This window comes from Podarcis pityusensis (genome assembly GCF_964106645.2).
Source record: "Podarcis pityusensis genome assembly, chromosome: 10".
NCBI classification, from domain to species: domain Eukaryota; kingdom Metazoa; phylum Chordata; class Lepidosauria; order Squamata; family Lacertidae; genus Podarcis; species Podarcis pityusensis.
In genome coordinates this window covers 46,475,264-46,547,352 of record NC_138035.1, presented here as the reverse complement: position 1 = coordinate 46,547,352, position 72,089 = coordinate 46,475,264, and the positions used below count along the sequence as shown (strand labels likewise).

The following is a 72,089-nucleotide window of genomic DNA, read 5'->3' as shown; positions in this document are numbered from 1 at the left end:
CAGGCTAAGAAGGGCTGGCTAGAGGAAAGCTGCTGAATTACTCATATTGATTTGAACTTTGCTACCCTTTAAAAACCTTGAAGTTTTAAGCACATGTCTTCACAGCAGCAGCAGCGATCAGCAGTGTGCTGACCGCCCATCACATTACTGTGGTTTATTGGGAGGGAGATGGCATTGAGGCTTGCATGGTGCAAATGTACCAATGGAGCCAATCCTGGGCTCCTAGCAGTGGGTTTGCACCAAAACTGCCAACTTGAATAAAATATTGGGGGGAGGTCAAGTAAGCCCCACCCCACATAATCAATCACATGACATGTCACATACACACAATTTGAATGGTGATACCCATCAACTTTGGGGGAACCCTCAAATATTTTATTAGGGGGTGCAAAGGGACCTTGGCCCCTGAGAGTTGGCTCTTATTCCTAAAAGTTGGCTTCCATGGTTTGCACTGTGATGACCTCAGCAACGCCTTGTCCTTCGCCCTCTCCTTCCTGTTAAGCCACAGCTTCATGGTAACGTGTCTAGTAGACATTGAGTTATTTTCAGTAAAAAGGCCAAACTAGGCATTGCCCAGGAGATACATGAACTCATGCCTGTTGTTGTTTTTTTAACAGTGAAATTGGAGGCTGTGATCAAGTTAAGAAGGATAGTGAGGTTTCTTAATCCTTTCCGTTCCTACCATTGGTCCGCTGAAAATTCCACCCCAGCTGCTTTCCCAGCAGACGGATCCCTTTTATTGGAAAGACAGCTTTTGGGAAGTGATTTAGTGCAAACAAATTACAGTGGTACCTCGCAAGACGAATGCCTCGCAAGACAAAAAACTAGCTAGATGAAAGGGTTTTTTGTTTTTTGAGCTGCTTCTCAAGATGATTTTCCCTATAGGCTTGCTTCTTGCAAGTTTGTTTCCTTTTTCTTAACACCGTTAATACAGCTGCGACTTGACTTCGAGGAGCAACTCATAGAACGCGGTGTGGTAACCTTTTTTGAGGTTTTTAAAGACTTTGGTGATTTTTGAAGCTTTTCCAAAACTTTCCCGACACCGTGCTTCGCAAGACGAAAAAAATCGCAAGACGACAAAACTCGCGGAACGAATTAATTTCGTCTTGCAAGGCACCACTGTATGGAAGGGGAAAACAGTAAGCAGGAGCTGGAACGGGGAGACCTACCCCTGCGCCCGGTGGATGCGGATGATGAGCATGACCCACCTTCCTGAGCACGGCGGTCAGAGGAGCTGCTACTGCGCCTGCGGCCGTGGGGTGACCCGGAGCTCCTTCTGCGCGAATCCCGCCGCTCCAGGTGGCGCCTCAGCCGGGCAATGGTCCTGTCCTTACTGTCTCCGCGCACCGAGGGCGGGACACTGCCACTAAGGGAGGAGCGGGTAGAGGAGGAACTCCCTGTACGTCTCGGCTTGGCAGCCGCCCCCCTGCTGGCGCGGCTTGCCGGGGCTGGTGGGCTTATGGACCCAGAAGACCCTCTAGGTGCCACTGCCCTCTTGGGCACAGTCTTCTTGGGCTTGGGCTGCTCCTCCCTGGTCGCACGCGCCTTCCGCTGTCCAGCTGCTTGTCCCTGGGCAAGCTCGGCGGGCGCACCCCTTACGGTGCCCCTTCTGTTGTGGGGAGGAGAAGCAACCTGACGCTTTGGTGGCATGGTGCGGGGCTAATAGAGTAGGGTATGCTAGAGAATCCGTAAAGGGGGGGCAATGATCGGTAGAAAATGCCCGCTATTAATTTGCAAACACGCACTAGTGATAAAGGTAAGGGTGCAATTAATGGGGGAGGAAGAGATAGGGCAAGAACTGAGTCGCAGCAGGAATCGCTACTGAAGGCTGCAAAATAAAGCAAGCAATAATTTAGAAAACCACTGCACCGATTTCAGTTGAGGTAAGTGGGCAGTCTCCCCTCGTCGATAATGAGCGCGATGCCTGCTGTCCGCTGCACCTTTGGAGCGAAGAAGTCCAGCGACGTCCTTCCCGAAGAAGCTCTGGAGCCAAGTGAGGATTCCCAGGTAAGATCCTCCCTCTATTGTGTGGGCAAGTAATCCTTCCCCTACCTGGCCTGATCTCCTTGGCAACACTTCTCCCAGGTGGGATTGGACAGCTGACTGAGGTAGGCGGAGACCTCCAGGTATCCCACCTGAGGGAAGGCAAAGCCAAGCCTATGCTGATGGAGCCACTCCAGATCCAGGGGCTGTGCGCGTCCACACAAAGGTCGCCCCCCGTTTTATGTGGGGAGCGGTCATTCCTACCATTGGTCTGCTGAAAATTCCACCCCCAGCTGCTTTCCCAGCAGAAGGATCTTTTATCAGAAAGACAGCTTTTGGGAAGTGATTTAGTGCAGACAAATTATGGAAGGGGAAAACATTAAGCAGATTCCTCACCCTCTACTCATACTGGCAGCCTCCCCTTACTTCTTTCCATGGGGAAAATGTTAGCAGAGTGACTGGAATAAAGCAGACGGAAACCAGAGAGAAAGGGAAGTGGTATTAATTCACTGAGGAAATTCACTGAAGAAAACAGTATATAATATGAGGAGAAATAAACAGGGTTTTATATATAGGGTTCAGAACTCCACAGGGGAAAAACTCATTCAGAACTACATTTCTGTCCAGCTCCTCCAAGTGTCAACTCTCAACCATCTTCCTCACTGACTGCTAATGTCCACCTGACTCGAACATCCTGACAGAGTCTGCTGCCATCCAGACCAATAGCAGGATTAACCCCTGAACTCACACACTGAATGGCTTATTGTTTTGTACTTCTACCAGAAAAAAAGTTAGACTATTCACACGTCCCCCCCCCCCCGTGTAACAAAACAACTATAAAGGTAAAGGTAAAGGGACCCCTGACCATTAGGTCCAGTCGTGGCCAACTCTGGGGTTGTGGCGCTCATCTCACTTTATTGGCCGAGGGAGCCGGCATACAGCTTCCGGGTCATGTGGCCAGCATGACTAAGCCGCTTCTGGCGAACCAGAGCAGCGCACAGAAATGCCGTTTACCTTCCCGCCGGAGCAGTACCTATTTATCTACTTGCACTTTGACGTGCTTTCGAACTGCTAGGTTGGCAGGAGCAGGGACGGAGCAACGGGAGCTCACCCCGTCGCGGGGATTTTCAAACCGCCGACCTTCTGATCGGCAAGTCCTAGGCTCTGTGGTTTAACCCACAGCGCCACCCGCGTCTCAACAAAACAACTAGTTTGGCGCTAATTCTGAACAGCCCAATCCTAGCGATCTTTTCTTGGAAAGTGCAATTGTATGCACACATACTTGAGGAAATTCATTCAACTCAGTATGACTTTCTTCTGAGGAAAGTATTCTCAAGATAAGGCTGCTCAGGCCAGCTACAATACTGCTATGTGAGGATCAGAGAGAGGAAAGAGATGCAGCCCCAATAGAACTATGTTCATGGTGAACTAATTTGCTGACATGTTCCTCATGGGCACACAATTTCCCCTCATAAATCTGTCAAAAGTCGGTTGAGTTGATGCGGTGTTCTAAGCTGCATCCTGCGCTCATGAGAAACAGTTCATACAATTAGGTCACAATGAGAGTAGTTTGAGCCAGGCAGAAATAAGCTTCTTCGAGCCAATGCTTTATTTCCCATGTATCAGAGACTTTAGCTCAAAATTATTTATTTTGCAGTTCAATGTGTACTGTACTCTGGAGAATTTAGAAAACTGAAAGTGTACACTATTGTTCAGATCCATGTGGATTGCATTGTTGGGATACATTATTTGTTAAATATAACTCAGCCAAGACTATAAAAAGACAAGAGAACGCCAGCAAAACACAGCTTCAAATGTGTAATTGTATACATAACTGGGAGCATTTAACATACAATAAACTCATAAGCAGAACTGCACTGCTTATTACTGTTCAAATAACTTTGAATTCTTTAGACCTAAAAATAGTAGTTATAAACTAAATATGTAGTATCAATAATGTGCCAAATATTGTAAAGATTATATTGTTAATACCATCTTTATCTAAATAAAGATAAAAAATTTGCGGCACTTTATTAACCACGTATCTCTGATTATATTGACTAGAATAATCTGTAGTCCTGTTCATCCCAATTTTTATGCTCTCTCTCTCTCTCTCTCTCTCTCTCTCACACACACACACACACACACATATTGTTGCTTATACCAGACACATGAAACACTAATTTCTATAATAATAGGATGTGTAGTATTTAAGAATATAAGAACATTTCTAGATCAGCCAAATCTTTCTAGATTGGCATCCTGTTCTTACAATGGCCAGCTAGATGACTAAGGGTTGTTAGGGACAAAATGAAATTTAAAATCAAGCAGCAAATTCAAAACCAAGCAGAATTTCAGTATTCAAATTTGAGCAGGACAATACAGTGGTACCTTGGTTCTCAAACTTAATCCATTCCAGAAGTCCGTTCCAAAACCAAATTGTTCCAAAACCAAGGGGCACTTTCCCATGGAAATCAATGCAAAATGGACCAATCAGTTCCAGACTTTTAAAAACAACCCCTAAAACTGCAATTTAACATGAATTTTACTATCTAACAAGACCATTGATTCATAAAATGAAAGCAATAAACAATGTACTGCAGTCATGCAATCAATCAGTAGCTGAACTGGGTTCCACACAGTCGCAAAAACAAAAGAGCCGCAAAAACAAAACGCCAAATATGTAACAAAAACAGACAGACCTCAACATAACACTCAAAATGGAAGTGTGGCACTCAAAACGGAGCACATTCGACTTCCAAAAAAAGTCCGCAAACCGGAACACTTACTTCCAGGTTTGCAGTGTTTTGGTTCCAAGTTGTTTTGAGTACCAAGGCGTTTGAGAACCAAGGTACCACTGTACAAATCAGGAATATATAACAGTGGTTAATCACTCTGATTTTGTGTATTTTCTGTGATATTTCTTAGTTACATATAATTAGTAGATGGCAAGAAATAAAATATTTCAAGGGCTGCACAACCTCAGTTAATGGGATGTATCCCATGCTAGTGCTACTCAGAGTAGACACATTGAAATTAATAAGTAAATAGCCTTACTTCAGACTGATACTCAAGAGCAAGAATGGGGAACCTGTGATCTCCAGCTGATGGGACTACAATTCCCATCATCCTTCAACATTGGCCATGCAGGTTGGGGCTAATGGGAACTGGAGTACACTGTCCCCATCTCTACCATTCATAGTCCAGCTCACTTAACAGAATATGGTTACAACCTAACAGCTTTCTGTTATACGTACTCACAGTCAAGGCAGAAGAATTGTAATTTTCTCCCCCAATTTCTTTGGCTGGGAAATCTGATTCATAGTAATAATTGTGAGTATGAGTACAGAACTGTTAATTATATCTGCCTGTTATTAACTTGAGAATATAAGAGTTGCATAATTCTGTTTGCATTACAAAACCTCCCCTTGTTTCTGTTCAGTGCTTCCCAGGTTTGCCTCACAAACCCATCAAAAGGGAGCTCTTGTAGCAACCACAGACTGCCGCAGGCCTGGTGTGCCTTTAGGCTTTGCCTGACCCCTCTTAGGCTGCCAGTCATAGTGGCAACTGAATATTTCTGGGTTTCTAGCAAGCTATGGTATTATATAGTCACTGGAAAAATGAAAACAACTTGTTCCTAAATGTTGTTGCAATGTTGCATAAACTATAATTAAATGAATTATTCCCTACCGACATTTGAGTTTAAAGCTTTTATTCCTTTATATAGGAACTCCACATGCCTCTGTGCGAACATGCCAATGTCTCCTTGAACAAAGAGGACAGAAAACGCCTGCTGGGAGACGAGAGCTTGCAAGTGAGATTAAGGAACCTAAATCTGCCTGGTGTATGGCTCAGCCAAGCAGGGTTTTACAGTAGAACCTCAGAATAGAACTTCCTGTTATGATTCCTCAAGAGTTGGTGTGGTTTTCAGAGGCTCCCTCCTGAATATGAGCACAATTAATTAAAGGTGCTGCTAAGTAGGTGCAAAGAGGAGGTGGTGGTGGTTTTAATTTTTTTTAAAAAACCAAAAAAACCCCAAAACCTGATTATTAGTCTGGGATTTGGAGACCTCTTCATTTTCACTGTGCTTGCACAAAGTGAGAACAAGGAAGTGTGCAACTGAACTACTGTTTTCCCCACAACACTTCCTGTGGGTATTGGGCACTGCATGGCTGCCCATGTGCTCCTTGACCCTGCACTTAGAACTGACATCGCTCACAGGTGCTGCTAGGCTACAGGTAGGAATGTCAGAGAATCCCAATGGAAACAGAAACAGGACCCATCTTTCACTGTCGCCTAACCCCCAGTGGCGGAGAAGGGAGGTGCGTGGGGTGCGGGCTGCTGAGGGGGGTGACAAAATGACACAAAAAAAAGAGTTTAAAAAAATAATTGTAAAAATTGGGCTCCCAGAACTTTTTAGTTCAGTCAACAAACATAACGAAACGCAACTGGCACTGGGTGCCACACCGCGGGGGCCGGCACTTACTGTGGGGCCTGCAGCCTGCCAAGCCACCCGTCTCTCCTGGGAGTGACGTGGTGACTTGGGAGCCTGAAATGGCAGCATGGGACTTGTGTCCGCCCTCTGCCTCTCCCTCAGACGCCCTACAGCCGAGGGAGAGGCAATGGAGGGGCTCCATGCCCCCCATGGGTGGCACGCCACACCCCCAGCTGCAGGATGCGTGCGCCACACCCAGCACCCGAGCGGCTAGCTACACCACTGCTAACCACCACGTACATTTTGCTGCAACTTCACCTCGATGAAGGTGTTTGCATGGTGGGGTGGGTCAGCGAATCTGTGTAATAAGTGTGAAAGCTGCAGTTGTTTCAGTTTAGGGGAGGGCTTACCTTTTGATAAGGGGGCCCAAATGTTTGATATATCCTCCCTTAGTTTGCTTACATAAAACTTAAGTCAAGGTGATGCTCCAACACAGCTTTATTACCAAGGGGGAAAGATAGTTACAGGAGTTTGCGCCACAATAAATCATGTTTGTTTGTTTTTTCAAAACACTGCTGCATTTCTGCCTACTACGTTCACCTAACTTTAGAGAGAAACTTTGGCATGAAGTTCCCCTTTACAAAGGAATCCTGTTGAAGCAAGCTTTGGGAAATCAGTAGAAAATGCTGAGCAAATGGACAATAAGACAGGGCAGGCTGGTCATGCTGCTAAATTTCTCCACAGTCCTGTGCACAGATTGCTATAAATCCCATTGAAGCTGCATCTCTGATTTCTTTTGCAATCATCATGCCTGAGCAACTCATCCTTATAAGGATCAAAGTGAACCTATTCCCCATGTCCCATTTGCCATATTTGATGTTTAATTTATAAATCGCTTAGATGAGTGGAACATTTTTACTGTAGGCACTTTGTGATCTTATTGGTGTTTCCTTTGGGTAATTTAACAAAACACACAAACGTCTTACTAAATGTCTCCCTACTTCCCCTCTCTCTGCATAGCTGTAGATCAGTGGAAAACGGAATGGGAAAACATATGTTTGTTTTTGTGAAGTAGTCGCTTGTATCAATAGAGACGTCAAACCAGAAAATTAATGTCCCATAACAGGCATTTTCCTTCACTAAGACCACAGAAACATCTTGGGGATCAGATGGTAAGAATCAAGAGAGCCTTCTCACTCTTTTTGCAAATGTATATCAGGTACAAATTAAATATCCACCCAAAACTGACGTGCAACATAGAGAAAATGGTAATGTACCTATTAAATGGGCATCAGTTTGAGAGAAGGGAATGTGCCCTGGTCTGAGCTGTGGAAATGGTAAAGAAGCCCAATGGAGGAGTCAGGTTATTCTCACTATCCCTACAAAGGTGCCTAAGATAGCTACTGTACAACAGGGTTCCTGAGGTAGCTGGTACCCTACCCTGTTGTGCAGGGATGGGGAATCGGCCGCCTTCCAGCTGTTGCTAGACTACAACTTCCATCATTCCTGACTATTGGCCCTGCTGGGTAGGGCTGATGAAAGATGGAGTTTAGCCAAGCCTGGAGAGCTGTCCATCCCTACCATGGTGTCTTTAGCTGAGGGGGTACCCAATGTGCAGCCTTCCAGATGTTGCCACACTACAACTTTCATCACCACTGACCATTGGGTCTGCTGACTGGGGCTGATGGAAGCTTTGGTCTAACAACACCTGGTTCCCCATTCTTCCTTTAGCCTACACACCGGACTAAATGGTGTTGACGTAAGAACGCTGGAATAGCCCTGCAATGTTGGACCACTTGCCGATCTAGTTCAGCATCTGGTTCTCACAGGGGCCAACAGGATGCTCATGAGAAGACCACAAGCAGGACCCAAGCTAAACAGCATTTTCCTTTCCGGCAGTTTTTAGCAACTGGTATTCAGAATGGAAGCAGCGCATAGCCATCATAGCTTGTAGCCATTGATATCCAAAGAAAGTGCTTGGGTAGGTGTGGTTCTTAACAATCCACCATCTCAAGATGTTCACGTATTGTAGGCCTGGTTTCTACCATGTCCTTTAGCAACAGCACCATTTTTCTAATCTGAGGAAAAGACCTGTGTAGCTCAAAAGCAACTTGGTGACTTGGCCTCATGCAACTGCCGCTTTTGGGACGTCTTCTGTCAGAGGCTCTGTGGCAATCACATTAACTACTGTTTGTCAGGCAGACATTTAGCCAGTGTAGTATTCTCTAATGCTGCATATACTTACTGGGAAATGCTGCAACTATTGAATTTCTGTCTGTCATGCAGCTGTTACTGTCAAGAGCCTCTGATGGGGGGGAGGGGATGGTGGTAGGAAGAGCAAGGCCAGAGCTGATTTAAATCATGCAACCCATAATGCTTCAGTCCTTTCTTATCAGTAACATGACCTAGAGGTAATGCTGAGTACCAAGATTTGTAACTGACAAATATCTCCTTTGATTCTACTAATCACCTGTCTCTGATGGAGTGCAGAGCAAAAAATTTTGGGGGGGAGAACAAGCTTATGGTTTGTCACCAGTCCTTCTGTAGCAGTTTATAACTTCTTAAGAGCTAAAAGCACAATTCCTGGGGAGAAGGAATCTAGCAAAGTTGCCATATGGAATCTGTACACGTTGCTAGAAGGGCCATCTTTCATATCATCGACAAGTTTCACTTTGCAGTCAAGGTTCTTCTTATTTTATTGCTGCTCAGCTTTTTGATTCCAGTTTAGCTTGCGAGCAAGCAGAGTGCCAAGAAAGGCAGGTGTTCCAATTTGGTGAAGCTGTGCCCAGCGATCTGTGCCCCGCGATAAACAACATCATTTTGGCACTGCCAAACAGTTTCATCCAGGCAGTGGCTTTGCAGGCAGAGATGGCTGAAAAGGTGTTTGCCAAGCCATCTCACATAATTCAGGAGCTCCTTTCATCTCTGTTGACATTTTATGAATCTGTGACTCAATGTCTTTGGCGCTCGAAGACACAACAGAATATTTTCAGAGAAGGAGGAGATAATGAGGGAAAACGCTATGTTGGAATATATGCACGAGATAGCTATCATTGTGCAGCCTAGTGAAGTTGTATTTGCAAAATGGAGTGCTTTTGCAACTCACCCAAAGTTTTAAAAAATGGGCTCGTCCCTCACCCACTCGTCTAGCAGATGGAGATGGTGAAGAAGCAAGTACAGGCCCTGCTGTCCCCGCAATCTGATCAGCAATGCTGATGCTGGGTTTGCCCTCGCCTCTTCATACTCAGCTGAAAGTTTGCTATGTCAATAAAATGCTGAATCAAGCATGGGAGAGACTGGGAGATTCCCGGTGGACCGGGAATGATTTAGTCCAGGTTTTAATTTATGCAGGCACACAAACATATGCTACACATATATGCCTGAAAAACACAACTTTAGGGGTCTTTAATTTGGAAACAGTTGCATACCACAGTGGTCATCACCCTATTTTACTATTAATGTTTGGCCAAACCAGTACTGTCTTGCTGACTTGAGAGAGGTCTGTTCCTGCAGACATCCTGAGGGTAGAACAGGATGAAAGGAGAGAGAAGCATGAGACAGTCCCCTATGCACACAAAATGCTGAACATAGTTTCGGGTTGCCCAGTCATAGGAAAACAGCTTCCTGACAGACATTAGCTCTAACATAAGGTACAAAGCTAAATGAAAGGGCATTAACAATAGGCACAGCTGATATAGCTGCCAGCAGGCATAACAATGTACATTTCCTGCTGCTGAGTTGCTGGATAATCACAAAGCGTTTTCCAGCCAATCAAGGCACCTGTCCAAGGGACCATGAGATCCCATGTGGAAAAAAGCAGCGATTGCCCCCTACTCCAGGAAATGTAAATTTAGACTATGTAATTCCTAGTGGAAGATGTTTTGCTGGAAGCAAAACCTTTGTTCTTGCCAGAGTTAATCAATAGCCAAACAAAAGTACGTACTTTCACTACACATTTCTCAGTTCCTGGGAATGAATAGGCATTCGCTGTGCATGAAATTCATGTTGTACAGTGTTACGAATAGTGGCTAGACAAGGCGATCTAGCTTAAAGCATCGCTGCTACTTCTGTTGCTTTGCAGTGGCGCCAGGATCATTGCTCCCAACAAATCCAAAATGGTAGTTCTGGAGCGCATGCAAAGTTCCAGCTGGATGGAACTGCTCAGTAACAATGCATCTAATGAAAGTATCACATATCTGACACACAATGTCACTGTTCAATGAGCCCCTGGCTGGATGTAGACCCATCAAAGAAGCGCTTCATTTTAAAGCGTTGCAAATTTAAACAGGGAAAACAGGTAGAGAAAAATGGCACTCCACGTCCATCTGGTGGCACAATGTTATATCGCACATACAACGCGTATAAAATGCTTTTTTCTTTACCAATCTAGCTGAGTCCATGGATATCTCAGTTGGTTAGAGCATGGTGCTGATAACACCAAGGTTGCAGGTTCGAGAGCTGCGTATTCCTGCATTGCAGGGGATTGTACTAGATGATCCTCAGTGTTCCTTCCAGCTCTGCAATTCTATGAATCTAAGAATCCTGGAGCATGTATGTACTAAATTTTACTTATATTTTTTGTAGAATTACCTTAAAATTATTAAGCCACAGAGCCACTCTTTCCTCCTCTCTCCTAAGCACAGAACACACACACACACACACACACACACACACACACACACACACACCATCAAGCTATTGTGTAGGAAATGCTTTCTTATTGTGCTATCCCATACAACCCTATCGCATGGCCCAAACAGGTTTGGTACTCATATGCATACCATATCTTCGTGAATGCAAATATCTCTTGTTAAAATGTCAGTTATTCAAGATGTGGATCTATCAGGGATGATTAGGAACTGGGATAAGCTACGCACAGGTGCAGGTTGTGTCCCATCTGCCAGCTAGTTATGCAACTCCTTTTGACATATCTACGTGAGCTATGTCTCATTCGGTACATCAGTTCCTATGATCCTGTGCTGTCTAAATGGTGGAAGGCTTGCCCTTGCTATTCCACCCCCTTATCTTTAACTTTTGGCTTTTTTAAAGTGAGAAATGAAAAGCAAGCCCTGCAAAACAAATCAAGGCCATTAATGCTCCTCATAACGATTAAGTGCATTTTCTTTGTCGATCTGATTGATTGATTCATTGCATAGAAGCATAGTTACCACACAGGTCAGGACAGCCTAATATCCTTCTGTTCAGAAAGCTTTCTGAGAAGGACATGACTCAGTGTCTCATTATTCTAGCGTTCCTGAGCAATGTCAAGCATGTATTGATCTCTTACTTGACTAAAGTAGCAATCCACTGTATGCTGCTGTGTAAGGTACTGATGATTTGCTAATATCCAAGATAATAGTATGTATCACCACCACCGCCGCCATCCTTTTATAGTCAGCTGAGAATTATGCACAACAACTTTCCTATTATAGTAAGGTGTTGGCTGTAGGTCTAGAGGTTTTGCAGTGCCTGAATGATGGGAATTACAGATCCAGAGTGTTTGCAACTTTGGGAAGGGCATGAGAACAGGTTCTATGGTGCTAGAACCTTAGCTCATCTCAGAGGACCAGCATCAGCCATGGTGATCCTTTGCCTCGCCTCTTCGCTTGCACCAACCTGCTTGTTTCCATCAAATGCTACCTGGCATGAGCAGAGGCAGCCTGGCTTTAATTGCACTGGGACAGCAAGGCAATATCAGCTGGCAACTTCAAAGGAGGGGCCTCAAATACAGCTGTTCTCAGACCTCACTTTCAATCATGGAATAAAACCATTTATTTCTTGCTGGTGCAGTTCCATGCCGGGCACAGTGACCTGTGAATGACCCCTAGTACCGCATTGCTATAAGTCTTTCTAGTATCAGAACAACAATATTTGAATCTTAGTAAGACGTGGCTGTTCTCTAGTTTGTGTGGGGTGGTCTGATTCCCCCTTCACCGGCCTTTCTTTCTTTCTTTCTTTTGGCTTCACAAGATCCTATCAATATTGGTGGCAGGGTCAAATTGCCCCCTGCTAGTGATCAGATTAAATGAGCAGAGAGGGGGTGGTAACCCCCCTCAGCTGATTTGCATGGATCACTTGAGGAGAAGGACCTTATGCCCATGTATGTGCACATCCTATATGTATGTGCGCATTCATGTGTGCATGCAAAAGAGTGTGTGTGTAAAAGAGAGTGAGGCAGCCACACCCACTTTTGGCCACACCCACTCCCCCCAAAGACCAAGGGTGAATTGGGCCATGAAAGCTTAAGACACCTTTGATCTTAACTGTAAACCACACTGTTTACACATGAACTTCCAGTGTAATGTAATTTTGCCTAATATGCAAATTTCAGCAAAGGTATTTTCTCTAATATAATGCATTTTGTTTGCTATTTTTACGAATATGTGCATTTCTACAGATACTTTACCCCAGTATATGCATTTTTGTACACAATACTTGGTCGGAGAACTGCCTTGTAAATTTTGGAAGAACGGCTGTGTTTTGGTTCTCATATTGTTTCAAAAAGTGTGAATTAGGGAGGTTCACACCTTTACATGTGAATTGAATCAAGTATCTTACCTGTCCCTACTCATAGGATCACTTTGGCTCTGGGCTTAAATTTCCACCACTCTGTTCTGCTCAATTCTACTTAACTTCTATTACAACCCAGTAAATCTGAAGCATAAAAGTTAGCAGGAATTTCATCTGGGAATCAGTTATATCAATCATATGAACTTCAAGCACTGAGCCAAGGAAGAAGGGGGGCAGAGCAAGGCTGTATTGCAGGCGACTGCATATTGTGTCTTGGAGGAGATGAGAAGGAGAGGAAAAACCCCAAATGCATTTGCAGCAATGAGAAGAAGAGTCACCTCCCACATAGAACTGTTTCAGATTTCAGCTGATGTAAGGATAGGGCAATAAATAGAAAGCCTGAAATGGAGGAGGCTTGGCTGACAACAGATGTTGACATGGAGGTACCCTCATTATATAATGGAAATGAAACTGATCAGGAGTTCTGGTGCTACAAAGAAACATTTGGAGAAAGACGCAACAAACAAAAAGCGGGTCAAAGTGCAGTATCCAGGTTAGTGGCTGCTGTTTGAAGTACATGGAAACATCCTAAAGGCTGTGTGTGTGTTTGTGTGTTGGAAACAGAAAGTTTGTAGGAACTGTATAGAAATAGTTTCCTCAGCAAACTGTTATCTGTCAGCTCCCACTTACCCGTTGTTGCATGGAATTCATATCATTTGCGCTTCCCCTCTTTTCTAGACATCTTTTCTTTTTAATCAAAAACATGTTAATACTTGTATGCTTAGTCGTATCAGATCACAAATAGCAAAGAAATAAGCCAAACCGTTTAGACCTCCAAAATGCTACACAAGAACACACAGAGACACACACCAGTCCAATGACTGACACATTCTTTTATGTTCCAAAGCAATTGATACTTCAAAAATTGCGCATTGCTAACACAATATTTTGATCAAACGGATTATTCCAATATGTTAGGCATTGTTTTTCTGTGGCAGAATTTGTAATGTGTTATTCATTCATTTGGCCTCCTGCAAATATATGATGGCTAAATTTCTTAGCATCAAAATGACAGGCACAGATCTTGCCTTTTCGCCAGCTGTTGTATAATTGATAGCACTGCATCACAGAAGTGACCTTTTGCAAATACAAGCTACTGACTAATGCAGGAACACTGAGCCATAACAGAACAGCCCTCATTTCCTGAATGTGGAAACTGACATGCACAGAGGCTTCTGTCTCTATAGGTTTATGTTGGTTATTATTTATTTCTTCTGGTTACTATTTTGTTAGATGTTGTATATTTAGCCATTAATTTTTCCACTGTGTTTTTAATTATTATCGTTTTTGCAAGGCAAGCCCCCAGACCTCATGGGAGTGGTTCACTCATTACCAAATATTTCCTCTATAAAATAATGTGTATGCATCCACCTGCCAAAATAATAAGTATATGAATTGTATGTATGTGAAAACAACAAAGAAGCCACCGGTAGGAAGGAATTTCCTGGCCCTGCCCCATTCGTTCCATTTGCTTATGGAATATTTCATGGATATTTGATGAGGCGTCAGAAGTTATTCAAAGGAAACAGCAGGAAGAGTGAAGCTGTACATTTAACAGCAGGGAGAGGAATCCCCTGTGATGTGTTCTCATGGCAAAATGAGGCAGGCAGCAGATACACGAGGGTGGAGTGAAGCTCCTGCAGCCAATCAGAAGCCACGATTTGTTTTTTCAAACGTTTTGTAAGTCAAATGGACTTCCAGAATGGATTCCCTTCGACTTCCAAGGTACGACTATATTCTCTATCCGGACATTAAAGGCCCATTATCAGAGTTCAAGAACACATTCCATCCAGGCAAAGGTAGTCTGGTTATGAAACAGAACTACTGACAGATATAGCTTGGGGGAAAGAGGTGTGGCCTTCAAGGACCAGATAGATAGGCCCAGGGCCTGAGGTTCCCCAGCCCGGCCCTAAACGACCATGTTGTCCTCAGGAACAGTGGAGGGCACTGCCTCATTTCCAGTGCTGAAACATGATGATTCATGAAGTTTCTGTACATGGAATGGAGGGGGGAGTCATCCTGCCACAAAATATCCTGGGCTCGCCTTGCTTACCGTATGATTGGAAAAAGAAGTTATGGTGCTGAATGGATTCACGTAAGCAGACAGCGCAGCATTATGCATGACAGCGCTAAGTAGTGTGAGAATGCTGGGCGGAATACTTTCCTAGCTTAGTTTTCAGAGCTGTGAGAGAAAGTGCTGATAGCCTGAGGCAAGGTGACAATCTCCTGAGTGAGCAGCCTGAAGAACAGGGGAAACGCCCATTCTTTCTTTTGTAAGAAGAGATGCACACATCGACTCGCCTCTTTCCCCAAACTCCTTCCTGCAAAAATGACGACGTTGCCTTCAGAACACCTCCAGAGCTGATTTGCGTTACCATATTGCTCCACTGTGCCTTTTATTGGACTCTTCTCACTCATCCTGCAATAGCAGTACACATCAGCCTTCAACATTTCTTTGCATAAGTCTCTGCCTGTGGCATTTGTGTCAATGATGTACTATCTCTGCACCAGCATAGCAGTTGATGTGCTGCATCTGAGTCAAGCGACAAGTCCTCAGTGTGCACGGTGATTTTATACTGTTTAACATCGCAGCAACTCTTTAATAGAAGGGGAAATGAGGCTGAGGGGTGGCTGGTGACTTGCCTGAAGTCATGGCTAAGGTTGCTGTCTGAGACATGGTTACTTTAGAAATAGCTTCCACTGAAACCAGTGGGATTGCTCACAAGTACACACATTTAGAATTGCAATGTAAGCAAAGTCCAAATTTAACACCTTGATCACTGGCCAACGCTGGCAATCATGCGAGTAGATTTATCTGCTCCATCTCTCTGAAGGAGGGTGTCTTCCATAGAAAGCACTCCAGATGCCTGTAGGTGCCCTTGATTGCATGTTGAGTTACATGACACCCTATGTTTCGTTATGGTGATGTGCAAGGAGCAGTCACTGATGCAGGGACAACGGATATACAGTATTCATATATATATATATATATATATACTGTATGTCAAGGAAGTCAATGGGATGGGAATTCTTTGCTACAAGACTGGTCTACGGTTGTACTGTCAATAGGGGCTATGGGATAGTTCACTTGGTAGAACATGAGATCCTTAAGCTCAGGATTGTGTGTTCGAGCCCTGCATTGGGCAAAGTATCCTGCATTACCCTTGTGGTCCCTTCCAACTCTACAGTTCTATGATTTTATGAATGAAGGGGGACAGGCATTGGCCAAAGTATGATGTTTGCATGTGCCACTCATCCAAGGTTCCACCCCCTTTAGCTGCTCCACCCTTATATCTTTGCTGGCAGAACAGCTGGCATATTTGAGTATTCTGCTGGCATCTTTTCCATAGCAGCCATGCATCTTGCATTCCACTGGCACAAAACATCTTCTGCTAAATGTTATGGCCTTTCAGTAAGCAGCATGTCTTCAGCATAGGGTTGTACTCTTAAAGGCACTTACAAAAACATTCTAAAGCTACATCTACCTGGGGGGGGGGGAAATCCATGTTTTCAGTTGCATGCATAGTGCTGAATGTGATATGCAAACAGAGCAAATATTTTGGGGGAATCAGGTGACTTTTCTGACAAACTGTGCCTTGCAGACAGACTGCACGGGCCATGTGCGTACTCTAATTTCTGGTTTGGAGTACAGCGAACAGGCTAGAGACCTCCTTTATGTAGCTGCGCCCAATGTGCACAAGGAACAGCAGCCTCAGATGATATACGTTATCCAATGAAACTTTGCCGAACGATTCGCAGGCCAGAAAGGAAGTTCCACGAAGTCACTCAGAAGTTTGGGAAAGCAGGGCTAACGAAGAGCAGAGTTTCTTCCAAGAAATTTGGCACGCACAATGGAATGTCTCGCACAGCCTTTCAGGGGCAGCAAATAGCCGTTCCCAAACATTCTGAACTTCTCTTCCCTAAATTTGCTCCTGTGTGCCAGTTATCTGCTGCATTAGTGAGTATGTCTCAGTTCTTGCCTTTGGTGGTGTTCATCTGACTCAACGTGCAAAAAGCTGCGGATCAGGGAGCACCGATGTGAAATACTTCTTTATCAGATGTGCTACCAACTTCTCCCCACCCTTTTAATCTCCACAGTTTTGTCTGACAACAGGACTCACAAGACTGTTCTCTAGACTAGGGTCAGGGAACATCTTTCAGTCTGAGTGCCAGAACCCTTTCTGGGCTGCCTTCTGGGAGTGGGGGACACATACCAGTGGTGGGTAGGCTAAAGACAAAAGTGGGTGGAGCACTGAATGTAAATTTTAACATAATGGAGTATGCTGGTGTATATCCACACACTCTGTCACACAGTGTTCCATCCTCCATCCAGACACGCAAGAAACATTATCAATGTTCAAGGACACATTTCAGCCAGACAAATGTCTTCCAGGAGGGTGAGACCATGGAGGGGTGTGGCCTGGGGAGAGTCCTGAGGGCCACAAAGCAATGCCTTGAGGGCCACAGTTGTCCCCAGGCCTGAGGTTCCCTACTCTTGCTCTAAACATTGACAAAGGCGAAGGACCTGCCATTCACAATCTGAGAGTGAGAGGAGATGTAGGAAACAAGCAGTGAATAACTCCCAGAGTCCCATCATTCATTACTTCTGTGAAGGTACCTCTAGGTTCTTCCAAGCCACAGCCTGCGACTGTAGGACTTACAACACAATTCTATGCATGCCTACTTATATTCAAGGAGTTCAGTGGGGCTTAAGGTAAAGGTAAAGGGACCCCTGACCATTAGGTCCAGTCGTGACCGACTCTGGGGTTGCGGTGCTCCTCGCTTTATTGGCCAAGGGAGCCGGCGTACAGCTTCCGGGTCATGTGGCCAGAATGACTAAGCCGCTTCTGGCGAACCAGAGCAGTGCACAGAATCGCTGTTTACCTTCCCGCCGGAGCGGTACCTATTTATCTACTTGCACTTTGACGTGCTTTCGAACTGCTAGGTTGGCACGAGCAGGGACCCAGCAACGGGAGCTCACCCCGTCGCGGGGAATCAAACTGCCGACCTTCTGATCAGCAAGTCGGGGCTTACTCCTTGGTAATTGCAGCATCACTGCACTATTTATTTCTTATTGTATTTTTTTAAAGATAGATGATAGATGATAGATGGATAGATAGATAGATAGATAGATAGATAGATAGATAGATAATCTCTGTATTTAGGAACCATTTCTTTGACAATGACTGAACTTCAATTAAACCCAAAATGGTGCTGGATCCCTACCCCAGTAGTAATGACAGTATCATCAGCAAGTCATTTTTAGAAAGTCTGTATGAATTTGTTTCTTCACTGACTAGTTATGTATTTTGAATGCAAAGGAAATTTTTAACTGGCATATGTTGAACAGAATTAACATATGCAAACATTAGTGTGGTTAGATAGTTTTAGACTCTGGATGTAATGGACTTATGAGGGGCCTCCTTCTTAGATGTTAATGTGTATTACTTCACTTACTTCAACTTGAAGAGAATCTCTTGGGGGGGGTGAAATCAAGGCCTGAACCTTATCAGGTAGTACGGCAGAAAGAAGCTTGGCAATGGATCACAATATTGAGGCAGAGTTAAGTGGGAGTTATTTTCCAGATGTGGCTTACAGCAGTTCTTGCTGCCATTAGTGTGTATTGTGAATGTAAAATGCACATCGGCCAGAATGCTCACTTGCTATACAAATGCCCCCACCTTAATTAAACATTAACAGAAATACAGTGGTACCTTGGGTTACAGACGCTTCAGGTTACGTACGCTTCAGGTTACAGACTCCACTGACCCAGAAATAGTACCTCGGGTTGAGAACTTTGCTTCAGGGTGAGAACAGAAATCATGTGGCGCCGGCGCGGTGGCAGCGAGAGCCCCCATTAGCTAAAGTGGTACCTCAGGTTGAGAACAGTTTCAGGTTAAGAACGGACCTCCAGAACGAATTAAGTTCTTAACCCGAGGTACCACTGTAGTGTGAGAGAGGCTCTCAGTTGTTTTAAGCCTCACACATGAAAGCACTCTGAGGCTCATGACTGCTTTCCAAGCTCTGTTTCCTCACAAAGACTTTCTAAGTGTGCTACTCTAATTTCTTTTCCAGACTCAGGATTTGCGATAAGGGTGATTCTGTTGCGGCATGTCATTTATCTGCTGTTGGATACAGTGCCATTTTCTATACTGTAACCATCAACTATCTAGTCAACACTAAGGCTATTTTGGGAAGGAATTTGGAGTTACTGTACCTTGCTCTTCAAACGGAGCGTGGGAAATACTCTTGGCCTGGAGGAAGTCAAAATTCACCTCCATCCCACTCAACATTGCCAAGTTCATTGAAGGCCCCAAAACAGGAAGCACTTGATTTGTTGTTCATACAACACCAGCAAAATCAGTATAACTGTCAGTGAATCAATAGGACAGCTCCTTAGCCCAATAGTGTTTTCACCATTTCTAGTATGATAAACTTCTCTTCTGGTTAGAAAATTCTTAAGACCCTCTGCAATACGATAGGCATTGCTTTACTGTTGGACCTCAGAGAGATTTTAACTGGGTTCCTTAAAAGGAAGGGAAATAGATCCCAGAAAGGACTTATAGTTTGTTTGTTATTAACTGCTAAAAATCTGAATAACAAGAAACTGGTTCTCGAATGAGCCTCTTTTAATTAATGGCTTTCTACAGCTTGAGAAATATTTCAGGTCTTGAAATTAACATATTACATAATATCTAATGAGCATCTTACTGCACAATCCTAGGCATGCCTGCCTGGAAATACAGTGGTACCTCAGGTTACATATGCTTCAGGTTACAGACTCAGAAATATTACCTCAGGTTAAGAACTTTGCTTCAGGATGAGAACAGAAATCGTGCTCTGGCAGTGCGCCGGCAGCAGGAGGCCCCATTAGCTAAAGTGGTGCTTCAGGTTAAGAACAGTTTCAGGTTAAGAATGGACCTCCGGATCAAATTAAGTACTTAACCTGAGGTACCACTGTAAGCTCCATTGTCTTCAACAGAGTTTACTCTTGGTCCAGGTAAGTGTATATAGATTGCAATTTTGGATTATCAGAAAATCATTTGAATTGTTTGTGAGGGAAGATTCTCTCCCACCCCTCCAACCCAGTGTATGTCTTTATTTTATTTTATTTTTTTTAAATGATATTTATTAAAGTTTCAATAAAAGATTAAACATAAAACATAAAAAAGAAATACACAATTCAAAATATACAATACATAATCTAAAAGAAAGAAAAAAATTAAGAAACAAGAAAACAAAAGACAAAAAAGAAAGTAGAATAATTAAAAACAATATTACCTTTTCGTCTCCATTTTTAAATTTACTTATTTTCTGGACCTCCTCGTACCTCCCTCTTTTGTATTCCAGTTCAAATTGTTTGTCCAGCAATTTCTTTCCCTCTTTTTTTTAATCCCAATCTTAACTCTTAATATAATATAACATTAAAATTTTACCTTTTAAAAACCAAATTTCCATTTCCTTAAACTTTTTTAATCCTAATCCTTAATCTTAATCTATCCATAATTTTAAATCCTAAACAGCTGGAAGCCACTTATTTTTAATTCAACATCACTCTAACATTCTTTAATTTTGCAATGTTTCTGCAGATAGTCTTTGAATTTCTTCCAATCTTCCTCCACCGACTCTTCTCCCTGATCACGGATTCAACCCAGTGTATGTCTTTAAAAAATTTTTTTAATAGAGACTTAACACTAGTAAAGATCACTAACCTACCCACACCGCCCTGAGTGGATCTCTCAGCCAACCTCAACAATAATCTTGCTTATCCGCAAACAGCAACTACACCATATGGTTCATCCACTCACACCGACATACAATAAATCAAATACACAAGAGGAGGGGAGGGGACTTCTGGATATTTTTGATTCATTCATTGTTATGTGTCATTCATTTTATACTTCGTCCTTTTGCTGTCAATTTGTATACAATACTTAGGAAATCTGAATAAATTTAAGCTCTCCCTATGACTCTGGCATAATATTATCTATTAAGCAGGAGGTTAACTTCTACCTGGCTGGACTGTTTTGCAATAATCCAGATTCGACTATAGGAAGAGATATTTCACAGAGCCCCATGAAACGAGTTTGGAAACCACTGGTATAGAAGTCCATGTTTTTTTTGGATCCTGTCCTTACTACATCTCACCACTGTTCCTCAAATATCAGTATCCAAAACCTGAGATAGTGACCCCACTTTGCTTTATGGCAGGGCCAGCCTTGCCATCACCTGATCAGTGCATCAAATACTGAACACCTGATGAGAGACAACACAGGGGTAGTGTTTGGGGCAGTTGCAAGAGCACCGACAGTGATTGCTCATGGAAAAATCCAAAATGTTAAATTAATGTGAAGTAGATTGTTGGGGACGTGGGTGGCGCTGTGGGTTAAACCACAGAGCCTAGGACTTGCCGATCAGAAGGTCAGTGGTTCGAATCCCCGTGATGGGGTGAGCTCCCATTGCTCGGTCCCTGCTCCTGCCAACCTAGCAGTTCGAAAGCACGTCAAAGTGCAAGTAGATAAATAGGTACCACTCCGGAAGGTAAACAGCGTTTCCGTGCGCTGCTCTGGTTCGCCAGAAGCGGCTTAGTCATGTTGGCCACATGACCCAGAAGCTGTATGCCGGCTCCCTTGGCCAATAAAGCGAGATGAGCGCCGCAACCCCAGAGTCGGCCACGACTGGACCTAATGGTCAGGGGTCCCTTTACTTTACCTTTAGACTGTTAGGAGGAGATGGTTAGTGCCTGCCTCCATTCTACCCTGTGAGTAGCCTGTCAGGAAGTAAACATGGCTGGGCTGAAAGTGATGTGTTCCTGTGGTAGCTGGCACAACTGTCTTCCCCACAACTGGGAGTTGGTGCAATCAACAAGGGAGAAGGTGTTTGGACATTTGGGCACCTCTTCCCCTCTGGAGATAAAACCGAGGAAGAAAACCACCAACAGGAAACAGAGGAGTTTTAGATCTGGGTTTTTACACCCAGTGGTGAGGCAGAATTGCTCTGGGAAACTTGTGGTGGTGGTGAGTTGTAAAGGGAGTGGGGAAATGATTTTAGGGTTACTGGCTCCTGGAGAAGGTCCAGGGATGAGCTGAGCACCCAAAACTCCAATCAAGGTGTTAGGGACTCACCATGCCTCTTCTGAGATAAGAGCTCAGTGTGGGGCTAGGAGGACTTTCTGGTTCAACCCTGTTGCCCAGAGATATCTGACATAGGTGATCTTGAAGTGCTATAACCTGACACCATACATGTGAATGATGGTAATTAAAGGCATGCCTAAAGGCATCTTTGGTGGTGAAGTTAAATTGTCAGGCGATTAAGAAACTTTCCTTAAATAACAGCCTTTAGCACCAAGCAACCTACTTTTACTTTCTCACTTCTAGTTAAAAACAACATTCTTTTGAAAATATTTGATTATTGGCTTCAGAAGATCTAATGCCTTTGGACTTCTCGGTGCTTTACAGCTTTCCAATGTATTAGCCTCAGAAAATGGAATAATAAAGTCTGTAATCTGAAATTTGGCTATAGCAGGAAAGCACATGCTGTCCTTCAGATTTCCTTGTATGTCTTTTGAAAAGACTCTGAATGATCATAGCTGTACTGTATTGGGTGAAGAAAGGTAAGGGGTCTAAGAATATGACAGAATTTGAAGTTAAGTTTTATGATGATAAAGTGTTTACAGGGGGGGGAAAGAAATGAAAGAAAAAATAGTTTAAAAAGAAAAGGATAAGCTGTCAACCATCAATAAAGAAGGATTCAGCTATGCAATAAAGTAGGATATAGTGGTAGCTCGGGTTAAGAACTTAATTCGTTCTGGAGGTCCGTTCTTATACAGCTATGCAATTTACTGAGTTAATAAGAACATATACCAAGAGGAAAAGGATGCGTGTTCTATCATTAGAAATGGTCTCAAGGTCTAAACCAAAACAATTACAATATTTTATTTCAAAAAAAGAAGTTGAAAAATCCCACTGAACTGTACTAAATCCAAACACCCTCACTGACCCGTGGTACCTGACATTCCTAAGCTATGGCGATGGTATATAAAACAAATTAAGACCAACAGGTAAAAGGAGCAATCTTCAACACTTTGCCCTTCCTAACATGCATGTTTTTGTATGCAGTTTTGCCTAATCCACACATATTTGCAAAGCAGTTTCCCCCTAACACAGAACATTTTTTTGTATCACAAAAGTCAGAGAAATGTGGATTTTGAAGGACGGCTGTATTTTGGTTCCTGTGTTGTTTTGTAAAGGGTGAATTGCATGAGTTCACCTTCACATGCAACATGAAACCATCCCCCCCCCCCCCATCCCTGAATGCAATTCATGAAAGCAAGAGCCCATGGAGCCAGAACACAGCAACCTCTGCTCCTCTGACATAGATATTGGAGATAATAGACTTTGGCCTCATGCCATGGTCTGAAGGCATGTGATGCAGAAGCTAAGCATGTGGTCTGGTAAGTGTCAGGATTAAGAGATCACCTGAGAACCTGATTTGAAGCACTTTTAAATCTATCGTGGAAGAAAGGTGGGGAAGAAATAAATATGGCTGAGATTTGTACATCACTGGCTCATGCATTACATTAGTTTATTGAAAGTGACAGGAACACACACATTGACGCTTTTAAGCAGGCATAGGCAAACTCGGCCCTCCAGATGTTTTGGGACTACAACTCCCATCATCCCTGACCACTGGTCCGCTGGTTAGCTAGGGATGATGGGTGCTGTAGTCCCAAAACATTTGGAGGGCCGAGTTTGCCTATGCCTGCTTTTAAGTATACTGATCTGGTGTCCAGAATATGAATAGCTTATTTTAGGAATGTTGTTTGTTTGTTTGTTTGTTTGTTTGTTTGTTTGTTTGTTTGTTTCCAATATGCTTCTGATTATTTTCCATACCTAAATCCATCTGGGGCAATGCACAAAATGTGGATTGTGAATTAGCTTTGCACATTAGGCCGTTGGGATAGCTCAGTTGGTAGGGCACGAGGCTCTTAATCTGAGGGTTGTGGGTTTAAGCCCCGTGTTGGGCAAAAGATTCCTGCATTGCAGGGGTTGGACTAGATGACCCTTGTGGTCTCTTCCAGCTCTACAGATCTATTCCATAAACAGAGGCAGTTTTAGGGTGGTACAACCGGTGCTGCGGCACTGGGCACTGTGCTGCAGAGGATGCCACAACAACACTGTAGAATGGAGCTCAAGAGGCGTGGGGTGCCAATTTTTTTGTGTTGCCCAGAGTCCAAAGAGGGTTTGAGAGACCAAAGTCCACCACTGCCATAGAGCTTTGCTTGATTGACGTCTCAAATACTTGTGTTGTGCTCAGGGGCGCCTTACCCATAGAGGCTAGTGGCGCAGGGCGCCAGGGTGCCAAGTTCTGGAGGGCGCCAGGGAAGAGGCGGAGGCTGGATGTGGCACCTCCCGGCATCAGCTCGCCGCCCTCACCCACCTCCACCATGCCACGCCAAAGCAGCGCTGCGCCCGGAGCCTGCTGTAGCCACTGTGGCACGAAGCAGCCAGCTGAGCTGGGAGCCACCGTGTTCAGCCTCCGCCTCTTCCCCGCCAGAGGAGCTGCCCTCCAGCTGTTGCCTGCCTCCTCCAGCCCCGCAAAGCTGGGTGTGTCACCGGCAGCACCGTCCTCCCTAAAAAAGGTCAGCAACTCTGGGAAAGGGGGGGGGAGCAGAGGGATATTTGCATCACAGTGCCGGATATGCTTAAGACGGCCCTGGTTGTGCTATATGTCCTCGTAACCAACTCTGCAGGTGAGTCTATAGGAAACCAGGTTGCCTTTAAAGAAGTTTGTTGATTTCCTGAAGTGCTTTAAAGAACATTCTTCACAGCGGTTGTGAAAGTCTGTTTGTCATTCGAACAAAGCTCATGTGAAGAATTGTGTGACAGTGTCAGCAACAGAGTGGATCTGCAGCGCCAAGGTAGCGTTGTTTCCTCAGAACAGATAATGAAATTCATCCAAATGCTTGGATATCCTCATGAATCTTTTTTTTAAAAAAAAATCTAATTTTTCTTTATCACTAAAACATGAAACATTTTGTGATCCATCTGTTCTAAGTAAGCTAACTTGGAATTGCCTGGAAATTGAACTTCAAGCAACAGGAAGTTGGGCTCGTTTGGCAAATGTTCTTTCTCCTAAAACTGCTAATATGCCTAAGGGAGGAAAATGGAAACGTTTGCTTATTGCTCAGAAAGATCTTATAATTTGATTCTGGAACATTTATACAGTGCCTACTCCTAATAAAGAGACAAATGCCATATTGCTGGAGGAAATTGCCCTCTCTTGTAATACGTCAGGTTACTCAATTTGCCATGTGTTCAGGTCAGGAGGAGAAAGGGGGAGATGATTGAGGAATTTGATCTTTGTGAATTCTGATATGAATAGGCCTGGTCCACACCTTTGAGATGAATGGGTGAATTGGAATTGGAATCCACTAGTTTTCACATTTCCTGAACGATCTGACACAGTTCTTAGCTTAAGAAAAAAGGATTAAAATACATTTACAAGTACATATCTTTTGCTTTATATTATTTAAATATTGCTAATTTCCATTTTCACACAGATTTTAGGGTTTAGCCAAGTAAGTTATACTCAGAGTAAACCCAATGAAAGCCCTTTTCAGAATAACTTGCATTAGTACCAATCATCTATTCTAGGAGAAGAAAAGATTGGATCTAGCTCTCCATTTCCCATTTCAGTTCCCTGAACTATCAACAGGATTTCAGCACATTGAGTGAAGAATTAAAACCCAGATATTTGGGCAAGTGCAAACAGCTAAACAAATTAACAGTGCAGACAACTGAACCAACCTTAAAATAGTTCTATGTGTTTGTGGGACAGGAGTGCACCTTTTAAAGTGTAGCTGTTGATTCAAACGTCTACAATTTAAAACAAAAATGTTTTGAGGAGAAAAGATTCATATTAGATAACTGAGCTCTGTCAACAGATATACTCTAGAACTATTCTATATTTAGAAGAAACCCAGCAATCTAATATCCAAAGCAGTAAGTTTGTCTTATGCAAATGGCCAGTCATTGTAAAACAAGCCACAGGTGATTTCTTTACAAAATTGTGGGCTGTTCAGATTTGCAGAATGAGGAGCAAGAATAACTTGTGTGTGGTTTTATATGCTGGTTTCTCAGTGAAAACAGCCACTTGCGTGTATTGTTGTGTATGTACCCAATGTCATCTTCAGAGCAGTAACAAGCTGCAGGCCCCTGGGGCTGAATCTCTGGTGATGCCCTTGGACCATTCCTTTACTCTTAGGCAATTACTGTCACTTCAAGGCCTTCACATCACAGAACATGAGGAAAGAGAGCAGATGAAAAGGCTTCCACATGGGAGATTGTGCTTCTCAAGGTTCGATTTATCTCTCTTTTCTGAAATTAGCATAGGTTTTGCTGGAGATTTTCACACGTTGTGAGTCCTTTGTTTCTAGCCTTGGCGATGGATGATCACCTTTACATATTGGGATTTTCTCCCCTAGACTGAAAGCTAAAAGATTATAATTAGGACTTGATAGCCTTGACCTTCCACGCAATATAAGAACTTTAAGGGTTTGTTTTTACAAGCAAGGGGTATATCAATTTTATGGAATTTTATTGTTTATGAAATAATATATGTGCAGTGATATATTAATCTATTTGCATTGCTATACATCCTGTCATAGAAGGGAATTTCCCCAGCTGCTACCTGCTCATACCACGTCCAAGGCGTTCTTACTTTTGTTCCTAGATTACTCAAATATGGCAAATCAGGTGAATGAAACATAAAACCACACAGCACTACACTTCCTTAGCCTCATGATATGACAAAGGAAAAACATGTTTCAGTTGACTATTCTGATGGTCATCCTAATACAAAGCTCAATGTGATAGCCTCAAACTGTTTCACGGGGAAAATGTATCACAGCCTAGCCTTAAGGCTACTGTGTTTTCTTCTCAAGCAGTTACCATCTTCACAGTACATATCAGGTGCTGAGAAGCAAGCCTCATATTGTCATATGACGATCTGCAGCTGCTGGCTGCCTCACATCACTGTAAGTCAGAGGTTTTCAACCTTTTTGAGTCCACGGCTCCCCTGACCAACTACATTCTTTCTGCGGCACCCCTGTGGGGCTCAGGAGCCCAGTTATGTCACCCCTTGCCTCTCACCCTTTTTTGAAAACCCTCCCTTGTGGAGCATTCCCTCAGCCTCCGCCCCGTCTCCTTGGGGGTCCTCTGGGCACCACCGCCCAATTGGGTTTTGCCCAATCCCAGCACCCTTGTCACCCAGCAACCCTTTTAGAAGTACCTTTACAGGACTTGTTGGGTAATGAAGTCCAAATGTGGAAAAGAAAGAAAGGCAGCAATGCTTATCAACTTTTGGGGGGCAGCCCCCTCAAATATTTTATTGGGGGAGACTGAAGGGACATGGACCCCTAGGAGTTGACACCTATATCTGGAAGGCACAAAGTTGCAGAGGGAGTGGTTCAGCAGTATATCACACTAGGCTTCCCCTCTTCGTAGTTGTTACTACAGCATTTAGCTACATACATAGCTAGCTGCCCCTCCCAAATCTGGTGTGAAGCTTCTTTGTGGTGAGGTGAAACAGGAGAAACCACATCTCTGGTTGCTTAACACTCATTCACATGCTCCTCTACTTCTTCCAAATGGCCCTGGCCCATTCCTCTTCTCCAGCAGTAGCTCCATGCTGATCTCAGGTTCTGTGCCTCAGCTAAGGGGTGGCCATGGTCCCATCTTTGGAAAATCATGAAGAGTGGACCTCCTGCTCCAAGCAGCTGGCTTGGTTGGTCATTGAATGGAATGAGTCCTCATAATTAGAGGCTACCAGAAACATGACAAAGGTAAGGTCTAAGCCATTCCCAAATGTTTGTTGATGGTGTTCAATCATGTTGGAGGAGTGCTAAATCTGAAAGCTCTAAAGGCGATAGTTCCTCTCATGAGAACTGGAATGCTCCTATAATATACCTATCCAAGCTTTAGAACTTGAACCATCAATCCGCTTTTCCTATCCAACCACTAACAAAGTGTTACAGGTGAATATGAGCTAGAATGTTAAATTAGCAGATAGCTAGGGACACGGGTGGCGCTGTGGGTTAAACCACAGAGTCTAGGACTTCCCGATCAGAAGGTCGGTAATTCAAATCCCCACAACGAGGTGAGCTCCCGTTGCTTGGTCCCTGCTCCTGCCAACCTATCAGTTTGAAAGCACGTCAAAGTGCAAGTAGATAAATAGGTACCACTCCGGCGGGAAGGTAAACGGCGTTTCCGTGCGCTGCTCTGGTTCGCCAGAAGCGGCTTAGTCATGATGGCCACATGACCCGGAAGCTATATGCCGGCTCGCTCGGCCAATAAAGCGAGATGAGCGCCGCAACCCCAGAGTCGGCCACGACTGGACCTAATGGTCAGGGGTCCCTTTACCTTTATAAAATTAAAAACAAGGCTAGATAACTTCTAATACAATCTTTTTTACTCCTACCAGGGAGTATACCCCATTAAACTCAATGTGGCTTACGTCTCAGTAGATAATTTATAGAATTGTACATTGCACGCCCATGTGTATTTATTTATCTTGGAGTATCCTTCTTTTACCAAGATGGGCTTATTTCAGAATATAGGTCCGTGGGTTTGTGCTGCAACAGTGAAAGAGGAAGGGAGACAATATTCTCTTTAAACTCATGTTACTTGATATTTTCAATTAGACAGAGATGCTCCCTCTCAATGATATTGGGTTTCTTCTCCAACGTTGTGATGAGTGATGAGGTTTCAGACCCATATATCATGGCTACCAAAACAAAAGCATTTCAAAGCCCTGCTAATTATTGAAGAGGTTTTACAGAACCTTCTTGAGATACCCAGAATTGTGTTTGCAAACTAAACATGGACATTGACAGCATGCCAGCATAGTTCCCCAAGAGGACTTGAGCAAGACATTTAAATTTTTTAAAAAAAGAAAGATATTGAGCCAGACTTTTGGTTTATCAAGGTTTACTGTGAATGAGCAGCTAAGCTAGTACACACTGCACAATCACTCCCATTCTGCTAATGTCTGACCCAAGGAAGATAAACAAACCAGGAAGCCTTGTCTTCCCATTATGTGAAAATCAGAGATTGTGGTTTGTTGTTCCCTAATAAGCCACCATAAACAAGCCAATAAGCAGTGCTTTTTTCTGGGGGAAACGCAGGGGTACGCATACCCCTAAACATTTTGTGAATCTTTGTACTTTTGTCCATTTACTGTATTTATTTCCCCCGATTTGAACTATAAAATGGTGATTTTCTTGAGTCAAAATGAGAGTACCCCTAAACATTTTTTTTAAACAAAAAAAGGACTGCCAATAAGAAACTATGGCTGACTGAGAGCTAATAATTGTAGTTTGTTAGGGAGTACAAACCTGTGTTTCTGGTGAGGACATAACTGGAAGCTAATAGTTAGGAACAAAGGAAGCTGCTTTATACTAAGTCAGATCATCCATCCATCTAACTTAGTATTGTCAACACTGACTGGCAGCCACTCTCCTAGGCTTCAGACAAGAAACATTCCAGGGCTACCTGGGAATGTCAGAGATTGAATCTGAGGCTTTCTACATGCAGAAGGAATACTCTGTCATTGATCTATGGCCCCTAACAGACCCATATTCCATGGATGGAAGTGGGTGGGGCTGCCTACCTGTCAATCACCTGCCTCACCCTGGAAGGTAATTGATGTTCTACAATATCAGATAGATACTCAGCTGGTGGGGGTGGGATGGGGAATGGACTCATGGGCAGTTGATACCTTAAATGCAGTAAAAGGAAGAGGTGAGATTGTGGGGAGAGATTCAATGGAATGTGTTCCAAACAAAGGGCCTAACAGAGGATATCCTCTAATTAGACATAAATACTACAGTGTGGAAGAACTATCTAAAATTCTAATCATATTCCTGGTGGGACTGTAAAGAAACGTGAGTGAATTCACATAATTCTATCAAACATAGCAGCTCTCCTTAAGTGTTAAATTACTGTTACTGGTCTAAGGCTGCTGAATCATAGAGGAGGGCTGAATAATAAAATGTATTTTGTTAATCCCACACACTGGTATTTGAGCACTGGGGGGAAAATAAATGACTCGTATGGAAGGAAATGGGAGAAAAATAGGATGCAATGTGAGAGGAAGGCAGGTTTACATAAGCCAAGATATCTATTTTTAATTAGCAACAATTAAGAGAGCAAAAGAACAGATGTTTAAAAGAAGATGGAAAATGAGACCAGAAGATGAAAAACCACCTTTATTCATCAGCAGCAACTTTTCCCTTTCATTCCTAGTTGACCTTGGCATCCCGCCATTGTGTCTGCTTTTCCTATGCTTTATCTACATACAGTGGTACCTTGGGTTACATACGCTTCAGGTTACAGACTCTGCTAACCCAGAAATAGTACCTCGGGTTAAGAACTTTGCTTCAGGATGAGAACAGAAATCATGCTCCTGCGGCGCAGCGGCAGCAGGAGGCCCCATTAGCTAAAGTGGTGCTTCAGGTTACGAACAGTTTCAGGTTAAGAATGGACCTCTGGAACGAATTAAGTACTTAACCCGAGGTACCACTGTAGTAGAACATGGACATTATCAAGTTATTACTTTATCCAAATTCTTCCTTTAGGGTTAATAATTTATTGGTAACTGCAAACACTCATTTCCCCCCCTTTCCATGCCCCATAGGTTCAGATATGCAGCTGTGCTTGGCAGGTGCCAATACTAAAGACTCCCATCTCCCCATGTCAATGTCGCTAAGCATAGGAGGGCAAAATTTAGACCAGCATGTCAGGATGAGTCATAGCCCTAACATAACTCTGGGAATATACTTGAATGTAAAGAGAGAGAGAGAGAGAGAGAGTATTTTTCAGCATGTAGCTTGAAATTTGTTTTTGCTTCTGTTTTAAAAAAAGACAAGCAAACATGTAATTCACTGATTAATTCACACGTTTTGATATAAATACTGCCAGCAATCAGCTCTGGATCCATACAGTTCTTCTTCTTTTTTCATTTGCAGCAAAGTACCTTTCACCACAGAGGTACACATATTCAAATCTCAAACAGCAATATCGTTTAAAAAGTGCTCTTGTGTCCTTTTCTCCTTTCCCTGCGGGAGGAATACTTCCTTGTTAGATACAGGGTGGGTGTAATAAAGATTACAGATGTTTATATTGCAGGGAATATCCTGAACTTGAATAAACAACCCTGTTTATGCAGAAGACACCCACACTTTTAGATTAAGGAAGGTTACAGAGTACAGATAATGAGAGTTTGTTTGGGGACAATCGAAAGAAGAAAACTCACATTATTATAGCCCGCTGCAACAGATTAGGAGTCAAGGGTAGGTCAGCATAAAGGAACAAACAGAGGCAGCTACTAATGGCTGCCAACAGGGCCAGGAGCTGTGAAATGTAATTACACATTAATGAAGAGATGATGTTAAGTCTGCTGGGTCTTCCCATCTTGACCATCTCATTCTTTAATGGCTTACAGTAATAAATTCAGTTGTATTTCCGTATGTCCTCCTCTAAAGTATCTGTGTGTACCCAGAGAACTAAGTATTCCTAGAAAGTTCATAGCAGGGGCAGGTACAGTCCAGTGCTATCCATTTAGCCAATGTACCGGCGGTAGCTTATAGAGTACTTTGCAATAGCACCGACCTGGGAATGCTTGGCAAACTTTTTATTGAATTATATGAATGTTTTCCTCAGAAAGGAGTCAAACTTTCCAGTTCATTAAGTCTTGAATTAAAGCAACAAAAAGTTTTTTAAAAAAAATAAAAATTAAAAATAAATAAAACTACACCTAACTCATAAGTTACATTATTATATATAGCATAGGTATATATTGAGAATAACAAAAGAGGCTTATGTGAGGTTGAAACCTTTCCCCCTTCGACTTTAATTTGGCACACCACCACATAAAAATGGCTAGGTAAAGGGACCCCTGACCATTAGGTCCAGTCGTGACCGACTCTGGGGTTGCGGCGCTCATCTCGCTTTATTGGCGGAGGGAGCCGGCGTACAGCTTCCGGGTCATGTGGCCAGCATGACTAAGCCGCTTCTGGCGAACCAGAGCAGCACACGGAAACGCCGTTTACCTTCCCGTCGGAGCGGTACCTATTTATCTACTTGCACTTCATGCTTTCAAACTGCTAGGTTGGCAGGAGCTCGGACTGAGCAACGGGAGCTCACCCCATCGCGGGGATTCGAACCGCCGACCTTCTGATCGGGAAGTCCTAGGCTCTGTGGTTTAACCCACAGCGCTACATGAACCTTAAAAATGAGTATTGGTTTTAGTCCTACAGCAAGACTTAAGGTACAGAAAACTTCTCGCATGCAGAATACTAGATGTTAAAAGGGTGACTGACAGGGGAGAGGGAAACATTTTAAATCAGGAAACTGAAACCAATCTTAAAATGTGAATATACAGAACTAACTCACAACAATGCTTTAGCAAGGAGGACTGAAATATGGCTCTTTTCTCCAAGAGCTGGGGTACTTTTGCCAGTGGCTCAGAATGCTGACCATCCATAAGCTAGATGTCATCATCATCATCATCATAATAATAATAATAATAATAATTATTATTTATACCTCACCCATCTGACTGGGTTTCCCCAGCCACTCTTCTGAGCACTGCACAGATGAGCTAACAGAGAGCCAGTGTGGTGTAGTGGTTAAGAACAGTGGACTCATGATCTGGTGAACTGGGTTCGATTCCCTGCTCCTCCAAATGCAGCTGCTGGGTGACCTTGGGCTAGTCACACTTCTCTGAAGTCTCTCAGCCTCAGTCACCTCACAGAGTGTTTGTTGTGGGGGAGGAAGGGAAAGGAGTTTGTTAGCCACTTTGAGAGTCATTAAAGTAAAGGTAAAGGGACCCCTGACTATTAGGTCCAGTCGTGACCGACTCTGGGATTGTGGCGCTCCTCGCTTTATTGGCCAAGGGAGCTGGCATACAGCTTCCGGGTCATGTGGCCAGCATGACTAAGCCGCTTCTGGCGAACCAGAGCAGCGCACGGAAACGCTGTTTACCTTCCCGCCGGAGTGGTACCTATTTATCTACTTGCACTTTGACGTGTGTGATGGGACGATGAGCTGCTTGTGTGTAAAATCCTAGTCCCTCAGAGTTTGGTCAAGTTTGCAAACCTCTGTCTGTAACGGAGCCCCTTAAACATGGCTCCGTCAGTCGCTGGCAGATTCCGACAGTGGTTGCTTTCGGAATCGCTTCCAACATAAAAGCTCCTTAACGGAAACACGTCTTCTGGACTCTCTGCGTGACAGTTTCCGGCGAGGAGTGGGTGTCCCTACAGGAGGTCCTGAAACCTCCCCACTGTTTTCGCTGGAAGTGTCTCTGAGCCATCCCTCCAGCTCCCTTTCCCTCAGCTCAGCTCCTCTCCCCCTACTGGTTCCCTCTTCAGCTGCTGAGTCTCTCCCAACCTGTGTGAGCCCTTTCACTTCCCTTCCTTCCGATGGCAGTTCCCTGACATCCACCTCCCCTCCAGGGCCCCCTTCATCCCCTCTCGCCCCCTCCTCTACGGGCGGTGAGGAGGCAAAACCCCGGAATGAACTTCCTTCATCTTCCGATGTCCCGAACACTTCTCTCCACCTGTTGCGGTTCCTGGTCTCGAAGTACTCCTCCTCCTCAGAGTCCATCTCCCCTTCCCCTTCCGATTCCGAGAATCCTTCCAACTCCTCCTCCTCATCGGTGGTCCCAAAGTATTCCCTCCGGAACCTCTCCACAGGCTGGGGTTTCCTTGGGAACCTTTGATGGAACGTTTCTATCAATACCTCGTCATTGATATCTTCTGCCATTACCCAAGTGTTTTCTGACTCCGGTTCTCCTTCCCACGCTACCAAATACTCCACCTGATCCCCCTTCCATCTGGCGTAGAAGCACCGCCCCAATAGCTCTGTCTGATGCGTCAGTTTCCACTCTCATCGGTTTTTGTAAATCCACATGCAGGAGTTGTTGTTCCGAGGCGAAGGCCCTTTTTAGTTCCTCAAATGCTCGCTCCGCCTCCTCAGTCCAAACGAACTTCTTCTTACTGCTGAGACAGTCCGTAATGGGCGCCGTCAGGTGGGCAAAGTTTCGGATGAACTTACGATAGAAGTTCCCAAATCCTAGGAACCTCTGCACATCCTTCCTTGTTTTGGGTGTTTTCCATTCCAGCACCGCCTGGACCTTGCCGGGATCCATGGCCAATCCCTTGTCTGACAGGCGATACCCCAGGAATTCCACCTCCTTGGTATGAAACTGACACTTCTCCAGTTTCACCCACAGCTGGTTGGCTTGCAGCCTGCTCAACACTTCTCTGACGTCTCTCACATGCTGCTCCTCATTCTCAGAATACACCAACACGTCGTCTAAGAAGGCCACACAATTCTTGTAAAGCAAAGGCCCCAGGACGTGGTTCATAAACGATTGAAAGCACGCGGAGCCTCCTTGTAGGCCGAAGGGCATAACTAAATATTCAAATGCCCCCAAAGGGGTGAACATGGTGGTTTTCCATTCATCCCCCTTCCTTATTCGTATCAGGTTGTACGCCCCCCTTAGGTCCAGTTTAGTAAAAATCTTTCCCTTCCTGACCCTTGTCAAAATGTCGTCAATCCTGGGCATAGGGAAAGCCACTGGTTCTGACACTGCATTTAAGGCCCTGAAGTCACACACAAGCCTCGGCTTGTTCGTGTTTTTTTTATCCACAAAAAACACTGGGCTGCCCCCCACCGCCCTGGACTCTCTGATGAACCCTCTCTTCAGGTTCTTGTCAATGAACTCTCTTAGCTCCTGCATCTCTCTGTCTGACATGGCGTACAGCTTGCCTACAGGGAGCTGTGCCCCAGGGAGTAAATTGATTTGACAGTCAAAGGGTCTATGCGGGGGTAGTTGGTCAGCTTCCCTTTCGCTGAAGACGTCGCGGAGATCTGCGTATTGTCGTGGTACCTTCACGTTCTCCGTTACTTCAGTCCCTGCTAGGGTGGCTTGGGCCCCTGCCAAACCCTTTCCCTCTTTGCAGTGTTCTAAGCAATGTGCTGAACCAAAAGAAACCACTCTCTGATGCCAGCCCACCAGCGGATCATGTAACGCTAGCCAGCTCATCCCCAATATAATGGGAGCTCCTCCCAAGGTGGCCACATTAAACGCTATCAGTTCGGTGTGCCTTGCCACCTTCATTATCATTGGGACGGTCTGCAAGCTGACTTCTCCTCCCAACAGCTCCCTGCCATCGATCGTGGTCACCTGCAGGGGGTTGCTTAAAGGGATCGTCTGTATCTGGTGTTCAGCTGCAAACTCTTTGCTCATGAAATTGCAGGAGCTGCCTGAGTCCAACAGCGCCTTTATCTTTAGAGGGTGTCCGTTTGGCAGCTCTAGCGCCACTTCTATCACTAGGGCGGGTTTAGGAGGTTCTGGCGTGGGCACTTTCACTGCTCTTTGGCCTGGCTGCTGTGCCCCGACGGTGGCAGCCAGGCGTTGGCTTTTACTTGCTTCGGTATTTCTTCCTCTCTTCCCTCTACAGCTCCTACCATCCCTTGCCATTCCTTCCTCTGGGGGCAGACTCTGGCAAAGTGACCTGGCTGTTGGCAGAGATAGCATTTCCGGGCGCCTTTTCCCTCCTTCTTTCCCCCCTCACTGGGCTTTGAAACTGCGCGCGCGCGCGCTGTTCCGATTTCCATCGGCTCTGCCGGCGGGAAAGTTGGCTCTGGAATGTCTGGAATGCGGAACTCCTTCCAACGTTCCCCCTTCCCTTCCCGCCTCTCCAATGCTCTCGCCTCCTGGTGCGCTCCTATGGTCAGCGCTGATTTGGTCAGCTGGTCCATAGACTCCGCCCTGGGCGCCCGGGAAAGTTCGTCTTTCACAGCCGAAGAAAGCCCTTCTTCAAAGAGCATTTGAATGGGTTCCGCCGATAGATCCCACCCCAATTTATGGATCAACATGGTGAACTCAGTCCAGTACTCACGGACAGATCGGCTCCCCTGTTTGCAAGCCATTAACTGTCTGCGGACCACTCCCTGTTCAATATCGCTGGAAAACATCAGATCCATGGCGCGAAAGAACTTCATCGTGTCCTTTAGGACGTCACTATTCGCTGCCATCAGGGGTCTAACCCAGTCTCTCGCCCCCTTTTCAAGATGCCCAATCACAAAAGCCACTCGTGATTCCTCGTCAGGGAATTCATCAAACTGCAGATTGAGGGCATATTGCATCTCTGTCCGAAAGCCATGATAGTCTTTGGGCTCCCCCCCAAACTTCTGCACCAATCCTGGTACCTTTCTGACGAGCTGGGTGTCTTTCCCCTTTTTGTCTGCATCCTGAGCCCTCCTCTCCTCAAGCCTCGCCGTCTGCAGCGCTAGCTGGACCTCCAACACCCGGTACCTTTCTTCCAGGCTTGGACCCGCTCCAGCTCCTGCTTCTCCGGTTCCGGCTGGGTTGCTCATGATGCCTTCTCCTGCACAAGCTGCTCACGAAGACTGTCGGAATGCTGTGATGGGACGATGAGCTGCTTGTGTGTAAAATCCTAGTCCCTCAGAGTTTGGTCAAGTTTGCAAACCTCTGTCTGTAACGGAGCCCCTTAAACATGGCTCCGTCAGTCGCTGGCAGATTCCGACAGTGGTTGCTTTCGGAATCGCTTCCAACATAAAAGCTCCTTAACGGAAACATGTCTTCTGGACTCTCTGCGTGACAGTTTCCGGCGAGGAGTGGGTGTCCCTACAGGAGGTCCTGAAACCTCCCCACTGTTTTCGCTGGAAGTGTCTCTGAGCCATCCCTCCAGCTCCCTTTCCCTCAGCTCAGCTCCTCTCCCCCTACTGGTTCCCTCTTCAGCTGCTGAGTCTCTCCCAACCTGTGTGAGCCCTTTCACTTCCCTTCCTTCCGATGGCAGTTCCCTGACAACGTGCTTTCGAACTGTTGGCAGAAGCTGGGACCGGACAATGGGAGCTCACCCCGTCATGGAGGTTCGAACCACCTACCTTCTGATCGGCAAGTCCTAGGCACTGTGGTTTAGCCCACAGTGTCACCCGTGTCCCTGCGCCTCCTTAGGGTAGTAATAAAGCGGGGTATCAAATTCAAACTCTTCTAAGAAGCACAGAGGAGGGGTAGCAACTGCCCTGAAAGACCAGAGGCATCTTTTTTATTAAGCAATCCCCATTTCACTTCCAGTTTAGTACTATCCTGGAAGTTGTCTGGAATCACATGAAGTGAAACTCACGTTTCTAATGGAATGCCTCTTAGGGGTGTCCTCGTGGACTCCTATGACATCTGTTATTGTTTCTTAATGTGTTATAAAAGTAGCAGCTTTGCTAAAAGTGCGAGATAGACAGAGCCTTGGAACAAGCGTGAAATGTGAGAAAATACATTATCTCTCTCAGGCGCTGTATCGCTGAAAGAGCAAAGGGAACGGCAGCAGCTACTTGTACTCGTCTTCCACTTGATGGATTAATCCCATCGGAATTACGAATGTTTTCAGCCCCCAGGACCTAGGACAATACAGTGGTACCCCAGGTTAAGAACTTAATTCATTCTGCCAGTCCGTTCTTAACCTGAAACTGTTCTCAACCTGAAGCACCACTTTATTTAATGGGGCCTCCCGCTGCCACCACGCGATTTCTGTTCTCATCCTGAAGCAAAGTTCTTAACCTGAGGTACTATTTCTGGGTTAGCGGAGTCTGTAACCTGAGGCGTCTGTAACCCAAGGTACCACTGTAAATAAAGATAGGTAATTGCCACACCACCCAGCAGCATCAGCGAAACCAGGTCAATATTCATTTTGGTGGTTTTGGGATGGGTGGGCAAGGAGCAATAAAATGAAGAGCAAATGCAGACCCATCACAAATTGATTTTGATCCCCATTCCTATGGATTTCAACAGCACCAGGTGTGATCCCAAGGCAATATTATGCACCTAGAGCTGAATTCCAACCTCCCATGGGATTCTCCTTAATATTGAAAAATGGGGAAGGGGACAGGATAGCTTGTTCTTCAGCATAATTTTTTAAAATATGGAAGCTTGAAAGCAAAGCAAAACATTATCCAGGAACAAGCCAGCTTTTCCCAGTACAGTTACAATTCCATGCAGATACCTGGGGTGGCCTAATCCTTATGAGCCTTGTTCTAAACTGTTTTCAATATTATATTTTTTAAATTGCTGTGACGTCCCCTGGGATGCTATAACAAATTAATTAATAACAAAATATAACAGACAACCTGACCCTTCCTGCAAGCTAAATCTGCATCTGAGGTAATGCTCATTTCGCTTTCAGGCTGAGGGAGCCAGCATTTGTCCACAGACAGCTTTCAGGGTCATGTGGCCAGCATGACTAAACCACTTCTGTTGCAACGGAACACCGTGGCGGAAACCAGTGCGCACGGAAACACCGTTTACCTTTCTGCTGCAGTGGTAACTATTTATCTACTTGCACTGGTGTGATTTTGAACTGTTAGGTTGGCAAGAGCTGGGACAGAGCAACCCTGTTGTGGGGATTCGAACCGCAGACCTTCCGATTGGTAAGCCCAAAAGGCTCAGTGATTTAGACCATAGCACCACCCGCTCTAGTGAACTAGGTCTGGATGGTGATCACACAAGACAGGGCCTTCTCAGCATCGGTTCTGCAGTTGTGGAACTCTTTCCCACTTAACATTCACATGCTCCCTTTTATTTATGGCATTCCTGGAAGGCTTAAAAACATAACTTTTTTTACAGTTGGCTTTCTTTGAATGAGTTTAGGTGATCCAATTCAGTTTCTCTCATGCATCTACTTGTCTGTTTCCACCCAATGCTTCATATTCTCCCTGATATTCTCTTGCTTTTGTGTCTCCCTCTACATTGCTTTGTGAGGGTTTGGCCCCGAAACACAACTAATCATGAATGAATGAATGAATTTTTATTTTGATTAACCGAACTGAATAAATAAGGTAGAACTTACTGTCTAATAAGGCTGCTTGGATATCATATGTGAAACTGATCTTAGTCCATGTCTGCACTGTAGGTGAAACCGCAACTGGAATTTCCAGGTTATTGCTTTTAGGTTCTTACTTGGAAATAATATAAATGTGCTTATCAAAAAAAGAGTGTGGTTACTTATTTACTTTCTTCAAAGTAGCACTGATTGCCAGGAAGTAGCATTCCCCCCCCCCCCCCCAATATTCAAAGCTGTAATACTTTATTGCTTGGAAAATGTTATCTCTCTGCCTACTCAAAAGTGCATCTATTGCAATTGTGATTACTGTTCTGTGCAGCGGGTTGTGATTGCACAGTGTCTGGGGGATCCATTGGAGAATAAACATAATATCAACAGAGTTCAACCACTCCACCTGTCTCCCCCCCCCCCCCCCGTTGCAAATCTGTTTCAAACTTAGGGCATGTTAATTTAATTGACTGGTTTGTATAGCAACATTCTGGTTTGATTCGTTAATCAACTCACATTATGCTTCAGTTCCCACCTGCCATTGTTTGGAAAACAATTTGTTGGTAGATCCGCTGAAGAAGGCTGTTGGTTATTGCCACTCACCATGTGCCATGGAGATAATTTCCTATTACCTTTGCATCTCTCAAAACAAAATCAGTATGGATAATTACTGTTAAGTGGATTGAACAACTTTCCCAGTGCTTCTTTCAGTTCTGAAGCACTACCACCATGAGGTACCAAGGGCACAGTTAAGAATGATTGTTTTGAAGTGGCCACACTTCCAGTGTTATGGATCATATTTCATGCAATTTGAACAGGACTCAAAATGGACTGAAGTCAAGCCAAACCAACAGAATTCGCTACCATGATATAGGAAGGGAGGCAGTCATAGAATAGGCAAAAGCAAAGGCTCATCCATATGCATGCCGATCACTTAACTTTTTTTCTTTCTAGTCCAGTGAGACTGCTTGTGCAAGGCGAAATTTAAACCTTTCAATGTTTGCTTCTCTTTATAAGTAAGAAATGCTGCATTTCACTTTTTTTCAGCCACACCCTTCCTATGACCCTACCTTTACATTTTAATGGCCTTCCAGATAATCAGTTATTTGAGCAACAATTCACAGACATTGCTCCATTTTAATGCAGAAGTGGTTCTGCTTTAGTAATGTCACATTTTCTCAGCACTGAAATCACTATTTGCAAGGATGCTAAAATTCTTCCTTGGCCCCTAGGAGTTGGCTCCTAGGTACAAAAATGTGTATTAGGAGAAATTTGGTGAATTTTCATGAGGATTTAAAGAGAGTTGCAGATTGCTGGAGAACTGTTTAGGATTGGAAAAAATGAGAAACTGAGAGGACAAAAACTGACAGATCGATCCTTCCATCCCTAGTGGAAAAGTCCCAAAGACATTACAGCAATGCACCACCCTCCTTTCTTCCATTGCCATGCCTTCTTCTCACCCAAGGTTTGAAGTGCACATCTTCGATGAGTTTTTTTAAAGCTGCAAACAGGCTACCTGCCTCCCAAGGTGGATAGGGTTGTGCACTGCCCTTTGGGAGCAGGCAGCTTGCAAAAATGTTGTGCTAACGGAAAACTCAGCTTTATCTTCTTGATAAGATTTAAGGCTTCTAAAATAAAGAGAATTACTTAAGAAACTGACACGTGATGGCTGCAATTCTCATATGGCAAACCTAGTGTGTGAAGCCACCCCAGGAATGTTATAAGCAGGAAGGCTATCAATATGCAATATGCTTTAAAAGCTTTGAAATACCATAGTTTTGACATCATCTTTGACAAAGTCTTTCTGCCCTGTAGCTAGGGATGCTTTTGTCAATTCTGGCTTCTCACAGTTTCTCATTTTTCTAGTTACGTTCAGTTCTCCATACCTGTAATTATTATTTTTTAAGTGCTCTTGAAAATTCACCAGCATTTTAGTACAAATTTCTCCTAATATTTTTGTGATGCATATTTTCCTTATTATTTATATTTTTCCCACTAGGATCCATTTTTGAATGCCATTTACACTAATATATGCATTTTTAAAGGGACTTTTTTTTTTCACCTTAGTACTTGCATTTTGTACACAATACTCTGAGAACTGAAATGCAAAATTTGGAGATGTGAATTTTGAAGGATGGGTTCATGTATTCACATGTATTTTTGAGGCTGCGGGAACACAAATATGGTAGATTTGCCTTTAATTGAGAACTAATTCAAATTCCCCCCTCCCTAACTGTTGGGAAAATATTTTGTAACCATTTCAATACATAAATAGAGTCATTTCCTGGCCCCTTTTGGCTGAACTGTGCTGTAACCCACACATACTTATCATCCTCTCAACATATAATAATCCCTCCCTGAGTTGACCATGGCCTCCCTCCATCTGCCATCAAGTGTTTTTTACTATGTTCCTCCCCTCTTCATTTGAAGGGTTGCCCACAATGCACCTTCATTGCCTGGACATTTATTTATTGGTTTGCACAATGGGGAAATCCCTGTTTCCTACTGAAAACAAGCCCTGCATAATGCTAACAGTTTTCTTGCACTGACAGAGCTCAAAGCCCAATAGAAAGCTTTTGTGATTCCCTCTAGTTTACCTTCTTGCACTCTGAACTTTTTCTCATTTCTGCCTAGCAGAGAGGGGAAACTCTGTTTACCCTTTTTGGGTATCCACCTGTTTACAAACATCTGCAGGCAGAGAAGGTCTTTTTTTTCTGACCACACCTAGAGGAGGGCGATTTTATTTACTCCCTTTTTTTAGATGATATTTATTGCATTTTTAGTTACATACTATACATCCACATACATGATGCTTCACATTTGTTCTTGCTCTCGCGAGCTGACTTCCCTCCTTATTTACTTGGCTTTCCAAGGAAGAGGAGGACCAGGAGCCACAGATGGGAAGAGTCGCTGTCCTGTCTGTCAGCTGTTTAATGGTAGGAAAACGTGGACGACTATGCAACCCATCCCAGGGATCCGATTTCGGGAGGGAAGTTCCACTTCCAACACTTCCCCCTCTGACTGAGCAGCATCAAGGGCACGCTACAAAAAACGTTGTTTCCTTTCCGGTCCCAACCCCATCTCTCTTCCTCCGCCTCCTGCGTGTTTGCCTTGACCTTCTTCCGAAAGCAGCCCGTCGAAAGCAGCTTCGTTCAAGGCTGCTCCCTCAGGGATCCCTTGTCGAGCAGCCCTTTCTTCCCGCCGCCCTCCAGCGCTTCACCCCTCTTTTCCCTTCCAGCCCAAGTCTCGCTCCCTCCCTCTTCTCGGCTTGGCTTTCCCCGGCGCCCGCCATCCACCCCTTCGTCCGCACAAAGGGGAAGCCCCCTCGAGGGCCGAGCGCCGCCCGCGCTGGCTGCGGAGATGGGCCTGAGGGGGAATAGCGGGCCGCGGTGGGGACGCCCAAGCGCGCGTTTCCTGCGCGGATCCAGCGAGGCGCGTAGGGCAGCAGGTGTCAAGGTGCTTAGAAACATGAAGGAGGAGAAGAGGCCGGGCTTTTTGCATGGACTCCAGTCACGGAGTGGCCTCTGTGTGTGCTGTGACCAGCATGAAGCGGGGGCTGCCCAGCTCCCCTCATTCCCCCCTTTCGTCCTGCCCTCCGCCCCTCGCTTCTTCCCCGCTCGCTCATCTCTCCCCACCACACTTCCCAGGGAGGCAGAGAGGAAGGGGACGGTCCCTCCAGCTCCGCCGCCGAGCCGAGGACAGCTGCAGCCCTGCCGGGAGAGGCGAGGCGAGAGGGCAGGGAGGACATCGGGCTGCTGCTACTAACTCCCCCCTCCCTCCCCGGCGGGGTGGAGACTGCTGCTCCTCCCGCCTCAGTTTTCTTTCGCCCGCCCCGCGACGACGACGACGACGACGCGCGGCCTGTTGGGTTTTTCTTTGAAAGTGAAAGCGCCCAGGGCGCGCAGAGGCGGCGGGAAAGGCTTGCGCGGCTGCGTTAGACGGGAGGGAGGAGAAGAAGGGGGAGCGGGGGGCGGAGATTGCAACCCCCCCCCTCGCACTCAGGGCGGGCTCGGTTTGTTCCTGTCGCTGAGAGGAGCGAGGAGGCGGAGGAGGGGGGATTCTCGCCGCCGTTCCCTGACGCGAAGGGACTCGGGGATCCTGGAAAGTGGCGGGGTGATGTGTTTGGGCCGGGGGGCGGCGGCGGCGCTTTTGCTGCTGCCGCCGCCTCTGTTGCCGCTGGAGAAAGGAGGCGACGACGACGAAGAGGAAGAGGAGGAAGACAAGGGGGCTCGGGCCAGGGGGGGCCGTAGCCCGGCGGGCCCGGGCTTGGGGGGGAGACGGATGCCGCGGAGCAGCGCGCGGCTGCGGGGTGTAGTGGTTGCTGCCGCCGCCGCCGCTGCCACAGCCGCCGGCGAGGAGAAGGGTCGGAGAGGCCGAGAAGGAGCGGAGGAGGCAAAGAGCAGGAGGAGCCGCCGCCGCGGCAGCAGCAGCAGCAGCAGCCCTGAAATGTCTTCCCCTCTCCTCCAGCGGCCATGTTAACCACCAGGAAACCTTCTGCCAGCGCTGCCGGGGCTGCGGGAGCCGGCGGAGCCGCGGCTGCTTCGTGCCCAGCCGGTAAGGAGGACGAGGCGTGGGCAGAGGAGCGAACCGCTTTCACTTACCGCTGCCCCTTTGCCCCCCCCCCCCCAGGCCAGGCCGAGCGCAGCAGACCAAGCCCTAGCGGGTGTGTGTGCGCGGGTGCGCGCTTCATCCTTTCTCTTCAGCTGCTCCTCCAAAAGTGGTCGTGTGCGGGGAAGACACGTCTCTGCACGTTGCTGCTGCTCTGCCTCTCCCCTCCGCCCCATCAAAGTCTTCCTGCGCTCGGCCTGGGAAGCGTCTCGCAAGTCAGCGAGCTTTTCTCTCTCGGCCCGGGAAGTTTGGGTCAGTTCGCAAGTGGGGAAGGGCACCTCGAGCACCACGGGGTATGGGGGGGGGTGTTTATGTTTTTCCCAGAGAAAGGGCTGCCTTGGAAGCGGGAGGGGAGTTCTTGTCCTCCCGATTCCGGACTGATAATCGGGGTGGGGAGACCGAGGTGATGTTGCTGTTTCTGGGGAGAGGGTTGGTCTACTCCCCTCGAGGCAGAGGCGAGAGGTTGGGAACCGGATTGGAGGCGCTAATTCCTGCCCTCCTCTTCACAGCCAGACAGACGGTGCGGGGAGGGAGGGGGGATCGCGCCGAGCAAATCCAGTTTGGCTCCCCACTTATGCTCCTAATGGTTGTGGGTTAATCGCGGATGAAAGGTTTAACTGGGTTAACGAGCGATGGCCACCGCTCTCATTAGCCCTCTGCGCTCACGGACTCCTCTCTCGGCGCGTGTGCTCTGGCGGTGGCGGTGCCACGTTTGTGGATTAGCCCCTCATGATCCCGCAAACAGTATTGCGATGGCAGCAGGCGGGGGGAGCAGAGGAGGAGGGGCGCTGGTGGGGAGGGGGCTCCTTCGGCTCCCTTTCCCATCTCTTGAGCCACTTTCCCCTGCCTTTGAACCGAAGCCTGCTCGACCTCGCTCGGCTCTCCGCGGCGCTCAGCAGCTCTCTTCTCCCTTCCTCCGCAGGCAGCCGGGGAGGAGGCGACAGCGCCCGCCAGTTCCAGCCTTCCCCGGGGATCGGGGCCGGAGGGGCCTCCCGGGCGGGCGCGGGGACCGGGCCGCCATCCCCCATCGCTTTGCCGCCGCTCAAGCCCAGCAGCGCCGCCCACACGGTGAGACGGAGACACGGGGTGGGGAGTTGGGTGGGTTGGTGGAGGGGGGGGGGGCTGGATTTATTATTTGCAATGGGAAGTGAAGCCTGTCATCCCTTAACCCCTCCAGCTTAGTCCTCTCCATTCTCAAAATACTGTGCCAGCCTCTCCTAAGCCTCCCCCCTCCACCACACCCCCCCCCGCATTGCTCCTCCTCTCCCGAGTATTAATAGCAATAAATGTGCTAGGTACAGTCAGGCTGCCAGCCAGCCTGTCTGAGTGGGATCTGTGAATGAGCCGAGGAAGGACACCGGCTGAGCATGGAGGAGCCCTATTAATTATCCACAGCATGTCTCAACACGTCTTGGTCCTGTTACCGGTCTGGTTTCAACAGGTAATTCTGTGGAGATGGGAAAGAGGAGGGAGAAGGCAACTTTCCCAGCTGCTTAGGGATCTTGCCCTCATTGAATCTTCCCTGTGGCACCGTGGGCCACTTAGGTAATGTTAGGCTCTGGGTTTAATGGTCTCACGCCCCTCCCTCCCTCCCACCCACCACCACCACTCTCTAGGTGGCAATGTGTGTTTTTTCACTTTCTCCAAATTTGTGGCAAGCCAGTCTTTGCTTCATGTATGGGGGTGCTGTTTGTTCCTCTGCTGGGTGGAGGAGTCTGGAGAGCACCACTGTGTGATGAGGTGGAGGTGGAAGAGCGGTCAGGTCAGGTCACTGTGGCGTGAGTCATGTCAGTGTGCTTCTATCACATCTGCTGTGGCCACTTTTCCCAGTGCAAGCAGCAAATCTCTTCCCGGGGGGGGGGGTGTAGTTTGCTGGAACTGTCCCTGAAGTTGCCCTATGAGATGTGGGTCTCTATAAGTGGGTGACTTTTGTCTACTTACCTGCAAACCTGGGGCATGAACTGCATCCGAATCTGTGCTCCACAGATTTCAAACAACAGGAGAGTAAAAGAAACTACTCTGCCAGTCACCGTTGTGTGGAGGGCAGTCCTTGTGTTTTTACTGAGAGGTTTCACTGCGGGTTTGGGTGCTGCAATGCTTTCTAGGGCTTCCTTTTTCTTAATAAGGCAGACCCCCCCCCTTCACGCTTCAGCCTATTCCATGGTCGAATGAGTGTCTGGAGAAAAGAGGCAGAAACAGCTTTGGAAAGTAGGCTAACCACTTCATCACTGAAGAGTGGCCTTCTTTCTCAGACTGAAAAATTAAGTTTCCCCTCCTAATTGTCAGAACTTTTCGGATAGATTGCCCATTCCTAGTGGAACAGCAGGGCCACTAAGTGGGTGAGAGAATGGCAGTGTGATTGTAAACACAGTTAAATTAGGCAAATGGGTGTTATCTGGTGGAATTACTTACAGGACTATGGTTTCTCACCTTATCTTCCAGTTGTAGCTAATCTGCTGGGATGCAATCTCCCAAGCTTGATGATTATGAAGGGTGGAGAAAGATTGTCAGGCCAGAAATAACCTGTATAACGGTGGTGTAGCAGCAGCACTGAACCTGAAAAAGAAAACTAACGCTCATTTCCATGAAAGCTCTGGTCCTCTATATTCCTTTGATGTAGCAATTGCATTTTTGGAATTTTAAAAACTTTTTAAAGATATGACTGATGCGATTTCTTAGATGTAAGATAAATTGTGGGTGGGTGGCACTTAATTTCTGCAAACAAATGAAAAGATTGCAGGGCTTACATTGGGCTGCAAGTCTTTGACCTGGAAATCCCTTTCCTCCCAGATATGTGTAGTGCTAGTGGCTGTGGTCAGAGGAGAAAAGGAAGCATATGTTCAGAGACACTATTCTTGTAACAGATGTACATCATTTTTAGAGTGATTCCTAATACTGAAAATCAATTCCAGAGCCAAACCTGGTCCAATTAAGACCTGATGCAAGGGAGGACATATCCACATTTGGACATCAGCATTGCACTTCCAGTGTTCCAGTGTCATTAAGATGGTCATTCAGTGGCCTTAAATATACATGTATTACATCAAGAAGGATGCATACATGTTATATGGTAGTGGATGCATGCAAGTAGTGTGACTTGCGTGTAGTATGGTGGTTGCAGATAGTGGGGAATATTGTATATTTCACATGGTAAGTGTTGCCATGCAAAAATACATGTTGATTATGCTCAAATCCTGAGCAAGGGCTACCTTTTATTTAGAAGTGCCTGTAGACCAAAACATTTCAGGTCTGTTTAACTTTCCTGAAGGTGAAAAGGAGTGAAATGGCTGGATGCAATGTTAGGTCAGGGGAAAGCATGTGGAAATTTGCATTTTCCTTTGCTTTTTCACCCGTGGATTTGCAGTGACTAAAAGGTTCAACCATAAGGGGCTCTTCTAGTGGTTGAAGATCTTTCCAGTGGGTCTGGATTCTCCTTGATGACAACAATCTGATCCCACCTACACATGTTTTCTCCAGCCTTGCAAAGTTGGAAAGGTTGATACCACACAGGGAGGTACAACTTCCCCCTTGAATAAAGCTAACCCATGAATTCAAGAATCCCCTTCTTAAAAGAAATTATAATCCTCAAAAGAGAATCTGCTGTCACTCTTCTTACTCAATAGGTTATTAATGGTCTGCATTCAAATTCTCCTACAGTTTTGTCCCTTTAGCAGACTTGATCCTAGTTTGATTTTACTCATAGAATAATATGAGAGTCTGAAGCCAGAGATAGGAGATTTCTCAAATGCCTAAGTGATCTCATATGGGGAAGTGCTGTTTGCCTTAAAAGAAGCTTTGGCTTGTGCTCTGTATTTATGGCAACCTGTGTTGCTAAGCAGATGGACGACTGTGTGTTATGAGTGGAGCTTTCTCAGACGATATGGCTTTGTTCCCTCCCCCAACGCTTCTATTGCACTGAAAGTCTCTGATCAGAGTTTTTTATCCTGTATGAGGGGCCGTCACTCACTTTCCTTTAAGATTATTTGCTCCTAGTGTTCTCTTTCAGTCCAGCTGTTTTCTTTCCTAACCTGATCCTGTGTTTAGCACCCTGTGTTTGGCCTTGGGTAGTTGGCGTTCAGAATCCTGTTCAACCATAAAACTTAGTAGGTGGTCTTTAACAAGTCTCTCTTGGCCTCAGCCCCATCTGTAAAATGGAAATGAAAACCCACTGGGATATTGTGATTAAAGCACTTCACTTATTTTAAAGAAACTTTGTAAGTGAATGATAACAATGGCACAACATCTATTCTCCAATCTCCACATCCTCGTCTCTTTGCTACCTTGTCTTCATAATCCCATCTGTTTCCCGTATCCATGCTATGCTGAAGCGAATATGATTTCCCTTGCCTGTTTGCTTAGAGCAACATGCCCTCCCACTCTCACAACATTTACCTGTGAACATTACCTGTTTTCACTTTCCTTAAGTTCACTCCCCTCTGCTGTTAGTCATGCAGTTTAGTGCCTTTCTTCAACTCCTGGGAAACTTTGGCCCATTTCGTTGTCACCACACCCAGCAATTCTAATCTCTTTCAGATTCCTCTGCAGTCTGGTCAGCACATTATGGCTGCCATGGAAGCTGTTGTATTGAAAAGCACCTGAACCACATGATGACATGTTCCACATGGGCAGCTTACTTTAAGATCATCGCTACTATGTACAGTTATTTAAACTGGCACCCATGCAATAGCAATACATTGTAAAAGGTGCCTGGATATCTGTGTGCTGAGAGGTCCAAACTGGGAGGTGAGGCGGGGGGGAAGCCAAGCTGCCGGACCAGTAGCCTGTTATTTCAACAAAATCTGGCCAAGCCTCACCAAATCTCTGCCACAGATTTAAATTTTGTAGACAAAAATTTTAAGAGATGGAATGGTTCTCTCCTGAATCTGATATATATGTGTATCACTCTCTGCCCCCTTGCAATCTGCTTATAGTGTGGAAGAATTCATTCTCATGGTCAGATGCTGTTTGCATGCAAAGTGAATCAATTAAAATCATGATTTAAGTCATGAAGGAAAGGGGGAGGTTAAATCTTTGATTTAAAGCAACTTCCCTATTTTGAAATGCATGTTTCCTGAACAAGCATGCAAAATAACTTGTTCCTATGACAACTAAAAACACACTGGTTGCAATGCAATGGTGCCTTATAAAAGCTAGGAACAGAATACAAAACTTTTGACCGTGCCCTTTGAATTGCCAAATTATGTTCTTTTAAAGACGGGATACATATTTTTACTTGGCCCTCTGTACATATGCAAGGATATTAAGCTGTATCACTTACTTGAAGGCTAATGCTTTAATATTGTGCACATTTATTTAGAAGCCTTGTTGATCAAAGGAAGTAAACATGTCTACTATTAGAATGTAACAATTGTCGAGAACTTTTCAGAAATGAGGAAGGATAATTACTAGGCCAATTAGTGGTTCTCCAGAAAGGTAGCGTCCCTTTTGTTGATTAGCATAGCTATAAATATTCATCCTCTGAAAACTGAAGTCACTGCAAAGCTTAGACACTTGGAAGGCATAAGTCAATTTTCATATGGGCTCAGTAGATTAGTAGATCAGTCGATCATGGTGCTCAAAAGATAGATTGAGATATTCCAGTAGTTCTGTCAATGATTTGCAGTAGATTAGCAAGTGTTTCTGAATTAATTGTTTAACCATAGTAACGTCAGAAAGCCTGGGGGGGCGGGAACCACAAGTAGATTTTTGTGTGAAAAGACTGAGAGTTCTGTTCTGGTACTGAAAACAAATCCCTGGGCTGAGCAAGTGCTCAGAGCTACCTTCCCTGATTCTTTATTCTATGTATAGTGGTACCTCGGGTTAAGTACTTAATTCGTTCCGGAGTTCCGTTCTTAACCTGAAACTGTTCTTAACCTGAAGCACCACTTTAGCTAATGGGGCCTCCTGCTGCCGCCGCGCCGCCGGAGCACGATTTCTCTTCTCTTCCTGAAGCAAAGTTCTTAACCTGAAGCACTATTTCTGGGTTAGCGGAGTCTGTAACCTGAAGTGTATGTAACCTGAAGCATATGTCACCCGAGGTACCACTGTATATATCAGTCTCCCTGTGCCACTATGTTTTTTTTTTAACCTGTTTTTGGTTGCTGAATCTAGGAGTTCATAATAAACAAAGGAGATCACAGAATCCTAAAGCTTCCCTCCATCCCCACGTTCAGTACAGTAGATAATCCTGGTAATGGCTTTCTTAGTCACTGGGTCAAATGGGAAACCCGCCATGATGTGCGTAACAAGTGGAACCTGTAACAAAATATTAGTGTGGAGTGCTCCTTTTTTTGTTTCTCAGTCAAGTCAGCCAGTCATGTCCACCTCCAGGGTATTCCAGTACATTCCCCCTCCCACCTGGTTATCTATTACCATTTTAGTCAGCATCCTCTGGTCATTGGGCATTTGGGGTTTTTGTCCACCTCAAGGTTACCCCCCCCCCCCAAAAAAAATACCGTGGGGGTTCTCCAGACCTTGCTGATACCTCCCTGCTGTTTTTGAATGATGCCCTTTGGGTGTCAAAAGGATCCATGGTCATCTGTGTCTTTCACAGAGGTGATGATGATGTTTTGTTTACAATGCTCAGAAGTCGGGCATTTTCCTCTCCCCCGTGTTCTTTCTGTTACATTGAAAAATAGCCCTTAAATCAATTCCTTGTTACATTATCATGATTCAGTTTGAAGAATGTGCAAACTTTTATCCTTTTTATTTGTAATAAGTTCCAACTATATTCATTAAATGAAATTTAATTAAATATATTATATCATCTATTTTGTAAAAAAGCACTTTCAGTTTATTAAAACAGAAGCTTACTGTATGTTAACAATCAGATTTAAATTTAAGAAATCTGATTCTTTTTGTGTGGTCATCTTTTTTTAAAAACCCTACTTATATATGATGAAGTGCTTCTTCCCGCACCATTAAATAATTACAATCACCAAGTGAAAATGGAGCCTATTTGTACACTCTGAATTACAGAACATCGATTAACTGTCCCTTTAAACACGTTTGCTAATAAAATTATTTGTTGCATTTAAAGCCTTTTTTTCCTCCAAGGAGCTCAAGCCAGCATATTTACTTTCACCCCATTTTTATCTTCGCAACAACCCTGAGAAGTAGGTTGAGCTGAGAGACAGTGATAGTCTCAATTGGTATGCCCAATCAACCACTGTGGAGGAGAACGTTCTGTGTGATAAAGCAGATGGGCCTTTAGTGTAGTGGCCCCTGCACTTGGAGTTATCTCCCATCACACCTTAGACAGACACTGCCTCTGTTGTCTTTTCAGTGCCTGCTGAAGACCCTTTCAACAGACCTTTTAAGTGGAGATCTTTATCCCAATCTGCAGCTGTATTTTAAACTTTTTTTCTAACTGTTTTTACATGCAGAATGGTTTTTAAACGTTTGTGTTGTTTTTATAATATGGAATTGTTGTAACTGTTTTTATATTTTCGTTGCTTTTACACTTTTCTTGTTTCGTGGACGCAACTTGTTTTATTTGTTTGATTGTTGTTTATTTAATTTTTGTAACCCGTCCTGGGACCTTGTGGTGAAGGGTGGGTAAAAAAAAAAAATGCAATTAAAAGTGATTGGCCAGATCACCCAGCGAGCTTCATGGCTGACTTGGGATTTGAATCCACTCTTGAACTCCTGGTATCCATGGTTCTAGTCCAACATTAATCATGGATTCCCTGCAGGGTCAACATATTTACTATGCTTTTATTCCCTGTGAGCCAGTTTGAGCATCGGAAAATGAGCCAGGGCTGTGCTTCACATCTCTGAAGCCTGCCAGCTCTTTCTCAATACCCCAAGGCTTGATTTTGGCAGTAAGAAGCAGCAGCAGCAGCAGCAGCAGCAGCAGCAGCTATATAGTCAACTATTTTGGGTCTAGGTTAAGTGTCCCATTGATCAGTCTGTATCCAATGCAATCTGTTTAATCCCGAGCACCTTCCAAGTAAAAACTTGGTTCAGGAGGAATTGTCTTTGCATTCCTGAAATTGACGCAATCGAGTTTTCACCCCTTGTATCAGAGATGGGGCACTTGTGTCCTTCAAGATGTTCAGCTACAACTCCCAGCATCATCCCTGAGAATGAGCCATGCTGGCTAGGGCTGATGGAAACCAATGACATTGGGAGGGCCAGAGCTTATCCACTCCTGATGTATGCAATCCATTGTAATTTTTACAGCAATCAGAGATGTATGAATTTGCATGTCAAATTTATCATCTCTACTGGACGCGGGTGGCACTGTGGGTTAAACCACAGAGCCTAGGGCTTGCCGATCAGAAGGTCGGCGGTTCGAATCCCCACGACAGGGTGAGTTCCCGTTGCTCGGTCTCTGCTCCTGCCAACCTAGCAGTTCGAAAGCACGTCAAAGTGCAAGTAGATAAATAGGTACCGCTCCGGCGGGAAGGTAAATGGCGTTTCCGTGCACTGCTCTGGTTCGCCAGAAGCGGCTTAGTCATGCTGGCCACATGACCCAGAAGCTGTACACTGGCTCCCATGGCGAATAAAGCGAGATGAGCGCCGCAACTCCAGAGTCGGCCACTACTGGACCTAATGGTCAGGGGTCCCTTTACCTTTACCTTACTAATGTCTGCCATAGCAAGTTTTTTTGTGATGTTTTGGAAGACTGATCAAAACCATACCATATCTGTTTTATAGTCTTTGGAAAGAAAAAATGCACCAGAGGGGAAATCCAACAGTCCAGTTCATGGGCCCTTTTCCATTTCCCCCTTGCCTTTCTTTTTATTATAAGAATAAATGCAAAATTCAAGGCAGAGTTTCTTCAGTCTGTAAAGCTCCCTGTAATTCCAGTGACAAGGCAGAGATAATTACAACTTTTAAAACATGACAATTAATTACAGTACTGTTGTTTTGTAAAAGAAAAACCCTTGAAATATGGAATCAAGACTGAATATGCCTATTTTAAAAAGTCTACGGAGGCATTCAAGACAGGAAGAGGAAAGGAGAGGGAACAAAGCAAAGACCTCTTTACTTGAGACACGCATTTCCATGGAGTTTTTAATAAAGCCTTTTCTGTTTGTGCTCTCATTAGTTCTACTGTTCCCATATACACAAATTGCAGCAGAAATAAATGGCTGCAAAGCATGTTTCACCTGATACCCCCATATGCTCTGCTATATGATGAGCAGCACAGCTGCAGCCGGCTGTCTTGAACAATCCTGCAGAGGAAAATATCTTCTAGAACAGCCACTTAGGAGCATTCTGTTGCTTTCCTAGATTATTTTCTCCCTTGCTCTGACATAACTTCCTAATGCTTTTATTGATTTATAACAAATAAGACAAACAGAACAAGAGCATTGCAGGAGCCATAGTCCCAATGAGACAGAAAGTAGATGCCATATCAAAGACATATGACATACAAATTTTATGATATCTAAATTTCACGATCTGCCATGGACAAAGAGTTATGTACACCTGATTCTGTGGTACAAGAAACTACAGGTATAAGTCTCACTAGATGACATAGACTTGTTCTGGGTTCTTCTTGCCTTTAGAAAAATGTAGTTCATGAGTTTCTCTGCAAAATAGCCAATGCCCACATATTGTACACCAAAGGAAAAGCTGCAGGTCTTGCAACATTTTCCATTTCTGTGCAACAGAGATCCTAGCTGCAGCTGGTTACGGGTTCTTTAAAATGTAAGCTTTTCATTTTATCAACCTATAAATTTGACAAAGATTGCTGTGGAGCAGGTTGAATAGAGCATTTGAGTATGTTAAATCCCAGGCATATTTTTTAATCCATTGCCACATAGGATTGTTCCAGTGAGTATATACAGTACACATTTAAAAACTTGGGGGGGGGGTATGTTTGGTTTCTTTGGAAAAAAGAGTAGGAGGTGATCATCACTGTATCACACTGATATATACTACTTATAAGAAGGAACTATCCAGATATTCTCCAGCAGCTATCAGCTATACATAATACTTTATTATTTATATTCCACCACATCCATGCATTCATGGAAATCATGTGAGAGCTATCTCCTAACTGATGCAAGATGTTGCTTTGGAATTGCATTGACATCATGGATTCTCTTGTACTTTAATCCTGCTTGCTGGTTTCCTACAGTCATCTGGTCAGCCTCTGTGAGAACAGAATGCTGGACTAGATAGTCCATTGGCCTGATCCAGCAGGCTCTTCTTAACTTCTTTAATTCCTTTGGAGCAAATAACCACAGTGTATCTGTTTGCCAGGGACGCGGGTGGTGCTGTGGGTTAAACCACAGAGCCTAGGACTGGCCGATCAGAAGGTTGGCGGTTCGAATCCCCACGACAGGGTGAACTCCCGTTGCTCGGTCCCTGCTCCTGCCAACCTAGCAGTAGATAAATAGGTACCGCTCTAGCGGGAAGATAAACAGCGTTTCCATGCGCTGCTCTGGTTCACCAGAAGTGGCTTAGTCATGCTGGCCACATGACCCAGAAGCTGTACGCCGGCTCCCTCGGCCAGTAAAGCGAGGTGAGCGCCGCAACCCCAGAGTCGGCCGCGACTGGACCTAATCGTCAGGGGTCCCTTTCCTTTACCTTTATCTGTTTGCCATGGGAGATTTCATAGTGACAGGACATAGCACCCAGGGCTGACTAAAAACAGCTGGTCCCATTTTCCAGGCACTTTTTTATTTTTTTAAAACTATAAAAGAAAATATTCAAACACAATAGGATTCTCTGGATTATTTCATATCTTTGTGATCTAGAGAATAATATAGCTGTTCTCTGTATAGGTAAATTATATAGTTAATCAGTACCATTTATATTTTAGTCTTCAAACACAAGCTTGGAGTACTATAATGGTTCAGGTATCTTTGGTCCCTTTTATAATCAGTATTTACACATTCCTAAATTGTGACATTTTGAGATTTCCCACAGTGGTTGTGTGGTTGAAGAGTTCTGTAAAATAGCATTTTAAAATATATTCTCAGTTCACTTCTTCAAATTCCAAAAACTTTAGTTTGGTGTATGCAGCGGGGGGTGGGGTGGTAACATAAAACATTTGGAAATTTCCATCTGGACAACCATGGGGGAAATACTCTAATAAATTGTAAAACTGCAGAGAGATGTGTGAACTTATCTGGTTGTGAGCAGATCAGTGCAAGCCAGAGAAGATAAAAAAAATTGCTGGGATTATTGGGTTTTATTATTACAAGGACATTTTTATGTATCACTCTGAACATTTAGCTCACAGTTTCTTTGCTGTAGCTCATATCCATTGGTTATGGTGCAGGAAATTAAATTTCACCAGTGAAGTCTTCGGAGACTGCAAACCTACATATCTTAAAATAAAAATAAAAATCAGCCGCAATATCTCCAGAAAATGGCTATTACTGGCTTGGATTCAGGGCCTGTTCTGCATCCATGAGTTGAAAGCACTGCTGCCCGTAAGCATGTGTGCATGAGAGTGTGTGAATAATAATAATAATAATAATAATAATAATAATAATAATAATTTATTATTTGTACCCCGCCCATCTGGCTGGGTTTCCCCAGCCACTCTGGGCGGCTTCCATAGAAACCATAGTGAAGAAGAGCCCTGCTTTTAAGATACAAGTATGATTTCGTTTGATAAGAAGTTTAGGTTATCAGCGGACCTCATTTTAAAGTGGTTGATGCCAGGAGAGGCTAGCCTGGTTATCACATATGGTAATTGCCTGATTCCACAGGAACAATAGCAGTGGGAACAGAAAACATGGACAGATGGGGTTTCTTCTAGAGCAGGCACCCCCAAACGTTTTGGGACTACAATTCCCATCATCCCTGACCATTGGTCCTGTTAACTAGGGATGATGGGAGTTGTAGTCCCAAAACATCTGGAGGGCCGAGTTTGGGGATGCCTGTTCAAGAGAGATAGGAAGGTTTCACACCTGCTCTTTTCTCCTAATCACTTTCATCAGCTAACTACTACTGTCTAGTGCTGGTTAAAGGTGAGGTCATGGCTACATGCTTCAGAAATGGGCATTTCCCCAATGTACACATCACTGAGTAAAATCTTCTTCCATTGGATCCTCCTCACCATGTCTCTACTTTCTAGGCCCTAATTGGCCCTCTTCAGGCCTACCGCCACCCTGAAATATGCAAGTTTGAAAAGCTAATTCTTCTTCCCCTGGAATATGTTTTGGAACCGGCCTGTGATTCTCAGATGAAGGGCAGTATAGAAATTAATAACAACAACAACAACAACAACAACAACAACAATAATAATATAATGCCTTTACACTTGAACAAGGCTAGTGGGTTACATTAATATGTACCTAGATTACGGAACTAATAAGCAAGATGGAGGAAAACACCCATTTGTTTTCCTTTATCTCGTCTGCCTCCAAGCTTTCTTCTCAGTAACTTTGTGCAGTGTACTGTAATACATCACATAATTTGGAACTTTGTGCCGACTAGTGAATTGGCAACCCAGAAATGTATCTCAAGCTTAGAAGTTATGTCCATGGTGCAAATTAGCTAGGGAGAGTGGTGGTGGTGGTGGGGAACCTTGCAAATTGGCAAATGGGAAGTTTCATCATCTCACAGATTTATTCCAGGTTATTCTCCCCTCCTTGTTTAGGTACCCTCTGAGGCCAGAAAGGGAATTAGGAGGTAGTGGTAGTGTGACCTCAGACAAGAGATGAGGCAGGATTGGGAAGAGACCCTGGTGCAAGAGGGAAGAAGTTTTGCTAGTTTCCCATGAGATTGCAGTCTTTCTTTTACCTTGAGGGTTCCTTAACTTACAAGAGGGTGCAAAGATGATTGATAGAAAGAGTATTAGAAAACCCTTCTTAAGTGGCTGAGAATAATCTTGTTCTACTTTGCATCTAAGCCAGCATCTAGAGGAATGACTCTTAAATTCTGTATGAGTCCCTGGAAGCTTGTCATGGGTTCCACAGTAAGCAGACAAGCTTTCTTGAAAGGCAGCAATTCTGCTATTACCAACATTGCCTTCTAATGTGCAGCCACAGGGGAGTGTTGGGTGTGTCCTGGGACACGCTGTCTGGTCACTCATGGTGTTGGTAGGACCCAAAAGATCTGGCCAATGATTCCCATGACCCATATGACCCAGGGTACTCTGCAACACACAGGGATCGAGTGATGGAAATCAATCGGTTCCTCAGCAGAAAAAATCAATTTGGAAAGACTGAACTTATGTTGGTTCAGATGCCTCATCCATGCTGGTGATAAAGCAGGTTTCTAAGAATTCATCTTTCCTGGGAATGACTAATTCTGCTGAAGAACATATGTCTGGATCTTCAATTCAGATAGAAGATAGCATTGTGCAAGTCAGCCTTCATTGCATTAGATTCCAAACTACTTGCAAACTGGGTGTCCCAAAGGGTTTTCTGTGTTTTGGCTCTTCTGTCAGTTTCAGCAGCTAGTGAAGAAATGAAACTTCCTTAACCCTCTGGCTGGGTTCATATATGGCAGCTGGTCACCCATTCAGATGTTTCTTTGACTGACTAGAGGCTGTTGAATCAGCGTGTGGTTAGCAAGTGTATGATTAACTTCCCTTTTCTCATTCATGTTTCTAAAACTAGGAGAGGCTCTCTTCTCCAACATGTTTTCAGAACATCTTGGTTTTGGAGTATGATGAGTTTCCAAGCTCCTATTAGCTGTAAGAATTGGTTCAGTGGTTTCATCTCATACATTTCCAAGCAGCATCTGTGGAATGAAATATACCATAGGTTGGGGAAGAGGAGTTATTGGGAGGGCTGGATCTTGAGCTCCCCCAGCAGTGGCAAGCTAGTGCCCTATGTATGCTAAAATTTGGTACCCCTACCTATTGCGCTCCATTCCACTGTATTGTTTTGGTGCCCCATTCAGCGTGGCGCCCCATGCAACTGCACCAGCTGATGTCAGTTATATGGTGACAACTTGCTCACCTTATTTCCAACAGGGCAGAATTAGCTACTTTCCAGTGGAAGGCAGGAGCTGTATATGGTGTGTCTGTTTTGTTCCTTCCTAAGCTGGCAGAGGGAATAAAAGCTTCTTCAGCTACTCCACTCTGTCAAGAAGTTGGAGTCTCTTTGATTAATTCTGTTTGGTTTTACTTAACTGCATATCACAACTGTGACAGGGCAGGTTCAGTGTGCACTGGAAGGGAAGAAAAGTGAGAGAAGACAATGACAAACATCTAAAAGCATCAGAGTGGCAAAAGAGGACGTATACAAACTAACCTCTCATGGCTGATTTTCTCAAAGGGATCCAGGGTTGTGAGTCATCTCCTGGGACCTCTGTAGCCTCATTTATCCCAATGCTAATTGCCTTGGGGTTGATGGTCCCTAAAGTCCTCCTTGGTGCACAATTAAAATGTCGGGGCTGTGATGAACATAGGCCAGTTTTACCACTGACCTAACTCTGAAGCCAGGGTGGGGTCTCTTGTCAATTGTGAGCTGCAGGAAAGCTTTCGCCTTGCTAGCAAATATGTTTGCATGGATGCATTATTGTTGGTTTAACTAGTTTAATTACAGAGCACTTTTTTTTTTAATGAAGTTGTGGCCCAAGGGTATGTGCTGTGTTCTGTGTCTTCATTTCAGGGGAGTGAGTGAATTATGAAGCCATTTCTGCATAATTGGGTTCCTTGCTTTTTTGAAGTGTTCGTGATAGTGGGTAGACTACCTGTGTATGTACGTTCTGTATACACATTGACTCAGTTCAAACCTCTGAGGTCAGAGCCAGGAACAGCAGAGTATGCTCCATATGTTGAATATACACAGATATCTGAATGATTGAACAGGACTCAGGCTAGGGCTGCTATTTCTGTAAGCAGATATTATTATATTTTGTTGGTTACTTAATGACGTGGGTTCTCTAGATGATGCACAATTAAGCAATTTAAAACATGTAATAAACATAATACAATCAAAATACACACCAAAATCCAATAAAATTCAGACCAACATACAACCCTATACATCACCAAGTTTAACTTCACAGATAGGCTGAGTTTAGAAATGATTTAGAAATCATTTACTCCATTCAACTGGAGTTAAAGGGGAGCATACCACAGAGTATGTGATTTTAAGAGTGTTGCTTACAGTTACACTAATGTTTTTCCAGTCCTATGGTAACGTCAGCTAGAGTGGGGATAGGCTAGTTGAATTTATTTCATTTATATCCAAGACTGAGCACAACAGAATCACGGGGGAATGCAACTTAAAGCTCGTTTTCATGACCAGCTGAAATATGAGTGTGGCTGCTCGTGCTGATTTCTAGTTGCCACATATAGAAGAAGTGTTGTGTGCCAATGACAAGTTGCACGTGTGTGGATTGTCACACCTTTTGAGAGCCTTGGCCAAGTGCCGCTCAGAGCAGCCTACAAGAATCCTGTATGTCATGGCCATCTGCCATTGAACTTGTTCATAGGTAACAGAGAAGAGATTCTGTGGCGGCGGCTGCATTCTGCCCCAAGTCCTCCTCCTGCTGCTGTGCTATCCAGAGCTCAACCATGGTTTGTCTTAGTGTGCCATCTGAACCCAGGCTCATGGTTTCCTCCAGACAACCCATGAGCTGTAAGCGCAAGAACAAGTCAAATGACTGCTTCTATGAGTATACTAATCAGTAGAAGTTAGTATATATAGCAGGGGTCAGCAACCTTTTTCAGCCGTGGGCTGGTCCACTGTCCCTCAGAGCATTTGGTGGGCCGGAGTATATTTTTTGGGGGGAAATGAATCAATTCCTATGCCTCACAAATAATCCAGAGATGCATTTTAAATAAAAGCACACATTCTACTCATGTAAAAACACACTGATTCCTGGACTGTCTGTGGGCCGGATTGAGAAGGTGATTAGGCTGCATCCGGGCCTTAGGTTGCCTACCCCTGATATATAGGGTATTGCGTGTGACACTGACATGGATACATCTGTAAAGACCAAACAGGGCTGCTATGCTGGAGTGGTTATGAGACCTGAAAGTAAGTGGTGCACTTTAGATGTACTCTTTTTGTTGAGACTGGAGAAGATGTCACAGGGTGTCCATGTTTAGCGTTCGTTCTGTCTGGAGAGTTTGGGATAAGATCACCCATGCCTTCAATCAAGAATAACCTGGATTTTAGAGTACGATGCTGCATGCTGAAGGCATTATTCTCCAGGCCTCACCATTTTTATGTGGTTCCCCACAACTTATCCTGGTCCTCATTAATGGAGCCCCACTGCTGTTTCGGTGATTGTCTCAGACTGTATCCCCGCTGAATGTGTCACTCAAGGAAAAACTTTTTAAAAAGGTATTCAATTAGAATCAGATTCCAAAATGCTTCCTGGGAGGGTGGTTGTAAAAGGAGAATGGGATGGATAGTACAGTGTTACATGTGCACACATCCATTGCCTTCCTAGAAGAGCTTCCTTTACTGAAAAGCTTTGCAACTGGATGAGCATGTGTGTGAGAAAAGGGAAGAATGGTGTGTCTCTGTGTGTGGGCATGTGAGAGAGAAAAAGGGTGTTTGCTCTTGGGGTGAAACTCTTTGGTTGCGCTAATCAAAAACTAATCAGATGCTACCCGTTTTTGTCCCCAGTGAACAATCTGATATTTATGAGAGGTCGCATTTTGAGCTATAGGTTCTGGATACAGCTGGACTATTCTTTCTGCATATTTCCTGCAGAAATGGCTGAAAACGAGTGTTTTGGCAGAGGTGGTTCATCTGCATATCACCATTGTGCTATTATCCCAGCTTCTGCCAACCTAGCAGTTCGAAAGCATGCCAGTGCAAGTAGATAAATAGGTACTGCTGCGGAGGGAAGGTAAACAGTGTTTCCATGCACTCTGGCTTCTGTCATGCTGGCCACATGACCCGGAAAGCTGTCTGTGGACAAATGCCGGCTCCCTCGGCTTAAAAAGCAAGATGAGTGCTGCAACGCCATAGTCACCTTTGACTGGACTTAACTGTCCAGGGGTCCTTTACCTTTTACCTTTACCTATTATTATTCCTAAATAGTAGGATACTGTTTGGCAACAAGCCAGCTAGGAATAGAGTAATGTAAATTTCAGTGTGTTCTTATAGGACTCAGGAAGAAGGAACCTAAATAGATCTGATAAACTGGTAGTTGTTCCATAAAAGGCATATCCTTATTGATTCTGACTCGTTCTCAGTGACCCACACAGCAATCTTATAGCCAAACAAGTTTCTAGGAAATTGATGTAAAACAAACAAAAGGTCACTCCTCTTTCACACACAACTCTTTCTCACTTGTATCCTTTTCCCCACCCCAAAACACCATTGCAGAGGCAAATGTTGCCAAAGATTTGAACAAATAGATCACAGGATATTTTCCAACCCAGGGTTTACAACACTTAATGTTCTTAATTATGGGAGGGGGTAGTTTTGTGGCTTTGTGCTTGTGCTAAATGGACTTGTTGAATGTGTGTCAATGAGGACAATACTATTTTCATTTTTAAAAAAAGAAAAGAAAAAAAGAAACACGAACACTACCAGATGGGTGGACTTTGGATGCGAGTGAGAATGGCATCATCCAAGTTACCTTCCTTTGTTGTGGCATCTACAGTCATACCTTGGGTTACAGACACTTCAGGTTGCGTTTTTTCGGATTACGGACTGCTGAAACCAGGAAGTACCAGAACGGGTTACTTCTGGGTTTTGGCGGCCGCACATGCGCAGAAGCACTAGATCACGCTTTGCACATGCGCAGAAGCGTTGAATCGCAACCTGCATGTGCACAGACGCGCCACTGCGGGTTGCGAACGTGCATCCCGCACGGATCACGTTCGCAACCCGAGCGTCCACTGTACTGCGCTACTGTTTGAGAAAGATCCTGCAACTACAGTAGCAGCAGAAGTTCTGCAAGCATAAATGGGACTGAAATGGCCCTTGACATTTGTGCTGTAAGTAGTGAGGGACCACGGTAGTTTGGCCTCTACATGTACATGTGGAAGTGGCCGGCAGGACTGTGTGGGTGGGGCTGCCTTGCTCTCCTCGCTTCCCAACACAGGGCGTGACTGCCAGTTGCAGAGAGGAAAAAGGGCAAGGCAGCAGGAAGTGCACTGTAGGTGCAGTATCAGTAGCATCGGCCCACACTGTGCTGATCTCCTCATTGCCTTGTCTCCCTCTCCCTCACAGTAACCTTCAGCAATGCATGGTGTTCGGAAGAGAAGAGAGCAATATAGCCTCTCCTGCACAGCCCTGTCAGCTGCTGCTGCTGCTTGTTTGAGGGTCACAACTAATTTCTTAAGTCATGACTATATTTTTCAGATGTATATAATTAGCATGGTAATGCACTAGTTGTCAGACCATAGCTCATGCCTTGTGGGATGCCATACAACCTCTATGGATTCAAGTCACATTTGATTCTCTGCTTTCCATGGTAGTTTGAGCACATTCGGAAATGTTACTGCTATTGCAATTTCCCCAGCTTTTTGGAACAATCAAGGTTCTTCCTAACTGAGGTGTTCAAAATCACAGGATGGCAAAGTCAGGATGGCAAAATAATCTTGCCCTGATATCAGAGGCTTTCTGATATTTTGCTGCTCCTGAAGACACTCACTGATAGGAAACGGGGCATTACCTGGAAACCTGACAATATGCTGTGACACAAAGCTGTTGGATTCCCTCAGTCCTCCACATTTATACGCTGTTGTTTCTCTGCAACGTGTTGATTTGTGCTGCAAAGGTGGCAGGTACATGGGGAATTCTCCCTTAGGATAGGGGTTTGGCTAACAAAAGTTTGGGTCTTTGAATCCTCTGTTTCAAAAACACATAGGACAGCAGCCAAAAAACTTACACTCCTCTATCTACAGAAGTTGCTCTTTATCTCTTTTGAAAGACAGTTTTCTTTTCTTTTTCTCTTTTAAAGTAATTTTGGCATTGTGGGAAGCAGTAGCCCCTCCAGATTGTGAAGTATGTTGAACTGCCAAAAATGTGTACAGGAGGCTGTAAAATAATGAGCACTAGAGACAGATTTTTAATGTATTATTATTATTGTTATTTTTATATGAAGCTGCTCCAGAAATGTTACATTGAAGAATTAGGATTAGACATAAAAGATGTTATATGAATAAATGACAATGTGACTTCAGGAGTTCAAATAGGTGTAAGCATGCACAGTTTCTGGGGTATATGATGAAGCCAGTGGGTATTTTGAGAACCCTATGGGTTGGATCCAGACCCCCTTCCTTTAACAGAAGGGATTGATCCAGTTGAGGTTCTCATTGGTGGAAAGTGGGAGAAGACGATTTTTGTGAATTTCTCTTCCTGCAAAACAGCCTACATTGTTCTGGAGGGTCCACTGACTCAATAGAGAACATTTTCAAGGGGTTGCAGATGGAAGGGTGGATAGATAATTTAAAATTACCCCCTTTCCTTCAATGAGAGAGCGAGTCCCTCGGGTGGCATTCTGTCCACCAGTAGCCTTGATCAACCACTAGTAGCCTTGGTTTAAATATACGAGACTTTGGGTATAGGGACTTTGGGTGGAAAAGTCAGCCACACGTTTTTTGAAAAGCGCTATTCCATCAATCTTTTATATTGTTTAGGAAGCCTGTGGGTGTGTTTTTTAACTGGAAAAATATGCTTTATATTTCAGGTTGGTGGAAATAAGCACACAATGAATGAGCACCTACATGTTGCCAGTCATGGGCAGATCCAGGTTCAGCAGCTGTTTGAAGACAACAGCAACAAAAGGACCGTTCTGACGACACAACCAAATGGGCTTACAACAGTAGCGAAGTCGGGATTGCCGGTGGTGCCAGACAGACAACTGGACAGTGCTCATAGGCGGCAGGGGAGCTCCAGCTCTTTGAAGTCTACAGAAGGGCCAGGGAAGGTGAAAGCCTCCCCCATGATGCCAGATCAAGCAATGAAGCAATACATGCAAAAACTAACAACCTTTGAACATCACGAGATCTTCAGCTACCCTGAAATATATTTTGTGGGTCCAAATGCGAAAAAGAGGCAAGGTGTAGTTGGTGGTCCAAACAACGGGGGATATGATGACGACCAGGGATCTTACGTGCAAGTTCCTCATGACCATGTGTCCTACAGATACGAGGTTCTGAAGGTTATTGGGAAAGGAAGTTTTGGGCAAGTGGTGAAGGCCTACGATCACAAGATGCATCAGCATGTGGCCCTGAAGATGGTGAGGAACGAGAAGCGTTTCCACCGTCAAGCTGCAGAAGAAATCAGAATCCTGGAACACCTTAAAAAGCAGGACAAGGATAACAACATGAACGTGATCCACATGCTGGAAAACTTCACATTCCGCAACCATATCTGTATGACGTTTGAGTTGCTGAGCATGAACCTTTACGAGCTCATCAAGAAAAACAAATTTCAGGGCTTCAGCCTGCCCTTGGTCCGCAAGTTTGCCCACTCGATTCTGCAGTGCTTAGATGCTTTGCACAAAAACAGAATAATTCACTGTGACCTTAAACCAGAGAACATTCTGTTGAAGCAACAGGGTAGGAGTGGCATTAAGGTGATTGACTTTGGCTCTAGCTGTTACGAGCACCAGCGTGTCTACACTTACATCCAGTCACGTTTCTACCGCGCTCCAGAAGTTATCCTCGGTGCTCGTTATGGGATGCCCATAGACATGTGGAGCCTAGGCTGCATTCTAGCTGAGCTCCTAACAGGCTATCCCCTCTTACCAGGGGAGGATGAGGCGGATCAGCTGGCTTGTATGATAGAACTGCTGGGGATGCCTTCTCAGAAATTGCTGGATTCATCCAAAAGAGCAAAAAATTTTGTGAGTTCTAAGGGTTACCCCCGATACTGTACCATTACTACCTTGTCCGATGGTTCTGTGGTGCTCAACGGTGGCCGTTCCCGGCGGGGCAAATTGCGCGGCCCCCCAGAGAGCAGAGAGTGGGGGAGCGCATTGAAGGGATGCGACGACCCTCTCTTCCTTGACTTCTTGAAACAGTGTTTAGAGTGGGATCCTACTTTGCGCATGACGCCTGGTCAGGCTTTGCGGCATCCCTGGCTAAGGAGACGTTTGCCAAAGCCTCCAACTGGGGAGAAGACATCAGCGAAAAGAATAGCAGAAAGCACTGGTGCTATCACGTCAATTTCCAAGTTACCTCCTACTTCAAACTCGGCATCAAAACTGAGAACTAATCTGGCACAGATGACTGATGCCAATGGGAATATTCAGCAAAGGACAGTGTTGCCAAAACTTGTTAGCTGAGTTTGAATAATCTGATGCTGATAAAAACAAAAAAAAAAAAACATTATGTCACTGAGCCTTACTCATATGAAAAAGTAGCTCAGATTTCTATTTTTATTTGCTCGGTAACTTCAAACATTTGTATTTTTTCAGCACTCACTTTAAATGTGTAAGAAAAGTTGGTTTTGATTTTATATATATATAAAAATAACATGGGGACAATGCTTTAAGTTTTTATACTTTTTTAAAAATGTTTTTTCTTCTAAACTACAGTTAGCCTTACTATGGAATATTAGTGTGGCACAATAAGTCTCAGTGGCAGGCCACTGGTTGCAACCTAACCATCATACATTATAGTTTGATGGAGAGCAGGGTCTAGGTCCCTCTCCCACCCCATAGTTGATACCGGCATTTCTTGGAGTGAACTTTTAATACTTTCTTATTCCTGGTTTTTGTTATAGCAGTAGATTCCAGTCCTGCAAACATTTACCTGCATTTTTGTTTGACGATACAGAAAACATTCAGGGGTACAAGTCAGACACTCTGTATGACTCTTTTTAAGAATTTGTATCCATAATTATGGATAGTGAACAGATTTCTACATTATACTTATAAATATTTATTGTATAACAGTGAAAAAGTTGCATCCGTAGAGGGCTTCCATCAGGCGCGTTCACAGCAGCGCCTTGCTTACCCCAGATCTCAATTGGCTGTTCCCTGTCAGGTGTTCAGGGCTTCTCTGAATGCTATGGATCCTAGAGTAGACCTGTACTGCCATTCCAGCTTCCTTTATACTGTGGGAATAGACAGAGTTTAACAGTTTCAGCAGCTGGCTCCTGCGTCAGCCTGTACAGCCTCTGTGTTACCCAGAAAACTTGTCGGTTTGGTACCTCGAATAGCCTTGGCTATTCCTTCTGACTCCCATTTCCAAGCTGTTAGGTCTTTTTGATAGAGGCAGCCAAGATGATAGGAGGCACTCTCTTCTTTCCACCACGTTCTGTACTGTGCAATTCCTAAGGCAACCTCTGGATGGATAACTAGCATTCATCTTTACACGCGCTACACTTTTAATAGGCTGTGAATAACTACTGCAGGAGTAGCCAATGCGGTGCCTCTCCCAGATGTTGTTGGGCTGAAATGCTCATCATCTAGGTCGGCTGTGGCTAATGGGGGTTGGGAAACACCACCCCTGAACCACTGGGCTGTATCAAATTAGGCACAAACGTAATTTAGCTTTAGGATGGGGGCCCCATATGGTGATATACACCTGCGCTCCCCCCCCTTTCAGTTCTGCCCCACTGATTTCTAAAAGTGGCTTGCTAAATTTGAATATGAAAGGGGATGGGCAAACTGTGTTGGAATGCATTCTCCATAAACAATGCAGACATACTGGATTATTTATCTTGCTGAGCATGGGTTCAAGCCCAATTTATTGGCTTGGCAAGATGATCAGGCGCGCTAAAACTCCAAAGGTTTGGCTCAGGACTAGTGCAGTACCAACACCACACGTGTGCACGGGTGGGCAGATAACATTTGTGCAATGCACAATTGCCTGGTTCACCAAGCCCTCTCCTAATAGGTCTCCCTCAAATCAGCAGAAGCATTTATTATTATTATTTGTATAAGCATCCTTAAATATGATTAAAATGTTCTTCAGAAATGAACTAGCACCCATACTAGAATGTTAGGTCATATGTATTTTTTTAAAAAAGCAGGAAGGTGAAGATGTGAACTCTAAAATTTGATGTCATTTCTAAAGGCAAAGTCATGCAAATCACAATAATTTATGCAGAATTTTAAGCATTCAGAACCCATGACATGCACATTTGTATTCTACCCCCCCATACACTTTTGCTTCTTTAAAATCACTTAGCCGTTTTTCCATCATCTAGGTATTCTCCAGATGTTTCTACAAAGGTCACTTCCCCACCCCAAGACTGTCATAGGCCGGGTTCACATGACACACTAAGCCAAACCTTGGTTTAGCAAGATGGTATGAGCTTAACAGGGACGTGGGTGGCGCTGTGGGTTAAACCACAGAGCCTAGGACTTGCCAATCAGAAGGTCGGTGGTTCGAATCCCCGTGACGGGGTGAGCTCCCATTGCTCGGTCCCTGCTCCTGCCAACCTAGTAGTTTGAAAGCATGTCAAAGTGCAAGTAGATAAATAGGTACCGCTCCGGCGGGAAGGTAAACTGAGTTTCCGTGCGCTGCTCTGGTTTGCCAGAAGCGGCTTAGTCATGCTGGCCACATGACCCGGAAGCTGTACGCCGGCTCCCTCGGCCAATAAAGCGAGATGAGCGCCGCAATCCCAGAGTCGGCCGCGAATAGACCTAATGGTCAGGGGTCCCTTTACCTTTACCTATGAGCTTAACAAGCATCTGGAGAGAAGCTCACAGCCACTTCGCTCCTCCCCAATCCTTTTTGCTACCACAATAAGTAGTGTGTTGGTCAAACTGGGGCTCACGGTTAAGCCATACCTTGGCTTGGCTTAGCATGGTAGCAAAAGGGATTGGGGACGGGTGAAGTATTGAGGCAACCTAAAAAGTCATCCAGCCCAACCCTCTGCTCATTAGGAAATGTGCTGCTACAGCATCCCTGTCAGGTGGCTACCTCGCCCATGCTTAAAAACATCTCACCAGATTAGTCTTCAGGCCCAATCTGCCAGGAAATTCTCCCCTATAATCTGTGCAAGAGCATTATAATGGGGCTTGCACAAGAGAACATCCTGGTGAGTAGCGCCTCTTGCCTCACAGACCATCGTACCTTTAGATCAAAACAGCCTTCTGAGGCTGACATTATTTAGCTTTTGATGTAATCTGCATTTGGGTTTTTAAAATGTCACTCTAAAAAGCAATATACTATCTAACAATTGGCGCTGTGCTGTGTGTTGCAATTGCTGTAGGATACATCTTTACACACTTGTGTCTGCATATCAGGTTTCCCAGATGTGTGTACTGGAGTGTTTAAACGTGCACTCACATGCATGTTTGTTCTTTTTTGGGGGGGCATCCTATGCATTTTGTGCTGAAAATGCCTTTGTAACACCAGTATTTCATGCAACAGTTGCATTGTGTAGCACTGCCACCGATACCTGGAGATACTACTTGAATATTTAAGGGGATGTCTGTGAGACTTCTACTAACCTGTGGAGTTGCATCTATTCTTCTCATGCCCTTCGTAGAGGATCCTTCAGATGTGTCAAAAGCCTTGTTGAAACGAGTCCATGTGATTGTTTTTTTTAAAAAAATAATTATAAAGAGCAAATTAAGAGGTGAGATGACTTTTAAAAACAGACTCCGTGTAGGATGCGCTTTGTAACCCTGGTATACTCCAAAAGCTTGTAAGGGGAGAAAAATTAAAAGACAATTACGGTTTTGTGTTGCACCATGAGAGTTAAAGAAAAGTTTGAAGGAACGAGTAGACATATATGTGATTTTTTCTGTATATTCGCATTCTTATCACAGTGATAGGTTAACCCGGTCTATTTCAGACACCTTGGACTTGTTCACATATTTCTCCTGTCCAAGAAATACATTTTTTTATCAGGTGGTCAGAGAGTACCAAGTTAAAATAAATGTTGTAAAGCCCATGTTTCCCCTTGCTTTCTCCTTATGGGGGAGGAGAGCCAAGAGCCAGGACCTGGCACCAGGTTAAGATTTCTCCCTGGCAAGTAGCAATTGAACATAATATAATTCAGATAAAATTTGTTCTGCATTATAAGTTTAGTTTCCCAAAGCAGGCACAACATTGGTTTTAACAACATTTATCGCGCATGCATTGATAATGATATTTGAAGAGTTTCAAGCTTAAATTGAGAGGGTTGTGGATGCTAGAATTATTTGGTTTGATTGCAGAAAGCTTCAACATTATAACGTTGTTTATATGCACAGATCTAATTACAATACCTGTAAAGATGTCCTTAAAATAACTACTTAAAGCATGGTCCCCAGAGAAAGCCAAGAAAGTTTCCGGTCCATTTCCTTTTTCGAAATTCAGATCATTCATTTAGAAAATGAAAGCAGCATTTTTTCGTTCACTTAAAGTTTGGTTAATGGGCATCAATGACGAATTCTCAGGAAACATAATAAAACTACTTGCCAAAATAATAATAATAATGAACACCCACCCAACCCCCATCCCTTCCATAAGTAAATCTTGACTAAAAGAAATGATGCTAATTAATAATGTTTAATAATGTTAGTTATTGGCTAATATTTAATCTCCCCCCTTTTTTTTGCAAATGTAACTCCTTGTCCTCAAATGACACTAAATTATTTATAATATTAAATGTACACCTTTCTATATTGTGTGGCTATGCAGTCTGTGAGTGTATCAGTAAAAGTGACTTTGGGATCTCTGTATCCATAGCTTCCCATGACGATTGGTTTGTTCACCATGGCACTGACCTTGATTCTGTTTGGGGCTGCTAGGGCTTGGACCTCCCAAAAGGACAACATTTCCCTTTCACTTACGGTGAACATTAAGGCAGTCCACAAACACAAAGGTTATATGTGGAGTCTGGCATTTTGCATTGAAGTGAACGAGGAAGCCCTTGCATTCCAGGGAGCGCATCTGTATGTACAAGAAGCTCTGCTTGGAGCTGAAGTTGCTTCCCCCCCCCCCAAAAACCCATTCATTGGATTAAATAAATTGACATGTCCATTATATTTTTAACACAGCTTGGAATATGTTAACATGGATAAATAGGAAAGATACATAATAATCATAAATGATTCGTGAGCTAAAACCCTTAATTTTATCTTTCTTCTTCTTCAAATGACCAGATTTTAAATGCCAATAGTGCATTTGTGGCTGATCATATTCTTAGATGCTACCAGAAACTTTTAGGCCAAAAACAGTGTGCAGAGCAATGCTAACGTAACGAAAACTCCTGTATACGTTACAAAAAAGAAAAAGAGGCAGCCATCTGACAATTTTCAGTAACTTGGCTTCTTTTTACTGTAGCGTGTTTATAATTGGAATGGGGAAGGAAAAGGAGGAAAGGGGAAGGGAGGGGAAAAAAACATTTAAAAGGATGCTGCCTCTTGCTTTGACACGGTTTTGTGTCTAAGGGCTCTAATTAGTTGGGGCTGATAGTTGTTGGCTTGGAAACATTGCTTAGCCTCACATGTTGCCATTGTCTGGGGACATCTGAGCTCCTTTGCAAAAGTAGAAATAGCACGGTGTTGTCTTGTGTTTGGCTGCAGTCTCATTTCGGCCGGCTCTTGCACCGCTGGAGTGCTGGCCAATCCCTTCTCCAGTGTGTCGATGCAACCGGGAGGATGGGCTGGGGGAGCGAGAGGAGTGCAAGATATGTAGAGGGTTGAAATTGTGCCCTTGATGTTAACAATGTGCCTTTTGTTACGAACAACACCATGTTGTGGAGCATGCAACGTTGTCTCTTTAACCCTTTGAACGCTGTACTATGTAGTAAGGTTGAAATCTTATTTTTTTAAAAAGCACGGTACCTGTCTTAAATACGTTTCCATGAGCATAATCCACTAGGAGCCTCTCCCGCTGTTGCATACGCCCCGGTGAAATGAAGGGCAGTTCTGCAAGAGCACTCCAGGGTCCTTTTTGGGGCGACCCTCGGTTATATCCATTGGACATGAGCAGGAGAAGTTTCTGGCTGATTTTGCCCTGTGTTTTCAAAGCCTTAATATAGATCATAAGGCAATCCTACTACTTAGTGATGGAACGGAATACTCTCTTGTAGGAATTTTCATGCTCTTTCAAGGGTTAAAGATGGCACCTCATAGTAGTTAGCGGTAACCTTAACATCAGACTGGTTTCTTTTCTTTTAAGAACTATGTTTTTCTTTGTTTTGTTATGACAGCACTAGGCAGAATCAACTGTATTTGTAAAAAGGAAAAAAAATTACCTCAAACTGTTTCATTTTATAGTGAGAATTAATCCCAGGGCATTTGGTATGAACCAAAGTGCATTCCTTTTCTACGTGCCTGGCTCCAATAAACGTGGCCAGGGGTTTTTACAATTTGGGTGCAAGGCATTTTAATGCCCCTTTTACCTTGCTGGGTGGTTTGGGGTCATGAAGGACTCCTTAGGAATGTTTTTTCTTTTTTAAATGGCGCTTCATGGCTACCATCAGGCAGCCTCCATTTATTAGAATGGGACTTGTGTGAAACCGTGTGGAAGTGCCATTGAAATGAATGGAGGCTGGACAGCAACAATTGTGGGAGGGTTGTGTTTATTAAAGTAGCAACGGGCTGCGTTATAATCTTTAGGCACATGTCGGAGTTCTTCGATTCTGTCTATTTTTCATAAAAATCTTTGGTTTTCCAAACAGAGGTAGCTGGTAAACATAAATCCGTTTTAAGAAAGATTTTTATGTAAGTAAATATTTTTGCATTGCCCACTTGAGATGCTACAGTAGCATTGAAATAAAGAAAGCATTTGTGAATTAACATTGTTTCTAGGGGGCTTGTACATCTGTGCTACAAAATACAAAGTAATATGAAAAAAGTCATCGTATTTACTCAGCTCAACTGCTACAATTACGTCTAAGGTGTACATTGGATTTCTTTTTCTTGAAAAATAAAGAGCAACAACTTAGACACGTGACTGTAAGATGCTGCAACTGTGTGTACTGAAAACATGTGAAAAAAAATGACTGAATGTGGATTGTGTATATATGTATGTAAAAATTTATGTGAGATGCTGCTGCTGTCAACAGCCACTTCACATTAAATATGTTGTAGTGGGTTTTAATTCTAGTGGCCAGTTTTATAATACTTACGTATTGTATAGCTGATGACAGGAGTTAAGACTGTTTTAGTGAATGTTTGTTACATTTATTGTTGTGGCCAGAGATCATTTCAGAATAAAAAATTATGTCCTACATGACTCTCTTTCTGTTTTAAAACTAGGTTTGTTTGTTTGTTTGTTTGTTTGTTTGTTTGTTTGTTTGTTTTCAGATGTGCTAGTGGACCTAGAAAAAATAATAACGTTATTATCAGTTATAACTGATAATTTTTATTTTGTGTTAATCATACCAAGAATGGCAAGGAAAAAAGACATTTTTAATACATAACTTGGCAGCTTCTCTCAACTCCCCTAGGCTTGGTGAAGCAGACAAGCAAGAAGCCTACTCTCCTAAGTTTGAGAACTATGTACAATGGACCAAGCTGGTGCTGGTTCCATTTTGTCAGTGGAAATCCGGAGTAAATTGCTCCAGTTAATGTAGCTCAATTCAGGTCAGGTCAGGTCAAATTTTGATTGTTCGTAGCAAAAGAAAGCCACAGCGAAATTTCAGATGAACTCAAGAAATCTAATTTGCAAGTAGAAATATTGCAAATATTATGTATATGAAACACAGCAAATAAAAGGCAGAATCAAGGATAAAGAAGCAATACAACGAAGGATAAAATAACTATAAAGTAAATAATAAAGCTATGAAATAAGGACGTTATCATAACCGTTGATAGCTATCTTTGGAAGCACTTATGGAG

The 72,089-nt window shown here is 44.3% G+C and overlaps 1 protein-coding gene across 2 annotated transcripts; it reads left to right on the top strand.

Annotated features, from left to right (window-relative positions):
* Positions 1 to 42,557: 42,557 nt before the first annotated feature.
* DYRK2 (dual specificity tyrosine phosphorylation regulated kinase 2) lies at positions 42,558 to 71,479 on the top strand. 2 transcript variants are annotated; one of them, XM_081022348.1, is made up of 3 exons: positions 42,558 to 43,454; positions 44,431 to 44,576; positions 63,039 to 71,479. In XM_081022348.1, the coding sequence occupies exons 1-3, from the start codon at positions 43,373 to 43,375 to the stop codon at positions 64,638 to 64,640; spliced, it is 1,830 nt and encodes a 609-aa protein (XP_080878474.1). In that variant the 5' UTR covers positions 42,558 to 43,372; the 3' UTR covers positions 64,641 to 71,479. The 2 variants fall into 2 exon arrangements, with proteins under 2 accessions (XP_080878474.1, XP_080878475.1); XM_081022349.1 differs by lacking the exons at positions 42,558 to 43,454; positions 44,431 to 44,576 and adding an exon at positions 44,814 to 44,949.
* Positions 71,480 to 72,089: the final 610 nt, after the last annotated feature.

What these genes read in the sequence shown, in the direction of transcription:
- DYRK2 (XM_081022348.1), top strand. Translation starts at nt 43,373, where the DNA reads ATGTTAACCACCAGGAAACCTTCTGCCAGCGCTGCCGGGGCTGCGGGA. An exon ending in GGCTGCTTCGTGCCCAGCCG is followed by an intron (nt 43,455 to 44,430) that starts GTAAGGAGGACG and finishes CTTCCTCCGCAG; the next exon opens with GCAGCCGGGGAGGAGGCGAC. An exon ending in CCAGCAGCGCCGCCCACACG is followed by an intron (nt 44,577 to 63,038) that starts GTGAGACGGAGA and finishes TTTATATTTCAG; the next exon opens with GTTGGTGGAAATAAGCACAC.